General features: G+C 51.6%; 1 protein-coding gene across 2 annotated transcripts; it reads left to right on the plus strand.

Moving 5' to 3' along the window:
• The first annotated feature begins 37,332 nt into the window (after positions 1–37,332).
• On the plus strand, positions 37,333–59,051 carry LOC120933849 (asialoglycoprotein receptor 1-like). Of its 2 annotated transcripts, XM_040347261.1 has the most exons (9): positions 37,333–37,391; positions 42,868–42,961; positions 43,147–43,260; positions 43,739–43,834; positions 45,155–45,211; positions 47,926–48,000; positions 52,327–52,478; positions 56,768–56,874; positions 58,526–59,051. In XM_040347261.1, exons 2-9 carry the CDS (start codon positions 42,871–42,873, stop codon positions 58,671–58,673), a joined length of 840 nt encoding a protein of 279 aa, XP_040203195.1. In that variant the 5' UTR covers positions 37,333–37,391; positions 42,868–42,870; the 3' UTR covers positions 58,674–59,051. The 2 variants fall into 2 exon arrangements, with proteins under 2 accessions (XP_040203195.1, XP_040203197.1); XM_040347263.1 differs by lacking the exon at positions 45,155–45,211.
• Positions 59,052–71,028: the final 11,977 nt, after the last annotated feature.

The following is a 71,028-nucleotide window of genomic DNA, read 5'->3' on the forward strand; positions in this document are numbered from 1 at the left end:
ATGAGAAGATCCAGCGATGGGTGATCTCCGCTCCAGCAATGAGAAGATCCAGCGATGGGTGATCTCCGCTCCAGCGATGAGAAGATCCAGCGATGGGTGATCTCCGCTCCAGCGATGAGAAGATCCAGCGATGGGTGATCTCCGCTCCAGCGATGAGAAGATCCAGCGACGGGTGATCTCCGCTCCAGCGATGAGAAGATCCAGCGATGGGTGATCTCCGCTCCAGCGATGAGAAGATCCAGCGATGGGTGATCTCCGCTCCAGTGATGAGAAGATCCAGCGATGGGTGATCTCCACTCCAGCGATGAGAAGATCCAGCGATGGGTGATCTCCGCTCCAGCGATGAGAAGATCCAGCGATGGGTGATCTCCGCTCCAGCGATGAGAAGATCCAGCGATGGGTGATCTCCGCTCCAGTGATGAGAAGATCCAGCGATGGGTGATCTCCGCTCCAGCGATGAGAAGATCCAGCGATGGGTGATCTCCGCTCCAGCGATGAGAAGATCCAGCGATGGGTGATCTCCGCTCCAGCGATGAGAAGATCCAGCGATGGGTGATCTCCGCTCCAGCAATGAGAAGATCCACCGACGGGTGATCTCCGCTCCAGCAATGAGAAGATCCAGCGATGGGTGATCTCCGCTCCAGCGATGAGAAGATCCAGCGATGGGTGATCTCCGCTCCAGCGATGAGAAGATCCAGCGATGGGTGATCTCCGCTCCAGTGATGAGAAGATCCAGCGATGGGTGATCTCCGCTCCAGCGATGAGAAGATCCAGCGATGGGTGATCTCCGCTCCAGTGATGAGAAGATCCATCCGGAGAGCAGCATCGCCGACCTCCTCTCACCGCTGGACACAGCCCAGCGGAATGACGTGCTGGAGCTGTGACATTACTTATATAGGGGAGGCGGGGCCACCCGACACGTGACCCCGCCCCCTCTGACGCACCCTCTGCTACGTCACTGGGGAAGCCCAGAGTCTTCCCTCTTCCTGGGCTTCCCCACTAATGTAAAGATGAATGGTCACACTGAACTATCCCTAGATTCACACTACACTGATATTCTACACTGACAATAGAATCAGAATAGCGCACTAATGCTGCGTGCACACGATCGGGTTGTCTGATGAGAACGGTCTGATGGACCAAACCGATCGCGTGTGGGCCCCATGGGTTATTTATCCATCGGTTAAAAAAATTGGAACTTGTTTTAAAATGATCTGATGGATACCTAACCGATAGAAAAAAATGGTCGTCTGTAGGCACGTCCATCGGTTAAAAACCCGCGCATGCTCAGAATCAAGTCGACGCATGCTCGGAAGCACTGAACTTCATTTTTTTCAGCACGTCGTTGTGTTTTACGTCATCACGTTCTGACACGATAGTTTTTTTAACTGATGGTGTGTAGGCACGACTGCCCAATCCATCAGACCGTTCCCATCGGAATGACCGATCGTGTGTACGCGGCATTACTGTCTAGTAGCACTGAACAGAGCCCTGTTCTATCTCTCTCCACGTGGATATCACACTGAAAATGGCCGCTATATGGCACACTATATTTTTATAGTGTGGGGTGGGACTAAGAGCAATGAGCCATGATTGGATAGAGTCATAGGGCCATATTCTCAGTAGAGTTACGATGGAGTATCTCAGGAAACTCCGTCGTATCTCTGTTTTTGACCCGCGTATCTATGCAAGTGATTCTTAGAATCATTTTCGCATAGATACGCTGTAGATCCGACAGGTGTAAGTCACTTACACGGTCGGATCTTAAATGTAATTTGCCGCCGGCCGCTAGGTGGCGTTTACATTCAGGTCTCATTTGTTTATGCAAATGAGCCTGATACGCCGATTCCCGAATGAAATCGTGTCGCGTAACCGTCGCTTACGTCATTTGCGTAAGCGTAAGGTTACCCCTGCTATATGAGGGGTAACCTTATGCCAGTCCCACGTATGCCATGTTAAGTATGGCGTCGGGTCCGCGTCGTCTTTTCCCGTCGGGTACGTCGTTTTCCTAAGTCGTTCTTGAATACGACTTTACGTCAATGACGCACACGTTGGCGTCATTGACGTTTTCCGTCTAGAACTGGAGTATGCGCACTGGGCTATTTTTAGCCCGGCGCATTCGCAGTTCGATCGGCACGGGGGCGCGCTTAATTTAAATATAAGCCGCCCCCTTTGAATTACGCGGGGATACGCCGGGCCAAATACACTACGCCGCCCCAAACTACGGAGCAAGTGCTTGAGGAATATGGCACTTGCTCCTGTAAGTTGGGGCGGCGTAGTGTAAATAGCTTACGCAACGCCGCCACAGGATCTTTGAGAATCTGGCCCATCATTACTTTCTCCAATCATGGCTCTGACAGTGCACTGTGGTCGTTTGTCAGGCTGCAGATGGGCACAGTGAACCCCACTTAGATGGGCACAGTGAGGCTGCAGATGGGCACAGTGAAACCGCTTAGATGGGCACAGTGAGGCTGCTTAGATGTGCATAGTGAGGCTGCAAATGGGCACAGTGAGGCTGCTTAGATGGGCACAGTTAGGCCGCTTAGATGTGCATAGTGAGGCTGCAAATGGGCACAGTGAGGCTGCTTAGATGGGCACAGTTAGGCTGCTTAGATGTGAATAGTGAGGCTGCAGATGGCACAGTGAAACCGTTTAGATGGGCACAGTGAAACTGCTTAGATGGGCACAGTGAGGCGGCAAATGGGCACCATGAGGCTGCTTAGATGGGCATCATGAGGCTGCTTAGATGGGCACCGTGAGGCTGCGAATGGGCACAGTGAGGCTGATTAGATGGGCACAGTGATGCTGCTTAGATGGACACAGTGAGGATACACAGTGAGTATGCTTAGATGGGCACAGTGAGGCTGCTTAGATGGGCACAGTGATACTGCTTAGATGGACACCGTGAGGCTGCTTAGATGGGTACAGTGATGCTGCTTAGATGGGCACAGTGATGCTGCATTGCTGGGCACAGGCTGCAGATGGGCACAGTGAGGTTGCATTGATGGGCCCTGGTGAGGCTGCATGTATCTTTTAGGAGGACCTCATGCCTTTTTTGTGAGGTCCCCCTTAATCATCTATACTAGACCCTCACCCAGGAGAAGGGATTTCGTAATACATGAAGTTCTGTAGAAAAGCCGGGAACCACAAATCATGTCTGTGTTTGTCCGGCACTCATTCATGAAGGAGGTCTCCTGGACCCCAATGCCCATTTTTTTGGGGGGGTCCTACCCTGCAAAGCTAAGCGAGTGACTGGTCCAGGAACCAGCTTACAAACCCCGCCCCCCTCCGTGTTTCCATCCTACACTGTAGGGACACGGAGGACCACGGCTCCCCAACTAGGGGGCGCCACACGCTTTGTTCCAGGGAAAGTGTCAGAGGAAAATGTTGCCGGAATTCGACCTTTTATGGTCCCAACAAGGAGATGTTTTTATGTTGTGTGAGTGCTGAGCGCGCATTCCATACATCCCTCGTTATCTCTGCCGGGACATACATTAGAGATTTCCTCTCACCCCCCCCCCCCCCCCCCCCCAATCTCTGTCCGTCCTCTTTCTTTGGAAATGAAGGAAAAACAACAAGAAAATGTCAACATATGTAAAATAAAATAAAAACTGCTGATTCGGGAATATCTGTTTGTCTCTCGGAGGATCAGGAAGGAATCCCCCCCCCCCCCGCTGGGATCATACTTTGCTGGGTTTTGTGGGTATAGGATTGCGTATAGAGGATTGTATGATTTATTTTTTATATATATATATATTGGTTGAACTTGATGGACTTGGACTTTTTTTTCAACCAGACTAACTATGTAACTTTACGTAACCACTTCTGGGCCAAAAATACACCATATTGTCAAAAGTATTGGGACGCCTGCTTTTACATACACATGAACTTTAACCACTTAACGACCGCCGCATGTACATATACATCCACAGAATGGCAGTAGGATGGCTCTTGGGAGGAGTTATGCCAGTTAGAAGTGGGTGTTAGGGTGCATTTGCATGAAGACTGCCTTAGGTAATGGTCACCTGGGATGTTCCGACCGCCGGTACATGCGGCGGTCGGAAATCAGGGGCGGCTATTCGTTTCTAGCCACCACCACCCCCCCCCCTGCGCGATCGCTCCCCGGAGCTGAAGAACGGGGAGAGCCGTATGTAAACACGGCTTCCCCGTGCTTCACTGTGGCGGCGCATCGATCGAGTGATCCCTTTTATAGGGGAGACTCGATTGATGATGTCAGTCCTACAGCCACACCCCCCTACAGTTGTAAACACACACTAGGTGAACCCTAACTCCTACAGCGCCCCCTGTGGTTAACTCCCAAACTGCAACTGTCATTTTCACAATAAAGAATGCAATTTAAATGTGTTTTTTGCTGTGAAAATGACAATGGTCCCAAAAATGTGTCAAAATTGTCCGAAGTGTCCGCCATATTGTCGCAGTCACGAAAAAAAATCGCTGATCGCCGCCATTAGTAGTAAAAAAAATAAAAATAATAAAAATGCAATAAAACTATCCCCTCTTTTGTAAACGCTATAAATTTTGCGCAAACCAACCGATAAACGCTTATTGCAATTTTTTTTTACCAAAAATAGGTAGAAGAATACGTATCGGCCTAAACTGAGGGAAAAAAATGATATATGTTTTTGGGGGATATTTATTACAGCAAAAAGTAAAAAATATTGCATTTTTTTCAAAATTGTCGCTCTATTTTTGTTTATAGCGCAACAAATAAAAACCGCAGAGGTGATCAAATACCACCAAAAGAAATCTCTATTTGTGGGAAAAAAAGGACGCCAACTTTGTTTGGGAGCCAATTCACACGACCGCGCAATTGTCAGTTAAAAGGGACGCAGTGCCGAATCGCAAAAAGTGGCCGGGTCTTTTAGCTGCATTTTGGTCCGGGGGGCTTAAGTGGTTAATGACATCCCTGTCTTATTCTGTAAGATTCAATATTGAGTTGGCCCACCATTTGCAGCTATAACAGCTTCAACACTTCTGGGAGGGCTATCCACAAGGTTAGGGGTGTGTCTATGGGAAGGCTGTCCACAAGGTTTAGGGGTGTGTCTATGGGAAGGTCTGTCCACAAGGTTTAGGGGTGTGTCTATAGGAAGGTCTGTCCACAAGGTTTAGGGGTGTGTCTATGGGAAGGTCTGTCCACAAGGTTTAGGGGTGTGTCTGTGGGAAGGGCTATCCACAAGGTTAGGGGTGTGTCTATGGGAAGTCTGTCCACAATGTTTAGGGGTGTGTCTATGGAAAGGTCTGTCCACAATGTTTAGGGGTGTGTCTATGGGAAGGCTGTCCACAAGTTTTAGGGGTGTGTCTATGGGAAGGCTGTCCACAATGTTTAGGGGTGTGTCTATGGGAAGGCTGTCCACAAGGTTTAGGGCTGTGTCTATGGGAAGGCTGTCCACAAGGTTTAGGGGTGTGTCTATGGGAAGGCTGTGCACAAGGTTTAGGGGTGTGTCTATGGGAAGGCTGTCAATGTTTAGGAGTGTGTCTATGGGAAGACTGTCAATGTTTAGGAGGGTGTCTATGGGAAGGCTGTCCACAAATGTTAGGGGTGTGTCTATGGGAAGGCTGTCAATGTTAAGGAGTGTGTCTATGGGAAGGCTGTCAAGGTTTAGGAGTGTGTCTATGGGAAGACTGTCGATGTTTAGGAGTGTGTCTATGGGAAGGCTGTCCACAAGGTTTAGGGGTGTGTCTATGGGAAGTCTGTCCACAATGTTTAGGGGTGTGTCTATGGAAAGGTCTGTCCACAAGGTTTAGGGGTGTGTCTATGGGAAGGCTGTCAAGGTTTAGGAGTGTGTCTATGGGAAGGCTGTCCACAAGGTTTAGGGGTGTGTCTATGGGAAGGCTGTCCACAAGGTTTAGGAGTGTGTCTATGGGAAGGCTGTCCACAAGGTTTAGGAGTGTGTCTATGGGAAGGCTGTCCACAAGGTTTAGGAGTGTGTCATCAGTGACACAATCCCTGTTGTGTTCTTGCTGGAGCAGACTCTGAGTGGCATTATGGACAGGGCACTCGAGGGAGAGCAGTGAGAGGAAGAGGAGGACCTCCTATCCTCTAAAGGCCCACTTTATGGAGACACCATTCTTCCTGAGCCACAGAACACACATGAGGAGAGGGAGGCAGAGGAGGAGGATTCTGGCAGCGTTGGAGGCATTGAAGCAGAGCAAGACATACGCCAACCCTTAACAGATGGTTTTCCATCCCCAGAACCCTTGGGAGTAGCACATGGCTGGGAGGAGGCAGTTTCAGACCTCGAGGTGTCTGCTTCTCTTGCCTCCAGAAACTTGCTCATTCCCTCATTCTTCAAAGCCTGGGAAAGGACCCGAGAATACGTGGCATCGAGGAGAAAGGTCACTATTGGGTGGCAACCCTCCTTGACCACCGTCACAGGGGGAAATCCTCAGAACTCATCCCGTCCTCACAGAGGGAGCAGAAGGACACCTTAAAGAGGAATTCATGTAACACCTTTCCCGACTCTAGTAGGTTACAGTCTGGTGGAAAAGGTAATTTTGAGGCTTCTGTTGGTCAGGAGAGGAGTGGTGGAGAAGGGGGCTGTCTAAGTGATGCATTTCACAATGTTTTTATTCCTCGGCTCCCAGGGCTGTCAGCTTCCACATCCCATCAGCAGTGTCTTCATCATATGGTGGGAGATTATCTAGAGGCGAAGACAGATATGGAGAGCTTTCCAGTTGACGGTCCACAGGGGTTACTTGGTCATGCGACTAGAACATGGATAGAACATGTCCAGTGTGCAATTGAGCTGCTGGGCTGCCCTGCATCTAGTGTGCTTTCCGAACGGGCATTTAGTGCTCCCGGAGGTTTTGTGACAGATAAGAGACCGTGTCTGTCCACAGACTCCGTGGACCAGCTGACATTTATCAAAATGAATCAGTCCTGGATTAGCAGCAGCTATCAAGCCCCTGGTGCCGATGTTGCCGATTAAGTGCTTTCTGGATCTTGAATCTCTGAAGGACTGTCTAGGTTGCCCAGCTTTGTGGGTGTTGATTTCATCTGGAAGAAATATTTTTGGTGGAGGTTTCATGGGCACAAATAACACCCGAGGATCAATTTTCTGCAACTGTTTGACAGGCGCATATCTTTTCAATTTTGGGCAGCAAGGCCGATTCTTGCTTTTATCAAGAGTACCTCTATAGGGTTATGGTGTGAAGGCGCCAACGAGTAGACATGTGCAATTCGTTTAGTTTCTAATTCGTTTTTTAACGAAAATTCGGAAATTCGTTAATTTCAAATTTTCGTTTTAACAAATTTTTTATTTCCGAATTTTTCAATTTCCGAATTTTCGGACTTCCGAAATTTCGAGTTTCCGAATTTTTTAATTCCCGAATTTCCGAATTTTTAAATTTCCGAATTTTCGTATTTCCGAATTTCGAGTTTCCGAATTTTTTAATTCCCGAATTTCCGAATTTTCGTATTTCCGAATTTTCGTATTTCCGAATTTTTAAATTTCCGAATTTTCGTATTTCCGAATTTCGTTTTTTCTAATCTTAAAAATCCCGAATTTTTGAAATTTCAAATTTTTCATTTTTTATTTTCGATTTTCTCAATTTTAGAAATTTCTAATTTTTCATTTTTTTTTTATTTTCGAATTTTTAATTTTCGATTTCCAAAATTTCGAATTTTCGAATTTTTCATTTTCAAATTTCGAATTTTTCAATTTTCGAATTTTCCGATTTCAAATTTTTCGAATTTTCAAATTTTTCAATTTCGTATTTCCAAATTTTTACATTTCCGAATTTTCAATTTCGAATTTTCGTTATTTTTTAATTTTCGAAATTCCGAATTTTCGAAATTTCCAATTTTTCATGTTTTATTTTCGAATCTTTCAATTTTAGAAATTTTTCATTTTTTTTTAATTTTCGAATTTTTCATTTTCAAATTTCGAATTTTTAAATTTTCGAAATTTCGATTTTCGAAATTTTGAATTTTAGAATTTTAGAAATTTTAAATTTTAGAATTTCGAAATTTAAAATTTTAGAATTTCGAAATTTAAAATTTTAGAATTTCGAAATTTAAAATTTTAGAATTTCGAAATTTTAAATTTTAGAATTTCGAAATTTTAAATTTTAGAATTTCGAAATTTTAAATTTTAGAATTTCGAAATTTTAAATTTTAGAATTTCGAAATTTTAAATTTTAGAATTTCGAAATTCTAAATTTTAGAATTTCGAAATTTTAAATTTTAGAATTTCGAAATTTTTAATTTTAGAATTTCGAAATTTTTAATTTTAGAATTTTAGAATTTTTAATTTTTCGAATTTACGAATTTTTAATTTTCGAAATGTATAATTTTCGAAATTCCGAATTTTCTAATTTTGAAATTTAGAATTTTTCATTTTCGAATTTTCGAAATTTTTCATTTTCGAATTTTCGAAATTTTTCATTTTCGAATTTTCGAAATTTTTCATTTTCGAATTTTCGAAATTTTTCATTTTCGAAATTTCGATTTTTGGAATTTTTCATTTTCGAAATTTCGATTTTTAAAAAATTCGAAAGATAAAAAAAATTTAAATTCGAAAATTAAAAAAATTTAAAATTCGAAAATTAAAAAAATTTAAAATTCGAAAATTAAAAAAATCTGAATTTTCGAAATGTGGAGTTTCTGAAATTGTGGAATTTTCGTTTTTTTTATTTTCGAATTTTAGAAATTTCTAATTAAAAATTTTTCGTACTTCAGAATTTTTTCATTTCCGAAATTTTACGAATTTTTTGAATTTCCGAAAATTATTTTTTTGATTTTCGTTTCGTTCGTTTTTTTCGGAAATTTCGTTTTTTTGTTTTATTCGTTTTTTGCTTTTTCGAAAATCCGAAAATTCGGAATTGTGTAGCGCCTGTGTACTTTCTGTACAGGTGCTATCCTAAATTTTAAGGGGGATGGGAGTTAGTTGGCTCTCATCCATTTGATTTGGCTAAATTGGGCCACGGCTTTAGCTGGGCTGTACTGTGGGTCCATTCTGTTGTTTCCGGGGTGCTATACCACCCCAGAGCAACAGGTGGCGCTAGTGGAGTCCAGGCTAGGGTGCCTCTTGCCAGCAGCCAATGGGAAGGGAGTTTCCCTCGCGGGGCATACTGGGGGAGGGTACTTCTGGAGCAGACGCCATCGGGCGGGGTCTTGTTCCGGGTGTGGCGCCCACCTTCAGGGTGACCACACATCACGGCTCCCCGGCGAGATGGCCTACCAGGCCGGGGTGCGCGTGCCATGAGGTGTTTCTGGTTCCGGGACCATGTCGGCCCGGAACATCTGAAGCTGTGGCGGGGCAAGATAGCTGTTCGGTGGAGAGTCCATCTGAGGAGCGCCAATGAGAGGCTGGCGGTCCAACAGGGCCTAGACAATCCACCGGGGATCAAGGTGACCGGACACTGAGGGGGTGGATGTTGACCACCCATCAGTTGGTAACCTAATTGGAACTACCTGAGGAAGATCCAGGCAAGAAAAGTCTACTGAGGAGAGTAGTCTCCATAATCTAAGTTCTGAGGCAGAGACCTGTGTGACGGTATCGGTATGATATCCCCGTCAACGTTCCCTTCTTCCCATAACGAAAATCACCCCAATATTCCACGAGGAGGGATATCCCTGGAATCGCCCAGAAAGCCACACATGAGACAAGCTTACTGCTTGAACAACACAGACTTTAATGTTATAACACACACAGCTTATATGTCATTTCCAAAACTGTTACAATGACAAATCTCCGCCCCCCTCACACTGGGGCTTCCATACAGATGACTAGGTAGACACGACGGGGCCGATGCTGAAACACATTTTCTTTAGACAATGACATCAATGACGCTGAGCACTAGCTGTACTGAATACATCAACCAGACCGCTCGACCCCGCATATAGAGAGATAATTACCACAATGAAGCAATCAGAATAATTAACCCAAGCCACTTAAACCCAGCTCTCCTTCACACAACACAATAGATCAATTAACCTTTAGAAATAGTGAGGGGACATTAGCACATCAATAACCTGGCTAGCAGGGAGCAGTAAACTGAGACATATAGGCAAATGTATCACAATGGCCCCCCTTTTGCTCCCTGCTCCGGCAAACCCGGTTGGACCTTCCCTGGTCCAGTAGGGTTGACGGGTTCAGAGCTATTAGTCAGAGGTTAACTCCGTTTGGCATGACTGACCTCCCTTGGCAACTGCTTCAGACTCAGGTATGTCACCGGGTCGTCAGATCACACGCCGGTCAGTCCCCAAGTCTTTGTGCGATCTGCAAAGTCACCAGAAGTCAGTGTGAAGACAGCGAATGGGTCTGTGCGCCGCCGTCTAGGTGTCCCGCTATGGGAGGGGGCAGGTTATGGCTCTGAAGTGACAATCCCAGGAGATTCATAAAAAGAAAAAGTTATTTTTGTTGAAATGCTGTAGCACTGGTGCTCAGAGTCCGGGGGGGGGGGAATCAGAGCCCCATAAGGTCAGCCACCCCCTGCTCCCTCCGCAGCCGCCGGTTCTCCTCTTGGAGCTTCTCCTGCTCCATCTCCAGTTCATGCTGCTGTGACCTCAGGTGGTTGTTCTCCTCCTCCATGCTGCTTATGCACTCCTCCAGCTCTATGTACTCACGGATCAGCTCCTGCTTGCTCATGTCCTGCAGGCTCTCCACGTGGTCCTTCATCATCAGGAACTGGGTGGTGGTGTAAGGGGCCACCGGTGGGCCCTTGGCGAACATCTCGGCACGCATCTGGGACGCCCGCTGCGACTCCCTCTCCTCCAGTCGCTTCTTCTCCTCCCAGGTCAGCTTATTATACGGCTTCCAGGACCTCTTCTTCTTGAAGGGTGGCCGGCGGTGCCTCTTTCTGCCCAGCTCCCTCCAGGGCCCCTCCGGCTCAGGGCTGTCGCCCATGACCAGCTGACAATGGTGTTCCCTGTTGTCCGTAATAACAGATTGTACCATGAGGGCTTCGTAAGGGGTGCCCAATGGTTCTTCCTGACCCAGCTCCTTTGGATCCCAAGCCGAGTCTACACAATGGGCTGCTGCTGGTGGGCGGTACCCAGGTTGAGACCAATTTGACCTGGTGTTGTCATTCATAGGGCAATTCTGCTTGAAGTGACCCAGCTGTTTGCACCGGAAGCAGCGTTGTTCGTTGCCCTCCTGGCGATGATAGCGAGGGCTAGATGTCACCGGTCTGTTAGGAGGTTGGTATCTAGCGGTTGGTGGGTGTGAGGGCACCGTTTGTGGTGGAGGTTGTTCCTGTGGTGTGACCTGGTTCGTCTTGCGAGTATCTGCATATTCATCCGCCAACTTCGCGGCCTCTGGTAGAGTCATGGGCCTGCGATCTCTCACCCAATCCTTGACGTCCGTCTGGATGTGATTGTAAAATTGCTCCAGGAGCATTAGTTGCAAAATGTCCTCTGCGGTGGTGGCCTGGCTGCTGTTAGCCCAGTTAGAGGCCGACCGGGACAATTGGCATGCCCATTCCGCATAAGAGTCTTTCGTGGTTTTGCGTGAGTCCCTGAACTTCTGTCGGTGGGACTCTGGGGTTACTGCATAACGAGCCAGGAGCACTTCTTTAACCCGGGCGTAGCTATGAATATCCTGATCTGGCACGGTCCGGAAAGCATCAGAAGCTTTGCCTGACAGTTTGCCTGACAATATTGCAACCCAGTCTCCTCTAGCTATTCGGTGCAGGTTACATTGTCGCTCAAAATCCGCCAGGTAGTTATCAATTTCACAGTCCTTTTCATCAAAAGCTTTAAAAGCGCTAAACGGAATCTTCCTTGCGTCTGCTGTGCTGTACTCACTGTTTGGAGAATGTGCGGCTGCTTGTTGGACTGCTGCCAGTTTTAACTGTAGTTCTGCGTCCCTTGTTTGTTTATCCTTCTGTAGCTCTGCGTCCCTTATTTCTTTAGCCTTCTGTAGCTCTGCGTCCCTTATTTGTTTATCCTTCTGTAGTTCTGCGTCCCTTATTTCTTTAGCCTTCTGAAGTTCTGCGTCCCTTATTTCTTTAGCCTTCTGTAGCTCTGCGTCTCTTATTTGTTTAGCCTTCTGTAGCTCTGCGTCTCTTATTTGTTTATCCTCCTGTAGCTCTGCGTCTCTTATTTGTTTATCCTTCTGTAGCTCCGCGTCTCTTATTTCTTTAGCCTCCTTCGCTAACAGGTCCATCACTTTCAGTACCACATCTGGCGTTGGGTTCGGGCCGAACCACGCTAGCTTCTCTCCCATTAGCTTGTTGGCTGGCGATTCCTCCTCCTGAATCACTGGTGTCTCCATCTCTTGTACTGCTGGCGTTGCTGCAATCCCGTCCTCCTGGTCTAGCTCCATTGATTCTGCTATGATGACCCGATTGGTTTTGTTGCTAGCAATCCTTCCACGAACTTCCAGTAGTTCTTCCAGTGTCTGCTTGGAATCCGGGTGTGAAGGGGAATAGAAGGGAAAAATCCCACTGCTACCAACCAATTGTGACGGTATTGGTATGATATCCCCGTCAACGTTCCCTTCTTCCCATAACGAAAATCACCCCAATATTCCACGAGGAGGGATATCCCTGGAATCGCCCAGAAAGCCACACATGAGACAAGCTTACTGCTTGAACAACACAGACTTTAATGTTATAACACACACAGCTTATATGTCATTTCCAAAACTGTTACAATGACAAATCTCCGCCCCCCTCACACTGGGGCTTCCATACAGATGAGTAGGTAGACACGACGGGGCCGATGCTGAAACACATTTTCTTTAGACAATGACATCAATGACGCTGAGCACTAGCTGTACTGAATACATTAACTAGACAGCTCGACCCCGCATATAGAGAGATAATTACCACAATGAAGCAATCAGAATAATTAACACAAGCCACTTAAACCCAGCTCTCCTTCACACAACACAATAGATCAATTAACCTTTAGAAATAGTGAGGGGACATTAGCACATCAATAACCTGGCTAGCAGGGAGCAGTAAACTGAGACATATAGGCAAATGTATCACATACACTATACCCACTCCGGCTGGAGTAGCGACGAAAGCAAAGTGTTGTCGGAAACCGGATTGTTTCCGCAGCGTTACGCCTGGATCTGCTTTTCCTTATACTACTTCTTCACTCTCTACCTCAAGTTTTATTGTTTGCCGTGTTGGGCGAAATAAAAGCACAAGAAAATACACCTGCTGTCCGGACATTCCATTTACTGAGACTCTCATCATCTACCCCGAGACGCCCACAGAGGTAACACGCCATCCCAATCTATAACCAGCGGAACCTTCGGGGGGTGAGCGCTACATACAAGTACCAGACGGGCCGGTCTGAGCATTTCTGGGATTGTCACACACAACCATCTCTCGGGGTTTACAGAGAGAGGTGGGGAAAAGTGAAAACATCCAGTGAGCGGCAGTTGTGTGTGGGAAAATGCCTTGTTGATGTCAGAGGAGAATGGGTTCCAGATGAGAGAAAGGCAATAGTAACTCAAATAATTAGGGTTGTCCCGATACCACTTTTTTAGGACTGAGTACAAGTACCGATACTTTTTTTCAAGTACTCGCCGATACCGAATACCGATACTTTTTTAAAATGTGTCCCCAAATGCAGCCATGTCCCCCCATATCCAGCCTTGTCTCCCCCATATGCAGCCATGTCCCCCCACAAATGCAGCCATGTCTCCCCCATATCCAGCCATGTCCCCCCCATATGCAGCCATGTCTCCCCCATATCCAGCCATGTCTCCCCCCATATGCAGCCATGTCCCCCCATATCCAGCTATGTCCCCCCCATATGCAGCCATGTCCCCCCATATCCAGCCCTGTCTCTCCCATATCCAGCTATGTCCCCCCATATGCAGCCATGTCTCCCCCATATATCCAGCTATGTCCCCCCATATGCAGCCATGTCTCCCCCATATATCCAGCCATGTCCCCCCATATGCAGCCATGTCCCCCCCCATATCCAGCTATGTCTCCCCCCATATCCAGCCATGTCCCCCCATATGCAGCCATGTCTCCCCCCCATATCCAGCTATGTCTCCCCCCATATCCAGCCATGTCCCCCCATGCAGCCATGTCCCCCCATATGCAGCCATGTCCCCCCCATATCCAGCCATGTCTCCCCCCCATATCCAGCCATGTCTCCCCCCATATCCAGCCATGTCCCCCCCATGCAGCCATGTCCCCCCATATCCAGCTATGTCTCCCCCCATATCCAGCCATGTCCCCCCATATGCAGCCATGTCTCCCCCCATATGCAGCCATGTCTCCCCCCATATGCAGCCATGTCCCCCCATATCCAGCCATGTCCCCCATATCCAGCTATGTCCCCCCCATATGCAGCCATGTCTCCCCATATCCAGCTATGTCCCCCCATATCCAGCCCTGTCTCCCCCATATCCAGCTATGTCCCCCCATATGCAGCCATGTCTCCCCCATATATCCAGCCATGTCCCCCCATATGCAGCCATGTCCCCCCCCCATATCCAGCTATGTCTCCCCCCATATCCAGCCATGTCCCCCTGTAACAGCTACCCAAGTAGTGTGAGGGCCTCAGCCGTTGGAGACGTCCTTTTCCCTGGCAAGCTGCGATATGCAGGTACCGCCGGTATATCCCATCGAACGCCCTTCCAAGAAACGAGACGGACTACGTTTGAAGGGTCAAGCAGACTGACTTTTATTGCACATTTCACCTGCTTATATGTGGTTACAAAAACTTACAGGAACAATGACACTCTCCGCCCCCCCCCCCTCACACAGGGGGAGCTTCAATACACATGCTTTGAAATAATGACATCTCCTTGAATTACTCACTTAGTCAGGATCTAGCCACTCCGGCAACGAGATCCACTTAACATAATCTGATCAGACACCTTCCTTTCTCAATAGAATTCAATTAACCTTTAGAACAATAAACACTCACAGATCATCCCATCAGCATACACCTGACAGAAGACTGCTAACTTGAACAATGCACAAAAGAGTCAATTAGCTATGCAAAGGGACTATTAGCATTCAACAGTGAAGAGTCCCTTGCATGATTAACCCTTTGAGCTCAGAATACAATGTGGTAAATCCAATTGTAACAAGTCCTGCAGTTATTATCAATGTCCAGGCAGAATAGTCCATAATCCGTTACACTGCCCCCCTTTTGTGGAACACTCCGGCAGACCCGGATTGATCCTTTTCGGATCAACTTGGGGATGTCCGGTCTGCTGTTAGGGTAAAAGTTCCGTTTGCCTGGACAGTCCGTCGGCCTTCCCATTGGCTTACCAGGTCGGTAGCTGATGGTGACGGTGAAGAATAGAATTCAGTTCTGGAACAGTCACTTGCTTTGCTCTCTCAATGGCTCCCAAAACCTGTTGCTGATGCTCTTGGGACAGATACGGCACCACCTGGATGCAAATCCCATTTAATCTTTTGACAATTTCCGCCTGTTTGTGTATTTCAATGTTCAAGCCACGGGACATCTCATAATACATGACATAGTGTCGTTGCATCTCTGATTTCTCACTGGCCAACTTGTCACATTCCCATTTTAGACTGTGATATTGTGCCGGATCTACAGTACATGTCGGGGAAGGTAGTCTTACCCGGTTCTCAACAGCAAGCGGGTTGATTCCAGCAACGCGGGTGGTCACGGGACAAGCAGCAGCCGGTGTAGGTAAATAAGCCGAAGTCAGAGGGCCAATGTCGTTGCCCAGCACCACCTCGGCAGGTAGGTTGTCCATGATACCAACTGTGGTCTTTCCTGACCCGGCTCCCCAGTCTAAGTGCACCCGGGCGGTGGGTACGCGAAATACAGCACCCCCTGCGACCCGGACGGCAACTGTGCGAGTGGACACGTTCTCTGGCTTTACCAGATGTTTTTGAATCAGAGTGATAGTAGTCCCGGAATCTCTTAGGCCTTGTGCTACTTGTCCATTCACTCGTACCTCCTGACGGTGATGCTGACGGTTATCCGGAGAGGCCGCTTGTATTGGGTCTGCCTCATACCAAATTCCCAGACATTCCTCAGGGCCCCCCTCGGTCTCCACTCCAGGCAGTGGGCCGCAGAGGGACGTGATGGAGTGACCTCTGTGTTGGGTGTTGTGCGTCTCCAATTGTTATTTGTAGCTCTCAAAGGGCAATAACGAGCAATATGTCCCGTGTCGCTGCAGTGATGGCACGTCACCCTAGGCGAATCCCGGGGGTAGTTGCTAGGCCCCTGAGGACGTGGTGGGACTGGAGCCCGAAACTCTGGGCGTGGGGTGACGGTTGGAGTACGCGGTTCTACCTCATGAGCCAGCCGCATAGTACCCTGGCTTACTTTCCTTGTCTCCGCGTACTCATCTGCTAGCCGAGCCGCCTCGTTTAAGTTAGCGGGCCGGCGATCTCGTACCCAGTCTTGTATGTCTGCGGCCAGGTCTTGGAAGAAATGTTCCATTAGGAACAGCTGCAATACTTCCTCCCCGGTGTTGGCCTTGCACCCTTGGACCCAAAGGGATGCCACCCTTTGTAACTGGTTGGCCCATTCCATGTGGGAGTCCACAGCCATCTTCTTGGACTCCCGGAAGCGCCGGCGGTAGGCTTCTGGCGTTACGGCATATCGGGTTAGCAGCGCCTTTTTAACTTGCTGATATTGTAAAATATCCTCTGGAGCGAGAGCCCGAAAGGCTTCATTGGCTTTGCCCGACAATTTCCCCGACAAAATAGTGACCCATTGGTCTGGTGGTACCTGGTGTAGTGAGCACTGCCTCTCAAAGTCCGCCAAATATCCATCGATTTCCTCCTCACTTTCTACAAAAGCTTTAAATGCAGTGAACGGTATTTTCTTTCCTGTAGCAGCAGGTGGGGGGGTAGGAACTGCAGGTGTAATGGGCTGTCTCGCTCTTACCAGTTCCAGTTCTTGTCCCCTCTTCGTTTGTATTTCTTCCCTTGCTTCCCGGAACAGCTGGTTGATTAGTTCCACGGACGTTTCTGGATACAAGGATAATCTCCGCTGTACAATCCCAGTAATTACATCTTCTTTGCTGACCGGTGCAAGGAGCTCCGTTCCTTCCATGGATCCATCCATTTCGTCCAGCTCCAGCAGGTCAGCTATCAGCTCCCTCCGTGGTCTGTTGCTGGCGCTCCTACCACGACTCTCCAATAGATCTTTTAGTGTGGATCTTTTCAGCCTGGCGTACTGCGACTCCATTCAGCACTTGCTCTTTGGATAAAAGGACCATCCCACTGCTGCCAACCAATGTAACGGCTACCCACTGGTAGTGAGGGGTATCGGCCGTTGGCGACGTCCTTTTCCCTGGCAAGCTGCGAGATGCAGGTACCGCCGGTATATCCCATCGAACGCCCTTCCAAGAAACGAGACGTGCTACGTTTGAAGGGTCAAGCAGACTGACTTTTATTGCACATTTCACCTAGCTTATATGTGGTTACAAAAACTTACAGGAACAATGACACTCTCCGCCCCCCCCCCCTCACACAGGGGGAGCTTCAATACACATGCTTTGAAATAATGACATCTCCTTGAATTACTCACTTAGTCAGGATCTAGCCACTCCGGCAACGAGATCCACTTAACATAATCTGATCAGACACCTTCCTTTCTCAATAGAATTCAATTAACCTTTAGAACAATAAACACTCACAGATCATTCCATCAGCATACACCTGACAGAAGACTGCTAACTTGAACAATACACAAAAGAGTCAATTAGCTATGCAAAGGGACTATTAGCATTCAGCAGTGAAGAGTCCCTTGCATGATTAACCCTTTGAGCTCAGAATACAATGTGGTAAATCCAACTGTAACAAGTCCTGCAGTTATTATCAATGTCCAGGCAGAATAGTCCACATATGCAGCCATGTCTCCCCCCCATATCCAGATATGTCTCCCCCCATATGCAGCCATGTCCCCCCCCCCCCATATCCAGCCATGTCCCCCCATATCCAGCTATGTCTCCCCCCATATCCAGCCATGTCCCCCCCATGCAGCCATGTCCCCCCATATGCAGCCATGTCCCCCCCCCCCATATCCAGCCATATCCCCCCATATCCAGCTATGTCTCCCCCCATATCCAGCCATGTCCCCCCATATCCAGCTATGTCTCCCCCCATATCCAGCCATGTCCCCCCCATGCAGCCATGTCCCCCCATATACAGCCATGTCTCCCCCCCATATCCAGCCATGTCCCCCCATATCCAGCCATGCCCCCCATATGCAGCCATGTCCCCCCCATATCCAGCGATGTCTCCCGCCATATCCAGCCATGTCCCCCCATATGCAGCCATGTCTCCCCCCCATATCCAGCTATGTCTCCCCCCATATCCAGCCATGTCCCCCCCATGCAGCCATGTCCTCCCGTATACAGCCATGTCTCCCCCCCATATCCAGCCATGTCCCCCCATATCAAGCCATGTCTCCCCCCATATCCAGCCATGTCCCCCCATATCCAGCCATGTCCCCCATATCCAGCCATGTCCCCCCATATCCAGCCATGTCCCCCATATGCAGCCATGTCTCCCCCCATGCAGTCATGTCTCCCCCCCATATCCAGCCATGTCCCCCTTACCTGCATCCCGCCGCATCCCCGCTGCCGCCGACGCGCGGGGAACATTACAGCTTTCATTTGAATAGCTGTAATGATTCGCGCCGCGCTGCGTATAGACACTCCCCCTTGCTCGGGATTGGACAGTTCACCCAAACAAGGGGGAGTGTCTATACGTGGCGCGGCGCGAATCATTACAGCTATTCAAATGAAAGCTGTAATGTTCCCCGCCCGTATTACCCAGTCGGCGGTAGCGGGGATGCGGCGGGATGCGGCGTAGCGGCGGCGTGGGGCAAGTATTCTATTTCTGTTTCGGGGGTATTTGCGGGAGTACAAGTACTCCCGCAAATACTCGGAATCGGTCCCGATACTAGTATCGGTATCGGGACAACCCTAGAAATATCCACTCGTTACATCCAAGCAGGGGCAGCCTGTCCATTAAGGGCCCCCAGGCGCTGCCCCCTCTCTCCTCGCCACCCCCATATATAGTTATATTTATGAGGAATGTTTCCAACACCTTGTTGAATCTATGCCACAAATAGTGTCCGGTGAGTGTGTATACGTGATTCTGCGCAGGAGGGCCGCCCTGTATCAGTAAATCAGCTAGAGGGCGCTCACTAACTGGTTAATAATAAAGTCTAGAAAGTCGCAGAATTAGCGGTTGTTATTTTGGGTTCATCTATTTATAGAGATGTCGGCGTCCCTTCGGATATATTTTAGGATTTCTAATTCTGGAGAAGAGTTATTGTTGTGCAATGGTTCAAAAAGTAGGGAAGGGGAACAAAAAAAGCACTGACATTTGCCAACATCCGAAATATTGAACAGGGAAAAGGTTGCTGCTAAGGGCAGTGGCAAGGCGGACCTTCAAGGCAAGACAGGGACATAGGATTTAGAAAAATATAAACTTTTAATTACAAAAATACAGTAAGATACATAAAGAGAATACATAAAAACCATATAGGATATATGTTCAAATGCAAAAAATCCTTTTCGTCTACGTGTTTCGCCTTTTGGCCTTCCTCAGGACGAGGTTAGGAGAATTTGACAGTGGGATTATTAAATATTTCATTACTCTGAAAAGAAATATAATAAATTATAACATTTGACAGATCATAGTTTAACCACTTGAGACCCGCGCTATAGACAAAAGACGTCAACAGCGCGGTTCTCAGGTGCCAACTGGACGTCTTTGGACGTCATTTGAAGTGCATTACCCGCGCGCGCCACTGGGGGGCACGCGGCGGGTAACCACTGTGTCGCCGCATCGCTGGGGACCCGATGCGTGTACCTGGCGGCCGCGATGTCCGCCGGGGTACACGCGATCGTCGGGAACACAGCAGCACGTGGAGCTCTGTGTGTAATGATGGGGTGTAAACACAGAGCTCCACGTCCTGTCAGAGGAGAGGAGACCGATCTGTGTCCCTTGTACATAGGAACACAGCATCGGTCACCTCCCCCAGTCACCCCCCTCCCCCCACACAGTTAGAACACACCCAGGCTACACATTTAACCCCTTCCTCACCCCCTAGTGTTAACCCCTTCCCTGCCAGTCACATTTATACAGTAATTAGTGCATATTTATAGCGCTGATCGCTGTATAAATGTGAATGGTCCCAAATTTGTGTCAAAAGTGTCCGATACGTCCGCCCCGCAATATCGCAGTCCCAATAAAAATCGCAGATCGCCGCCATTACTAGTAAAAAAAAAATAATGCAAAAAAATCCTAATCATAAAAACCGTAGAGGTGATCAAATACCACTAAAAGAAAGCTCTATTTGTGGGGAAAAAAGGACGTCGATTTTGTTTGGGAGCCGCGTCGCACGACCGCGCAAATGTCAGTTAAAGCGACGCAGTGTCGGAATCTGAAATTTCGCCTGGGCACGAAGGGGGTTTATGTGCCCAGTAAGCAAGTGGTTAATGCACGAAAATCAGGGACAGTGAAATCCTTCCATATGGGGAGAGACACCCGGTGCAGAGTGGGGAGAGACACCCGGTGCAGAGTGGGGAGAGACACCCGGTGCAGAGTGGGGAGAGACACCCGGTGCAGAGTGGGGAGAGACACCCGGTGCAGAGTGGGGAGAGACGCCCGGTGCAGAGTGGGGAGAGACACCCGGTGCAGAGTGGGGAGAGACACCCGGTGCAGAGTGGGGAGAGACACCCGGTGCAGAGTGGGGAGAGACACGCGGTGCAGAGTGAGGAGAGGCACCCGGTGCAGAGTGGGGAGAGACACCCGGTGCAGAGTGGGGAGAGACACCCGGTGCAGAGTGGGGAGAGACACCCGGTGCAGAGTGGGGAGAGACACCCGGTGCAGAGTGAAGAGAGACTCCCGGTGCAGAGTGGGGAGAGACACCCGGTGCAGAGTGGGGAGAGACACCCGGTGCAGAGTGGGGAGAGACACCCGGTGCAGAGTGAGGAGTGACACCCGGTGCAGAGTGGGGAGAGACACCCGGTGCAGAGTGAAGAGAGACTCCCGGTGCAGAGTGGGGAGAGACACCCGGTGCAGAGTGGGGAGAGACACCCGGTGCAGAGTGAGGAGTGACACCCGGTGCAGAGTGGGGAGAGACACCCGGTGCAGAGTGAAGAGAGACTCCCGGTGCAGAGTGGGGAGAGACACCTGGTGCAGAGTGGGGAGAGACACGCGGTGCAGAGTGGGGAGAGACACCCGGTGCAGAGTGAAGAGAGACTCCCGGTGCAGAGTGGGGAGAGACACCCGGTGCAGAGTGGGGAGAGACACCCGGTGCAGAGTGGGGAGAGACACCCGGTGCAGAGTGAGGAGAGACACCCGGTGCAGAGTGGGGAGAGACACCCGGTGCAGAGTGGGGAGAGACACCCGGTGCAGAGTGGGGAGAGACACCCGGTGCAGAGTGGGGAGAGACACCCGGTGCAGAGTGGGGAGAGACGCCCGGTGCAGAGTGGGGAGAGACACCCGGTGCAGAGTAAGGAGAGACACCCGGTGCAGAGTGGGGAGAGACACCCGGTGCAGAGTGAGGAGAGACGCCCGGTGCAGAGTGGGGAGAGACGCCCGGTGCAGAGTGGGGAGAGACACCCGGTGCAGAGTGGGGAGAGACACCCGGTGCAGAGTGAGGAGAGACACCCGGTGCAGAGTGGGGAGAGACACCCGGTGCAGAGTGAGGAGAGACACCCGGTGCAGAGTGGGGAGAGACACCCGGTGCAAAGTGCAGAGTGGGGAGAGACACCCGGTGCAGAGTGGGGAGAGACACCCGGTGCAGAGTGAGGAGAGACACCCGGTGCAGAGTGGGGAGAGACACCCGGTGCAGAGTGGGGAGAGACACCCGGTGCAGAGTGGGGAGAGACGCCCGGTGCAGAGTGGGGAGAGACACCCGGTGCAGAGTGGGGAGAGACACCCGGTGCAGAGTGGGGAGAGACACCCGGTGCAGAGTGGGGAGAGACACGCGGTGCAGAGTGAGGAGAGGCACCCGGTGCAGAGTGGGGAGAGACACCCGGTGCAGAGTGGGGAGAGACACCCGGTGCAGAGTGGGGAGAGACACCCGGTGCAGAGTGGGGAGAGACACCCGGTGCAGAGTGAAGAGAGACTCCCGGTGCAGAGTGGGGAGAGACACCCGGTGCAGAGTGGGGAGAGACACCCGGTGCAGAGTGGGGAGAGACACCCGGTGCAGAGTGAGGAGTGACACCCGGTGCAGAGTGGGGAGAGACACCCGGTGCAGAGTGAAGAGAGACTCCCGGTGCAGAGTGGGGAGAGACACCCGGTGCAGAGTGGGGAGAGACACCCGGTGCAGAGTGAGGAGTGACACCCGGTGCAGAGTGGGGAGAGACACCCGGTGCAGAGTGAAGAGAGACTCCCGGTGCAGAGTGGGGAGAGACACCTGGTGCAGAGTGGGGAGAGACACGCGGTGCAGAGTGGGGAGAGACACCCGGTGCAGAGTGAAGAGAGACTCCCGGTGCAGAGTGGGGAGAGACACCCGGTGCAGAGTGGGGAGAGACACCCGGTGCAGAGTGGGGAGAGACACCCGGTGCAGAGTGAGGAGAGACACCCGGTGCAGAGTGGGGAGAGACACCCGGTGCAGAGTGGGGAGAGACACCCGGTGCAGAGTGGGGAGAGACACCCGGTGCAGAGTGGGGAGAGACACCCGGTGCAGAGTGGGGAGAGACGCCCGGTGCAGAGTGGGGAGAGACACCCGGTGCAGAGTAAGGAGAGACACCCGGTGCAGAGTGGGGAGAGACACCCGGTGCAGAGTGAGGAGAGACGCCCGGTGCAGAGTGGGGAGAGACGCCCGGTGCAGAGTGGGGAGAGACACCCGGTGCAGAGTGGGGAGAGACACCCGGTGCAGAGTGAGGAGAGACACCCGGTGCAGAGTGGGGAGAGACACCCGGTGCAGAGTGAGGAGAGACACCCGGTGCAGAGTGGGGAGAGACACCCGGTGCAAAGTGCAGAGTGGGGAGAGACACCCGGTGCAGAGTGGGGAGAGACACCCGGTGCAGAGTGAGGAGAGGCACCCGGTGCAGAGTGGGGAGAGGCACCCGGTGCAGAGTGGGGAGAGACACCCGGTGCAGAGTGGGGAGAGGCACCCGGTGCAGAGTGGGGAGAGACACCCGGTGCAGAGTGGGGAGAGACACCCGGTGCAGAGTGGGGAGAGACACCCGGTGCAGAGTGGGGAGAGACACCCGGTGCAGAGTGGGGAGAGACACCCGGTGCAGAGTGAGGAGAGACACCCGGTGCAGAGTGGGGAGAGACACCCGGTGCAGAGTGGGGAGAGACTCCCGGTGCAGAGTGAGGAGAGACGCCCGGTGCAGAGTGGGGAGAGACACCCGGTGCAGAGTGGGGAGAGACACCCGGTGCAGAGTGGGGAGAGACACCCGGTGCAGAGTGGGGAGAGACACCCGGTGCAGAGTGGGGAGAGACACCCGGTGCAGAGTGGGGAGAGACACCCGGTGCAGAGTGGGGAGAGACACCCGGTGCAGAGTGGGGAGAGACTCCCGGTGCAGAGTGGGGAGAGACTCCCGGTGCAGAGTGGGGAGAGACACCCGGTGCAGAGTGGGGAGAGACACCCGGTGCAGAGTGGGGAGAGACTCCCGGTGCAGAGTGGGGAGAGACTCCCGGTGCAGAGTGGGGAGAGACACCCGGTGCAGAGTGGGGAGAGACGCCTGGTGCAGAGTGGGGAGAGACTCCCGGTGCAGAGTGGGGAGAGACACCCGGTGCAGAGTGAGGAGAGACACCCGGTGCAGAGTGGGGAGAGACACCCGGTGCAGAGTGGGGAGAGACACCCGGTGCAGAGTGGGGAGAGACACCCGGTGCAGAGTGGGGAGAGACACCCGGTGCAGAGTGGGGAGAGACACCCGGTGCAGAGTGGGGAGAGAGACCACGGTGCAGAGTGGGGAGAGACACCCGGTGCAGAGTGAGGAGAGACACCCGGTGCAGAGTGGGGAGAGACGCCCGGTGCAGAGTGGGGAGAGACACCCGGTGCAGAGTGGGGAGAGACGCCCGGTGCAGAGTGGGGAGAGACGCCCGGTGCAGAGTGAGGAGTGACACCCGGTGCAGAGTGGGGAGAGACACCCGGTGCAGAGTGGGGAGAGACACCCGGTGCAGAGTGGGGAGAGACACCCGGTGCAGAGTGAGGAGAGACACCCGGTGCAGAGTGGGGAGAGACACCCGGTGCAGAGTGAGGAGAGACACCCGGTGCAGAGTGGGGAGAGACACCCGGTGCAGAGTGGGGAGAGACACCCGGTGCAGAGTGGGGAGAGACACCCGGTGCAGAGTGGGGAGAGACACCCGGTGCAGAGTGAGGAGAGACACCCGGTGCAGAGTGGGGAGATGCACCCGGTGCAGAGTGGGGAGAGACACCCGGTGCAGAGTGGGGAGAGACACCCGGTGCAGAGTGAGGAGAGACACCCGATGCAGAGTGAGGAGAGACACCCGGTGCAGAGTGGGGAGAGACACCCGGTGCAGAGTGGGGAGAGACACCCGGTGCAGAGTGGGGAGAGACGCCCGGTGCAGAGTGGGGAGAGACGCCCGGTGCAGAGTGAGGAGTGACACCCGGTGCAGAGTGGGGAGAGACACCCGGTGCAGAGTGCAGATTGGGGAGAGACACCCGGTGCAGAGTGGGGAGAGACACCCGGTGCAGAGTGGGGAGAGACGCCCGGTGCAGAGTGAGGAGAGACGCCCGGTGCAGAGTGGGGAGAGACACCCGGTGCAGAGTGGGGAGAGACACCCGGTGCAGAGTGGGGAGAGACGCCCGGTGCAGAGTGGGGAGTGACGCCCGGTGCAGAGTGGGGAGAGACACCCGGTGCAGAGTGGAGAGAGACACCCGGTGCAGAGTGGGGAGAGACACCCGGTGCAGAGTGAGGAGAGACACCCGGTGCAGAGTGGGGAGAGACACCCGGTGCAGAGTGGGGAGAGACACCCGGTGCAGAGTGGGGAGAGACACCCGGTGCAGAGTGAGGAGAGACACCCGGTGCAGAGTGGGGAGAGACACCCGGTGCAGAGTGAGGAGAGACACCCGGTGCAGAGTGAGGAGAGACACCCGGTGCAGAGTGAGGAGAGACACCCGGTGCAGAGTGGGGAGTGACACCCGGTGCAGAGTGGGGAGAGACACCCGGTGCAGAGTGAGGAGAGACACCCGGTGCAGAGTGAGGAGAGACACCCGGTGCAGAGTGGGGAGTGACACCCGGTGCAGAGTGGGGAGTGACACCCGGTGCAGAGTGGGGAGAGACACCCGGTGCAGAGTGGGGAGAGACACCCGGTGCAGAGTGGGGAGAAACACCCGGTGCAGAGTGGGGAGAGACACCCGGTGCAGAGTGGGGAGAAACACCCGGTGCAGAGTGGGGAGAGACACCCGGTGCAGAGTGGGGAGAGACGCCCGGTGCAGAGTGGGGAGAGACGCCCGGTGCAGAGTGGGGAGAGACGCCCGGTGCAGAGTGGGGAGAGACACCCGGTGCAGAGTGGGGAGAGACACCCGGTGCAGAGTGGGGATAGACACCGGTGCAGAGTGGGGAGAGACACCCGGTGCAGAGTGGGGAGAGACACCCGGTGCAGAGTGGGGAGAGACACCCGGTGCAGAGTGGGGAGAGACACCCGGTGCAGAGTGAGGAGAGACACCCGGCGCAGAGTGGGGAGAGACACCCGGTGCAGAGTGGAGAGAGACACCCGGTGCAGAGTGGGGAGAGACACCCGGTGCAGAGTGGGGAGAGACACCCGGTGCAGAGTGGGGAGAGACACCCGGTGCAGAGTGGGGAGAGACACCCGGTGCAGAGTGGGGGAGAGACACCCGGTGCAGAGTGGGGAGAGACACCCGGTGCAGAGTGGGGAGAGACACCCGGTGCAGAGTGGGGGAGAGACTCCCGGTGCAGAGTGGGGAGAGGCACCCGGTGCAGAGTGGGGAGAGACACCCGGTGCAGAGTGGGGATAGACACCGGTGCAGAGTGGGGAGAGACACCCGGTGCAGAGTGGGGAGAGACACCCGGTGCAGAGTGGGGAGAGACACCCGGTGCAGAGTGGGGAGAGACACCCGGTGCTGTGCAGAGTGGGGAGAGACACCCGGTGCAGAGTGGGGAGAGACACCCGGTGCAGAGTGGGGAGAGACACCCAGTGCAGAGTGGGGAGAGACACCCGGTGCAGAGTAGGGAGAGACGCCCGGTGCAGAGTGGGGAGAGACACCCGGTGCAGAGTGCAGATTGGGGAGAGACACCCGGTGCAGAGTGGGGAGAGGCACCCGGTGCAGAGTGGGGAGAGACACCCGGTGCAGAGTGGGGAGAGACGCCCGGTGCAGAGTGGGGAGAGACGCCCGGTGCAGAGTGGGGAGAGACACCCGGTGCAGAGTGGGGAGAGACACCCGGTGCAGAGTGGAGAGAGACACCCGGTGCAGAGTGGGGAGAGACACCCGGTGCAGAGTGGGGAGAGACACCAGGTGCAGAGTGGGGAGAGACACCCGGCGCAGAGTGGGGAGAGACACCCGGTGCAGAGTGGGGGAGAGACACCCGGTGCAGAGTGGGGAGAGACACCCGGTGCAGAGTGGGGAGAGACACCCGGTGCAGAGTGGGGTAGAGACTCCCGGTGCAGAGTGGGGAGAGGCACCCGGTTCAGAGTGGGGAGAGACACCCGGTGCAGAGTGGGGATAGACACCGGTGCAGAGTGGGGAGAGACACCCGGTGCAGAGTGGGGAGAGACACCCGGTGCAGAGTGGGGAGAGACACCCGGTGCAGAGTGGGGAGAGACACCCGGTGCAGTGCAGAGTGGGGAGAGACACCCGGTGCAGAGTGGGGAGAGACACCCGGTGCAGAGTGGGGAGAGACACCCGGTGCAGAGTGGGGAGAGACGCCCGGTGCAGAGTGGGGAGAGACGCCCGGTGCAGAGTGGGGGAGAGACACCCGGTGCAGAGTGGGGAGAGACACCCGGTGCAGAGTGGGGAGAGACACCCGGTGCAGAGTGGGGAGAGACGCCCGGTGCAGAGTGGGGAGAGACGCCCGGTGCAGAGTGGGGAGAGACACCCGGTGCAGTGCAGAGTGGGGAGAGACACCCGGTGCAGAGTGGGGAGAGACACCCGGTGCAGAGTGGGGAGAGACACCCGGTGCAGAGTGGGGAGAGACACCCGGTGCAGAGTGGGGAGAGACACCCGGTGCAGAGTGGGGAGAGACACCCGGTGCAGAGTGGGGAGAGACGCCCGGTGCAGAGTGGGGAGAGACGCCCGGTGCAGAGTGGGGAGAGACACCCGGTGCAAAGTGCAGAGTGGGGAGAGACACCCGGTGCAGAGTGGGGAGAGACACCCGGTGCAGAGTGGGGAGAGACACCCGGTGCAGAGTGGGGAGAGACGCCCGGTGCAGAGTGGGGAGAGACGCCCGGTGCAGAGTGGGGGAGAGACACCCGGTGCAGAGTGGGGAGAGACACCCGGTGCAGAGTGGGGAGAGACACCCGGTGCAGAGTGGGGAGAGACGCCCGGTGCAGAGTGGGGAGAGACACCCGGTGCAGAGTGCAGAGTGGGGAGAGACACCCGGTGCAGAGTGGGGAGAGGCACCCGGTGCAGAGTGAGGAGAGACACCCGGTGCAGAGTGGGGAGAGACACCCGGTGCAGAGCGGGGAGAGACACCCGGTGCAGAGTGGGGAGAGACACCCGGTGCAGAGTGGGGAGAGACACCAGGTGCAGAGTGGGGAGAGGCACCCGGTGCAGAGTGAGGAGAGACACCCGGTGCAGAGTGGGGAGAATCACAAATATGTTTTGTAAGTTTTTTTACTTTTTCATCACTTTTTTTTATTTTTATTTGTAGCTTGTCGCTTACTTTTTTTAATTTTTGTATCATTTTTCTTATTATTATTCTTTACTTTTTTATTTTATTAATTTAATTATTATTTCTTCTTCTTTCTTTTTTTTTTATCATTTTTTTTTCACTTAACTTTTTTGCTATCACACAGGAGAAAACTATTTCCTGTGTATTAGCAATTGGAGGTGACATGTTCTCTTTATTGACCCTGTCACCTCCAAAACAGGAGTCCTAGCACTGTGCTAGAACTCCTGTCACAGCTGAGATGGGAAGAGCATCGCCGCAATCACTTGTTAATGAGTGGATTCCCCCATAACTTACCGGCCTCAACTGTATGTTCCGGGCATCGGGGGACTCCATGCCACCGCTGCCCCTTGGAGCCCTGCCGCCCCAAGGCCTGGCCTCAGTGGCCTTGTGGGAAATCCGGGAATTTTTGCATTTGAACATATATCCTCTATGGTTTTTATGTATCTTATTGTATTTTTGTAATTACAAGTTTATATTTTTCTAAATCCTATGTCCCTGTCTTGCCTGAAAGGTCCGCCTTGTCACTGCCCTTAGCAGCAACCTTTTCCCCGTTGTGCAATGATGTTTTCACAATAAGAGAAAATGGGAACTTCACTTCTCTGAGGGAACTTCACTTTCTCCATCAATGTGAACTCTGTGTGATCCTGCTAGCCTTAGTAAATAGATAGGAAGGGGCAGGTTCCCCTCCATCGGGGGAGGGGGGGGGCGTATTTTCCAGACCTCTGACTTTATAGGCCTCTGAACAAACTCCTGAAGATCGCCCCCTTGCGGAAGCCATGGACCGCGGCGAAGAGCACCGCTCTACTAGAACCAGGGCCGGGACAAGGGGTGGGCGTGAAGGGCGGCTGCCCACGGTGGTATTATGTGAGGTGGAAGGAGATTGGAGGGAGGAGATTGGAGGGAGGAGATTGGAGGGAGGAGATCTGTGTTGGAAAGGATAATGCCGGGGTCAGCAGGGGGTAAAAATTGTTCTAGGAGGGAAAATCAGTGTTGGGATGGGGGGGGGTGGAGAAAGAGGATTTGTGCTAGAAGGGGGGGGAGTTTGTGCTAGAACAGGTGATATGGTAAAGGGGGAGAAAGGGAAATTGTGCTAGGAGGGGAAATTTGGGGGGCTAGGAGTGGTAATTTAGGGGGATCAGTGCTAGGGTGGGGGATGGCGAAAGAGGATTTGTGCTAGGAGGGGAAATTTGGGGGGCTAGGGGGGGTAAATTAGGGGTATCAGTGTTGGGAGGACAAAGAGGATTTGTGCTAGGAGGGGGGTGGGGGGGTTGTGCTAGAACAGGTGATATAGTAAAGGGGGAGGAAGGGAAATTGTGCTAGGAGGGGAAATTTGGGGGGGCTAGGGGGGGTAATTTAGGGGGATCAGTGTCGGGAGGAGAAAGAGGATTTGTGCTAGAAGGGGAGATTTAGGGGGTTGTTCTAGAACAGGTGGTATGGTAAAGGGGGAGGAAGGGAAATTGTGCTAGGAGGGGCAATTTGGGGGGCTGAGGGGGGTAAATTAGGGGTATCAGTGTTGGGAGGGGGGGTTGGGGGAGTTTGTGCTAGAACAGGTGGTATGGTAAAGGGGGAGAAAGGGAAATTGTGCTAGGAGGGGAAATTTGGGGGGCTAGCAGTGGTAAATTAGGGGGATCTGTGTTGGGAGGGGGATGGGGAAAGAGGATTTGTGCTAGGAGGGGGGATTTGGGGGGGTTGTGCTAGAATAGGTGATATAGTAAATGGGGAGGAAGGGAATTTGTGCTAGGAGGGGGATTTGGGGGGGGGATTGTGCTAGTAGGGATGATTGAGGGGTAATAGGAATGGAAATTTGGGAGGGGAAGGATATGTGCTATAAGGGGGGAATTGGGTTATTTTATGCTAGAAGAGTTGATATGGGGAGGGGGATCTGTGCTAGTACGGATGATTGGGGGGTATTTGTGCTAGAAAGTGATATTTGGAAAGGGGGGTGATTTGTGCTAAGAGGGGGGATTGGGGGGAGCTTGTGCTAGAACAGGTGATAAGGTAAACGGGGAGGAAGGGAAATTGTGCTAGGAGGGGAAATTTGGGGGGCTAGGGGGGGGGGGGGGATTAGGGGTATCAGTGTTGGGAGGGGGGGTTGGGGGAGTTTGTGCTAGAACAGGTGATATGGTAAAGGAAGAGGAAGGGAAATTGTGCTAGGAGGGGGATTTTTTTTTTGGGGGGGGGGGGGATTTGTGCTAGGAATGGAAATTTGGGAGGGGAAGGATATGTGCTATAAGGGGGGGAATTGGGTTATTGTATGCTAGAAGAGGTGATATGGGGAGGGGGATCTGTGCTAGTAGGGATGATTGGGGGATAGAAGGGGATATTTGGAAAGGGGAGGGGGTGGGGGGGGGGGTTGTGCTAGAACAGGTGATATGGGAAAGGCAGGCAGAAACAATAGAACAATGGGATACAGCCACACCCCACACAATCTAGTACAACAGTCTATGGCCTGGATTCAAGAAGCAATTGCGCCTGTGTAACCATAGTTACGCAGCGCAATTGCTTACTTGCACCGGCATAACGAGTGCTCCTGATTCAGGAACCTCGTTACGCCGACTACAGACTAAGATATGCGCGGGATAAGGCTCTTATGCCCGCATATCTTAGGCTGCATTCTTGCGATGGCCGCTAGGTGGCGTTCCCATTGTGCTCAGCGTATAGTATGCAAATTGCATACTAACGCCGATTCACAACGTTACGCGAGCCCTGCGTACGCAGTTTACGTCGTTTCCGTACGGCAGTTTTTGCGTAAGGCTGCCCCTGCTATTAGCAGGGGCAGCCAATGTTACGTATACCCGTCGTTCCCGCGTCGCGAAATTTCAAATTGCCGTAGTTTGCGTAAGTGATTCGTGAATGGCGCTGGACGCCATTCACGTTCACTTTGAAGCAAATGACGTCCTTGCGACGTCATTTGCCGCAATGCACGTCAGGAAAGTTTCCCGACGTAGCATGCGCTCTACGATCGGCGCGGGAACGCGCCTAATTTAAATTATTCCCGCCCCCTACGGGATCATTTAAATTACGCGCGTTCCCACGCCGAACGTAGTGCGCATGCTCCGTCGGAAAACTTTCCTGACGTGCATTGCGGCAAATGACGTCGCAAGGACGTCATTTGCTTCAACGTGAACGTAAATGGCGTCCAGCGCCATTCACGATTCACTTACGCAAACGACGTAATTTTCAAACATCGCAACGCGGGAACGACGGGTATACTTAGCATTGGCTGCCCCTGCTGATAGCAGGAGCAGCCTTACGCGGAACCCGACGAACGTAAACGACGTAAACTGCGTACGTAGGGCGCGCGTACGGTTGTGAATCGGCGTTAGTATGCAATTTGCATACTCTACGCTGACCACAACGGGAACGCCACCTAGCGGCCTGCATAAGAATGCAGCCTAAGATACGACGGCATAAGAGCCTTATGCTAGTCATATCTTAGGCTGCAGTCGGAGTAACGAGCTCTCTGAATCAGGAGCAGTCGAGACGCCGGCGCAAGTAAGCAATTGCGCTGCGTAACTATGGTTACACAGGCGCAATTGCTTTCTGAATCTACCCCACTGTTTTTTTATTTTGGGTTACGATTTATGGGCAAGTACTTTAAAAAAAAGGGGGGAGGGGGTCATTGTCACAACAGTTTAGAGGGTCAGGGGGGTCTTTGGGGGGGTGTCAGTCTGTAGATTGTTACACAATTGAGGGCCCATCTAGGGTATGGTGCTCCCACCTGGTTGGTTATTGGTGGTTATCCCATGAGCGAGGTCCCCTGGGGAAAAATGGAAGAAGGTGTGAGGTCGTAACGTCTTCGAGTCGGTTGAGGACAACCAAAGACCCCTTCTTGGTTACATTGTTGATTGTTGAATCGTTTTAAGTGATGATATTTATTCATTTGCCAGGGGAGTGTTTGGGGACCCGGGTCCTGTCCCAGGGGAGTGTTTGGGGACCGGGTCCTGCCCCAGGGGAGCGTTTGGGGACCCGGGTCCTGCCCCAGGGGAGTGTTTGGGGACCCGGGTCCTGCCCCAGGGGAGTGTATGGGGACCCGGGTCCTGTCCCAGGGGAGTGTTTGGGGACCCGGGTCCTGCCCCAGGGGAGTGTTTGAGGACCCAGGTCCTGCCCCAGGGGAGTGTTTGGGGATCTGGGTCCTGCCCCAGGGGGAGTGTTTGGGGACCCAGGTCCTGCCCCAGGGGAGTGTTTGGGGGGACCCGGATCCTTCCCCAGGGGAGTGTTTGGGGACCCGGGTCCTGCCCTAGGGGAGTGTTTGGGGACCCGGGTCCTGCCCCAGGGGGAGTGTTTGGGGATCCGGGTCCTGCCCCAGGGGGAGTGTTTGGGGATCCGGGTCATGCCCCAGGGGGAGTGTTTGGGGACCCGGGTCCTGCCCCAGGGGAGTGTTTGGGGACCCGGGTCATGCCCTAGGGGAGTGTTTGGGGACCCAGGTCCTGCCCCAGGGGAGTGTTTGGGGACCCGGGTCCTGCCCCAGGGGAGTGTTTGGGGACCCGGGTCATGCCCCAGGGGAGTGTTTGGGGACCCAGGTCCTGCCCCAGGGGAGTGATTGGGGACCCAGGTCCTGCCCCAGGGGGATGTTTGGGGAAAAAGTATTAAAAACTGAAGTTTTTTGGGGAGCAGTGATTTTAATAATGCTTAAAGTGAAACAATAAAAGTGAAATATTCCTTTAAATTTCGTACCTAGGGGGGGGGTGTCTATAGTATGCCTGTGAAGTAGCGCTTGTTTCCCGTGCTTAGAACTGTCCCTGCACAAAGTGTAATTTCTATAGGAAAAAAAGTCATTGAAAATCACTCGCGGCTATTCATGAATTGTCGGGTCCAAGCAATACAGAGAAAAGTCATTGAAAAAAATGGCAGGGGTTCCCCCCCCAGTCCATTTCCAGGCCCTTTGGGTCTGGTATGAATATTAAGGGGAGCCCCCGAACCAAAATTGAAAAACAAAATGCATGGGGGGGTCCCCCAAATTCCATATCAGGCCCTTCAGGTCTGGTGTGGATATTAAGGGCAACCCTGCGCCAATTTTTTTTTTAAATGGCATGGGGGTTCCCCCAAAAATCCATATCAGACCCTTATTCGAGCACGCAACCTGGCAGGCCGCAGGAAAATAGGGGGGGGACGAGAGAGCACCCCCCTCCTGAACCGTACCAGGCCACATGCCCTCAACATGGGGAGGATGTCCCCATGTTGATGGGGACAAGGTCCTCATCCCCACAACCCTTGCCTGGTGGTTGTGGGGGTCTGCAGGCGGGGGGCTTATCGTAATCTGGAAGCCCCCATTATCAAGGGGAACCCCCAGATCCCGGCCCCCCCCCTATGTGAATTGGTAACTGGTGACCCCGCCCCAATCTGATGCCACAGGAAAGCTGTCTTTTGTGTTTTTTTTTATTTTGGTTAAAGGGGGCTTCCAGATTCCGATAAGCCCCCCACTCGCAGACCCCCACAACCACCAGGCAAGGGTTGTGAGGATGAGGCCCTTGTCTGCGGCTCAGCTCAGGTGCCCCCATAGCAAGCTGCTGTCAGAAACCATGAATCAGAACGAGACAGAAGTACAGATAAATCACACTTGTTTAATAATAATAAAAAGATAAACAGAGTGGCCTAGATTCACGTACGGCCATTCTACGTTGTGCGGGCGTAGCGTAGCGTATTTATGCTACGCTGCCGCAACTTAGAGAGGCAAGTGCTGTATTCACAAAGCACTTAGTTAAGTTACGTAACCTAAGTTACCTAAGTTACGGCGGCGTAGCGTAAATGGGCCGGCGGAAGCGCGCGTAATTCAAAGTAGGCTGGTAGGGGGCGTGTTGTATTTAAATGAGGCTTGACCCCATGTAGATGCATGGCCGAACGAACGGCGCATGCGCGCGCATGCTCAGTATCACGTCATATTTACGCCCAAAGATCAATGCCTGTGACGTGAACGTAACTTACGCATAGCCCTATTCGCGTACGACTTATGCAAACAACGTAAAAAGAATAGGCTTGTTCCGACGTCCATACTTTGCATGGGCTGCGCCACCTAGAGAGCAGCTTTATCTTTACGCCGGCGTATGTCTTACGTAACCGGCGTAACTAATTGCGACGGGCGTACGTACGTTCGTGAATCGGCGTATCTTGCTCATTTACATATTCAACGCGGAAATCAAGGAAGCGCCACCTATGCGCCCAGCGTAATTATTGCACCCCAAGATACGACAGCGTAGGAGACTTACGCCGCTTGTATCTTGGCCAAATCTATGCGTAACTGATTCTATGAATCAGGCGCATAGATACGACGGCGGCCATTCGGACTTACGAAGGCGTATCTGGAGATACGCCGTCGTAAGTCTTTGTGAACCTGGGCCATCAAGCGCACTCAAAACATAGCCAGAGTTCAGGAACCGGATCGGATAGTCGGCCAAGCCAAATGTCAGAGAGACAGAGATAAACATAGTACAACAGAAAGCAGGATCTGGAGCCAGAAGGGAAGTCAGCCAAGCAAGTCTTCAACAGGAAAGCAGGAGAAAGTCTCTGTGATGCTGACCAAGGAGAAGGCCGAGAGCAACTGAGCTGGATGGCTTCAGTAGGCAGGACTGACGAGGAGGATCAGCAACAGGTGAGTCACTGTGGAGAGAAAGGAGCTGCCAATTAGCTGAATGGCCAGCTCAGAGGAGGAAGGGCTGAGCCCAACCCTGACAGTGGCTTACTATGGGGGCACTCAACCGGAGAGGAGGCAGGAGCACTGAAGAGCGTCCCTGAGAGAAGGAGGACCGTGACTGCTCTGTGCAGATAGCACCAGCATCATGGTATCATGTGATCATGGAATCAGGTAATCCTTCCATGGTCCTAGAATATTAGACATCCTTCTCACCTTCCATGGTCCTAGAATATTAGACATCCTTCTCACCTTGCATGGTCCTAGAATATTAGACATCCTTCTCACCTTCCATGGTCCTAGAATATAAGACATCCTTCTCACCTTCCATGGTCCTAGAATATTAGACATCCTTCTCACCTTCCATGGTCCTAGAATAATAGACATCCTTCTCACCTTCCATGGTCCTAGAATATTAGACATCCTTCTCACCTTCCATGGTCCTAGAATATTAGACATCCTTCTCACCTTCCATGGTCCTAGAATATTAGACATCCCTCTCCTTCCATGGTCCTAGAATATTAGACATCCTTCTCACCTTCCATGGTCCTAAAATATTAGACATCCTTCTCACTTCCATGGTCCTAGAATATTAGACATCCTTCTCACCTTCCATGGTCCTAGAATTATAGACATCCTTCTCACCTTCCATGGTCCTAGAATATTAGACATCCCTCTCCTTCCATGGTCCTAGAATATTAGACATCCTTCTCTCCTTCCATGGTCCTAGAATATTAGACATCCCTCTCCTTCCATGGTCCTAGAATATTAGACATCCCTATCACCTTCCATGGTCCTAAAATATTAGACATCCTTCTCACCTTACATGGTCCTAGAATATTAGACATCCTTCTCACTTCCATGGTCCTAGAATATTAGACATCCTTCTCACCTTCCATGGTCCTGGAATATTAGACATCCTTCTCCTTCCATGGTCCTAGAATATTAGACATCCCTCTCCTTCCATGGTCCTAGAATATTAGACATCCTTCTCTCCTTCCATGGTCCTAGAATATTAGACATCCCTCTCCTTCCATGGTCCTAGAATATTAGACATCCTTCTCACCTTCCATGGTCCTAGAAAATTAGATATCCTTCTCACCTTCCATGGTCCTAGAATATTAGACATCCTTCTCACCTTCCATGGTTCCTAGAATATTAGACAACCTTCTCACCTTCCATGGTCCTAGAATATTAGACATCCTTCTCACCTTCCATGGTCCTAAAATATTAGACATCCTTCTCACTTCCATGGTCCTAGAATATTAGACATCCTTCTCACCTTCCATGATCCTAGAATATTAGACATCCCTCTCCTTCCATGGTCCTAGAATATTAGACAACCTTCTCACCTTCCATGGTCCTAGAATAATAGACATCCTTCTCCTTCCATGGTCCTAGAATAATAGACATCCTTCTCACTTCCATGATCCTAGAATAATAGACATCCTTCTCACCTTCCATGGTCCTTGAATATTAGACATCCTTCTCTCCTTCCATGGTCCTTGAATATTAGACATCCTTCTCACCTTCCATGGTCCTAGAATATTAGACATCCTTCTCACCTTCCATGGTCCTAGAATATTAGACATCCTTCTCACCTTCCATGGTCCTTGAATATTAGACATCCTTCTTACCTTCCATGGTCCTAGAATATTAGACATCTTTCTCACCTTCCATGGTCCTAGAATATTAGACATCTTTCTCACCTTCCATGGTCCTAGAATATTAGACATCCCTCTCCTTCCATGGTCCTAGAATATTAGACATCCCTCTCCTTCCATGGTCCTAGAATATTAGACATTCTTCTCACCTTTCATGGTCCTAGAATATTAGACATCCCTCTCCTTCCATGGTCCTTGAATATTAGACATCCTTCTCACCTTCCATGATCCTAGAATAATAGACATCCTTCTCACTTCCATGATCCTAGAATAATAGACATCCTTCTCACCTTCCATGGTCCTTGAATATTAGACATCCTTCTCACCTTCCATGGTCCTGGAATATTAGACATCCTTCTCACCTTCCATGGTCCTAGAATATTAGACATCCTTCTCATCTTCCATGGTCCTGGAATATTAGACATCCCTCTCCTTCCATGGTCCTAGAATATTAGACATCATTCTCACCTTCCATGGTCCTAGAATATTAGACATCCCTCTCCTTCCATGGTCCTAGAATATTAGACATCCTTCTCACCTTCCATGGTCCTAGAATATTAGACATCCCTCACCTTCCATGGTCCTAGAATAATAGACATCTTTCTCACCTTCCATGGTCCTAGAATATTAGACATCCCTCTCCTTCCATGGTCCTAGAATATTAGACATCCCTCTCCTTCCATGGTCCTAGAATATTAGACATCCCTCTCCTTTCATGGTCCTAGAATATTAGACATCCTTCTCACTTCCATGGTCCTAGAATATTAGACATCCTTCTCACCTTCCATGGTCCTAGAATATTAGACATCCCTCTCCTTTCATGGTCCTAGAATATTAGACATCCCTCTCCTTCCATGGTCCTTGAATATTAGACATCCTGGATGAGTACGAAGTGGCGCCTCACCTGAAGCCCCCCAGATCTACAATCACGTGGAGACGGCATCTGCTGTCAGGTGGGGACCCCCATCGGGTGGTGTGTGAATTGGTGGGTCCCTCCTGCAGAATGTTGTGAGATGGGATCAGCCGGCCAAACAAGGACATCTTCCTAATTTGAGGAATTTGGACAAGAAGGGAAAATATGAAAAGAGCAACCTGAGAATTTCAAAGGGAAAGTATTTTTATTGATTTATATAAAATCTAAGAAAGGAAAACGTGATTGTGGGGTTTTCTCTTATAGTTGCTATTTTTATGATGAGTCAGGTTCTGCAGAATTTTCCTCTTTTCTCTGAAGTGAGGAAGCAATGGGGTCACGGGGGGGGGGGGGTGGGATCAGTAGGGAGAGTATTATATATAAAAGAAGGACGTTTTATATCCAGAGCCACAAACCACAGAGTGACACCGAGAGGACAACATCCAGACTACTAGGTGAGACCGAGGGGGGCAGGAGAGGGACGGAAAGAGAGAGATGGAGAGGGGGGATGGGAGAGAGAGAGCAGGAGGGAGGAGAGATAGAGATGGGGAGAGGGCAGGAGGGAGGAGAGATAGAGAGGGGGAGATGGGGAGAGAACAGGAGGGAGGAGAGATAGAGATGGGGGAGCAGGAGGGAAGAGAGATAGAGATGGGGGAGCAGGAGGGAAGAGAGATAGAGATGGGGGAGCAGGAGGGAGGAGAGATAGAGAGGTGGACATGGGGAAAGGGCAGGAGGGAGAAGAGATAGAGAGGGGGAGATGGGGGAGCAGGAGGGAGGATAGATAGAGAGGGGGAGATGGGGGAACAGGAGGGAGGGGAGATAGAGAGGGGGAGATGGGGGAGCAGGAGGGAGGAGAGATAGAGAGGGGGAGATGGGGAAAGGGCAGGAGGGAGGAGAGATAGAGAGGGGAGATGGGGAAAGGGCAGGAGGGAGGAGAGATAGAGAGGGGGGATGGGAGAGAGAACAGGAGGGAGGAGAGATAGAGAGGGGGAGATGGGGAGAGAGCAGAAGGGAGGAGAGATAGAGCGGGGGGATGGGGGAGAGAACAGGAGGGAGGAGAGATAGAGCGGGGGAGGGAGGTAAGATAGAGAGGAGGATATGGGAGAGAGAGCAGGAGGGAGGAGAGATAGGGAGGAGGAGATGGGGAGAGAGCAGGAGGGAGGATAGATAGAGAGAAGGAGATGGGGAGAGAGAGGGAGGGGAGATGGAGGAGAGAACAGGAGGGAGGAGAGATAGAGAGGGGGAGGGAGGTAAGATAGAGAGGGGGAGATGGGGGAGAGAGCAGGAGGGAGGAGAGATAGAGAGGGGGAGATGGGAGAGAGAAGGATGGAGGAGAGATAGGGAGGAGGAGATGGGGAGAGAGAGGGAGGGGAGATGGAGGAGAAAACAGGAGGGAGGAGAGATAGAGAGGGGGAGGGAGGTAAGATAGAGAGGGGGAGATGGGGGAGAGAGCAGGAGGGAGGAGAGATAGAGAGGGGGAGATGGGAGAGAGAAGGATGGAGGAGAGATAGGGAGGAGGAGATGGGGAGAGAGAGGGAGGGGAGATGGAGGAGAAAACAGGAGGGAGGAGAGATAGAGAGGGGGAGGGAGGTAAGATAGAGAGGAGGAGATGGGAGAGAGAGCAGGAGGGAGGAGAGATAGGGAGGAGGAGATGGAGAGAGAGCAGGAGGGAGGAGAGATAGAGAGGGGGAGATGGGGGAAGATTGGAAGAGAAGAGGTGGAGGAAGGATGAGACAGACAGAAGGATGGAGACAAAGGGTGGAGGAGGGGAAGAAAAGCAGGGAGAGGAGGATGAGAAGAGAGAAGGGGTCATAGAGGGGGAGGGGAAGAAAGATGTGGTGTGAAAAGAGACAGGGAAGGTGAGGGGGTGATAAAGTAAAATGATTAGGGGCCAGATCCACAAAAGAGATATGATGGGGTATCTCCAGATACGCCGTCGTATCTCTGAGTCCGGCCGGTCGTATCTATGCGCCTGGTTCTTAGAATCAGTTACGCATAGATATCCATTAGATCCGACAGGCGTAAGTCTCTTACGCCGTCGGATCTTAACTGCATATTTACGCTGGCGGCTAGAGGCGTGTACGCTGATTTACGCGTCGAATATGTATATCAGCTAGATACGCGAATTCACGAACGTACGCCCGGCCGACGCAGTACATTTACGCCGTTTACGTTAGGCTTTTCCCGGCGTAAAGTTACCCCTGCTATATGAGGCGTATATGCGGCGCACCAATGTTAAGTATGGCCGTCGTTCCCGCGACGAAATTTGAAAATTTTACGGTGTTTGAGCAAGTCGTTTGCGAATAGGGCTGGACGTAATTTACGTTCACGTCAAAACCAATGACGTCCTTGCGGCGTACTTTGGAGCAATGCACACTGGGAAATTTCACGGACGGCGCATGAGCAATTCGGGAAAAACGTCAATCACGTCGGGTCAAGCCTGATTTCCATAACACACGCCCACCTCTTCACACCGCTTACACCGGCCTATTTACGCTACGCCGCCGAAACTTTTTTTTTGAGAATACGGCACTTGCCTGTAAAAGTTGCAGAGGCGTAACGTAAAGAGGATACGTTACGCCCGCACAAAGTTGCGCCATTCTACGTGGATCTACCCCTATATGTGTTACCAATGGTTAAGTGGCACTATTGCCTAGTAATTAGTGCTTATATGCTAATGTTGGGTTCTTTGTATAATTCCGGGTTCACATAATAGTATGACTTTGGAGAAAAAGGTTAATCTCTGAATCTTTGAAATGTCCTGCTGTGTAGGGATGAGCTTTATGTTCGACTCGAACATTGGCTGTTTGCCCATTTGCCAAACAGTGAACAATTTGGGGTGTTCGCGGCAAATTCGAAAGCCACGGGACACCCTTTAAAAGTCTATGGAAGAAATCAAAATTGCTCATTTTAAAGGTTAATATGCAAGTTATTGTCATAAAAATTGTTTGGGGACCCGGGTCCTGCCCCAGGGGGAGTGTTAGGAGATCTGGGTCCTGCCCCAGGGGAGTGTTTGGGGACCCGGGTCCTGCCCCAGGGGGAGTGTTAGGAGATCTGGGTCCTGCCCCAGGGGAGTGTTTGGGGACCCGGGTCCTGCCCCAGGGGAGTGTTTGGGGACCCGGGTCCTGCCCCAGGGGAGTGTTTGGGGACCCGGCTCCTGCCCCAGGGGAGTGTTTGGGGACCCGGGTCCTGCCCCAGGGGAGTGTTTGGGGACCCGGCTCTTGCCCCAGGGGAGTGTTTGGGGACCCGGGTCCTGCCCCAGGGGAGTGTTTGGGGACCCGGCTCCTGCCCCAGGGGAGTGTTTGGGGACCCGGGTCCTGCCCCAGGGGAGTGTTTGGGGACCCGGGTCCTGCCCCAGGGGAGTGTATGGGGACCCAGGTCCTGCCCCAGGGGAGTGTTTGGGGACCCGGGTCCTGCCCCAGAGGAGTGTTTGGGGACCCGGTTCCTGCCCCAGGGGAGTGTTTGGGCACCCGGGTCCTGCCCCAGGGGAGTGTTTGGGGACCCGGCTCCTGCCCCAGGGGAGTGTTTGGGGACCCGGCTCCTGCCCCAGGGGAGTGTTTGGGGACCCGGCTCCTGCCCCAGGGGAGTGTTTGGGGACCCGGATCCTGCCCCAGGGGAGGGACCCGGCTTCTGCCCCAGGGGAGTGTTTGGGGACCCGGCTCCTGCCCCAGGGGACATGTATCAATGCAAAAAAATTAAAAAAATGGCTGTTTTTTCGGGAGCAGTGATTTTAATAATGCTTAAAGTGAAACAATAAAAGTGAAATATTCCTTTAAATTTCGTACCTGGGGGGTGTCTATAGTATGCCTGTAATATAGTGAATGTTTCCCGTGTTTAGAACTGTCCCTGCACAAAATGACATTTCTGAAGGAAAAAAGTAATTTAAAACTACTCGCGGCTATAATGAATTGTCGGGTCCCGGCAATACAGATAAAAGTCATTAAAAAAAACGGCATGGGTACCCTCCAGTCCATTACCAGGCCCTTCAGGTCTGGTATGGATGTTAAGGGGAACCCTGTGCCAATTTAAAAAAAAAATACGTAGGGGGTCCCCCTCAAAATCCATACCAGACCCTTATTCGAGCACGCAACCTGGCAGGCCGCAGGAAAAGAGGGGGGGACGAGAGAGCGCCCCCCCCCCTCCTGAACCGTACCAGGCCACATGCCCTCAACATGGGGAGGATGTTCTCATGTTGATGGGGACAAGGGCCTCATCCCCACAACCCTTGCCTGGTGGTTGAGAGGGTCTGTGGGCGGGGGGCTTATCGGAATCCGGAAGCTCCCTTTAACAAACGGGACCCCCCAGATCCCACCCCCCCATGTGAATTGGTACCCCTACCATTTCACAAAAAAGTGTCAAAATGACAGTCCTTTATTAAAAAGAAAAAAAAAGATTCCAGCAATGTAATCCATTCTCGATCTCCAGCAAGGATACAACGCACGCGATCCTGCCTCCACGGGAGGCACCCGACGAATGATGTGCTCCAGCCTTACAGCTCTTATATAGCTTATAAGGGCGGGGCCACTCAGCATGTGACCCCACCCCCTTCGACACAAGGGGAAACGCCAGGGGTTACCCAGTGACGTGTAGGGGTGACCCGGCCGCCTCTGATGGTTGACTCACCCGCAGACCTATGTTGAGGGCATGTGGCTTGGGAAGGTTCAGGAGGGGGGGCTCTCTCATGCCCCCTCTTTTCCTGCAGCCTACCAGGTTGCGTGCTCAGATAAGGGTCTGGTGTGGATTTTTGGGTGGAAGCCCACGCCATTTTTTTTTATTATGGCACAGGGTTCCCCTTAAAATCCATACCAGACCGGAAGGGCCTGATATGGAATCGGGGGGGACCCCCACACGTTTTTTTTTTTTTTAATTTTGATTTGGGGTTCCCCTTAATATTCATACCAGGCCCAAGGTCCTGGTAATGGACAGGGGGGAACGCATGCTGTTTTTTTCCATGCCTTTTCTCTGTATTGCCGGGACTCGACAATTCATGAATAGCCGCAAGTGATTTTAAATGACTATTTTTCTTTAGAAATTACATTTTGTGCAGGGACAGTTCTAAACACTGGAAACAAGCGCCACTTCACAGGCATATTATAGACACCCCACAGGTAAGAAATTTTAAGGAATATTTCACTTTTATTGTTTCACTTTAAGCATTATTAAAATCACTGCTCCCGAAAAAAAAACAGTTTTTAAAACTTTTTTGCATTGATACATGTTCCCTGGGGCAGGACCCGGATCCCCAAACACTCCCCCTGGGGCAGGACCCGGGTCCCCAAACACTCCCCTGGGGCAGGACACGGGTCCCCAAACACTCCCCCTGGGGCAGGACCCGGGTCTCCAAACACTCCCCTGGGGCAGGACCCGGGTCCCCAAACACTCCCCTGGGGCAGGACCCGGGTCCCCAAACACTCCCCTGGGGCAGGACCCGGGTCTCCAAACACTCCCCTGGGGCAGGACCCGGGTCCCCAAACACTCCCCTGGGGCATGACCCGGGTCTCCAAACACTCCCCTGGGGTAGGACTTGGGTCTCCAAACACTCCCCTGGGGCAGGACCTGGGTCCCCAAACACTCCCCTGGGGCAGGACCTGGGTCCCCAAACACTTTTTATCACGATAACTTGCATATTAACCTTTACGATTAGCACTTGATTTTTCGTGTCAAATAGACTTTAACGATGTTCGCGTGTTCAAAAAAGGTTTTTGGCTATTCTGCTGCAAACCTGACCGGGGGGTGATCGGCTCATCCCTACTGCTGTGTAACATGGAGACATTTCATCTCCTTGTTCTATAGCGAGGAGGGAGTCTGGAGGTCGGTCAAGTTAAAAAGAGGTTCCGAGAGAACAAGAATTAATGTCTCTTGTGATTATTGATGGGGGTTGTGGGGATGAAGAGAGAGGAGGATATCTGTCTATAATGGAGTCTTCTACAGGACATGCCAGTGCGCTACAAGGACGTAGAGCTTCTTCCAGAAGAAGACCCAACACCCAACAAGAGTCCCACTGGAAACCATTCAACTTCCCGAGGTACAAATCACCGTACATAGCACCACAGATACCGAGAATTACAGCCGGAATATCGGACGAGAGAAGTGGTACTGTGCAGAGTCCTTACATACAGAATAAGAACAGATACAGAGAATTACACCCGACATCGATTAATGTCATCCTATTCTTCCCAGAATGGAATCCAATGCAATTCTCTCTTTCAGGACTCACCATGAACAGGTGGATCCCCCAACCCTCCTCCGGCCTGATCTGCTCTCTGTCGGCACTTTGCACCGGTCTCCTCTTCATCATCATCATCCTCATCGTCACCATCACACGTGAGTTCATTCCCACTGTCCTTCCAACCACCTCACATTCCATCCACAGGTAACCCCCATCTCCAATCACCACTTACCCCCCTCCCCCCCCACTGTCCACACTACATTCTCTGGAAGATCTCCCCCCACTGTCCACACAGTAGGTCAGTGAGTGTAGGTCAGGCAGGTCAGTGTAATGGTGTCAGACAGGTGAGTTAGTGGTCAGCATTGATGGGCAATGGTAAGCCACACAACCCCACCCCCCCAGCCCACATACACCACACCCCTGTCCCAACGCCCAGCCCCCCTGCCTTGGACTTTGGGCTGAAGCCCCTGGTCTATTTGCTACCTAGCAACGCCCCTGCTGATGTGATATATACATTGGATGAAATCTGCCATCAGGGTAGTTGAATGATAATTGGGGAACCCAGGGTGGTTTCAGGGTCCACTTCAGTATCCTTCATCTGTTGAAAAAATTCTGGTTCTTTCTCTCCGGCAGGTCAGGGGGTGGATCAGACAGAGAAGAACATGGAGGTGAAGCTGAGGAATCTGAGTCTAGGAGTGGATTCCAAAGTGGAGAAACTGTCCCAGAATGGTAAGATGGCCCTATGAGGGGTGACACTATGTGACGGGGGTCTGGTCTAGGATGGTAAGATGGACCTCTGAGGGGTGACACTGTGTGACGGGGGTCTGGTCTAGGATGGTAAGATGGACCTCTGAGGGGAGACACTATGTGATGGGGGTCTGGTCTAGGATGGTAATATGGACCTCTGAGGGGTGACACTATGTGATGGGGGTCTGGTCTAGGATGGTAAGATGGACCTCTGAGGGTAGACACTATGTGATGGGGGTCTGGTCTAGGATGGTAAGATGGACCTCTGAGGGGTGACACTATGTGATGGGGGTCTGGTCTAGGATGGTAAGATGGACCTCTGAGGGGAGACACTATGTGACGGGGGTCTGGTCTAGGATGGTAAGATGGACTTCTGAGGGTAGACACTATGTGACAGGGGTCTGGTCTAGGATGGTAAGATGCCCCTCTGAGGGGAGACACTATGTGACGGGGGTCTGGTCTAGGATGGTAAGATGGACCTCTGAGGGTAGACACTATGTGATGGGGGTCTGGTCTAGGATGGTAAGAGGGACCTCTGAGGGGAGACACTATGTGATGGGGTCTGGTCTAGGATGGTAAGATGGACCTCTGAGGGTAGACACTATGTGACGGGGGTCTGGTCTAGGATGGTAAGATGGACCTCTGAGGGGGGACACTATGTGACGGGGGTCTGGTCTAGGATAGTAAGATGGACCTCTGAAGGGTGACACTATGTGACGGGGGTCTGGTCTAGGATGGTAAGATGGACCTCTGAGGGGTGACACTATGTGACGGGGGTCTGGTCTAGGATGGTAAGATGGACCTCTGAGCGGTGACACTATGTGACCGGGGTCTAGTCCAGGATGGTAAGATGCCCCTATGAGGGGAGACACTATGTCATGGGTGCTCAACCTGTGGCTCTCCAGCTGTTGCAGAACTTCAAGTCCCATCATGCCTCTGCCTTTGGGAGTCATGCTTGTAACAGTCAGTAGCTTGCAATGCCTCATGGGAATTGTAGTTCTGAAACAGCTGGAGAGCCACAGGTTGAGCACCCATGCACTATGTGATGGGGTCTGGTCTAGGATGGTAAGATGGACCTCTGAGGGAGACACTATGTGATGGGGTCTGGTCTAGGATGGTAAGATGGACCTCTGAGGGTAGACACTATGTGATGGGGTCTGGTCTAGGATGGTAAGATGGACCTCTGAGGGTAGACACTATGTAATGGGGGTCTGGTCTAGGATGGTAAGATGCCCCTCTGAGGAGTGACACTATGTGACGGGGGTCTTGTCTCCTCCTCTTATGGATGTTCTTCTCCTCTAGATTCCAGGATGATGGAGAAACTGACCAACATCGAAACCTTTGTAAAGGGCATGAGAGGTGAGCTGGGGCAGCATTGAAGAGTGGAGGGTAGAAATTGCCCTGAGAAACCATAGAATGTCTCTTCGGGTGATCTGGACATACAGACACGTGTATGACACAGAGGTCTATATAGTCATGTAGGTGAATGAATATACGGAAGACCTTTCTAATGGTTTTGCTCCTCGAAGCTGTCGGAGTAAATACTGAAAATAAATAGGATGGAGGCATCTGTGAACCAAATTTGATCTGATGATGTAACAGGTAATGAGACATGAAAAATGTATTTTGGGGGCAGGAGATCATTGTTATGATGATCTCCAAACCATTGACCCCACCTTGGACCCTAAAAGGGGTGGGGATTACATGGAAATGGGAGTGGTTTCTGGGATATGGGTGTTTGGACACTTTTTGGGCTGTGCTTAGATTCCTCAGTACAGAGGGTTAAACTTTTCTTATTGGATATGCAGAATGTAGGAGAATCAGGCATGTACTGGCCATCAGGACTACCGGGAGTTTCCCGATGGGCCGATGGCTCAGTGGGCCATCGGCGGGAGCGTGGCAGCAAACAGAGGCGAGGATTTGGGGAAGGTGGCCAGCGAGGAGTGGAGTTGGATGTAAAAGCCGAGGAGGGAGAAGAGCTCCACCCCCTCCCTGACCACTGAAGAGATAAACAGGAGCGAGGGCGGCCTCCCCCGCGCTCCCAGAACCTCGATTCGTCCACCTCCTCTCTGCTCCAGGATTGACAATATACTTAGAGGATCCAGAAGTTTCATTTATTTTAGTAAGGAAAGACTGCAGCTTTCTAGGGTGTTCATTGGCCACGTTTTTGGTTTATTCACACCACGTAAAACCAGAAAGTGGACTTTCCCTTAGCTTCTAAACGGTGCTTCCTACCAGGACCAAACTGGATTTAGTTTTGTTTTTTGGTTCAGGCTCCATTTTCTGCACCAAACCCATACACAATGTTGATGAACTAGAGTTGTGCTGGAAAACCCTATATTGAGATTCGGCAAAATCCAAGTTCTTCATGAGGCCTCGTACACATGACCGGGGAACTCGGCGGGCGAAACACATCGTTTTCCTCGTCGAGTTCTTGTTAGGCTGTCGAGGAACTTGTCAAACCAATTTTCTCCATTCCCGTCAAGGAAAAAGAGAACATGCTCTCTTTTTGGCTCTTCGAGTTCCTCGACAGTTTCCTCACTGAAAAACGTACACACGACCGGTTTCCTCTGCAAAAAAAATCTCCCACCAAGTTTCTTGATGGATTCTGCCGAGAAAACCGGTCGTGTGTACGAGGCCTGAGTCATGATTTCAGTGGGGGGTTGGGTGTGGTATTTGAAGTTTGGGGAGCAGATTGGCTCCTCCCAACACCAGACTAGAGGGGCCCAATAGTGTTTAACATTGTCTTAGATGTTCTGTATTAGCTGCTCTGACAATTATTTTTGGTGGAAATGTTTTATTTATTGTTTCATATTTTTGATATGATAGTTTGACTGATAATAAACATGGTTGCTGTGACGAGCCCTTGTCCTCAAAAGAACTTTGTACGCCGTCAATGCTTCCTGTGTCCAGAACCAGCGCTATCCAAGACTCCTTAACCCACCCAGTCACCTGACCACACTAGTCTTGGAGTACATCAGGAAGAGCCTCTTTATTTAAGATCCCACACAAATATATACACAAGGATGACAATACAAACTAACCAGAAACCTGTGCTATGATTAAGCACTGGGCTACAGTGTGAAACGCGTCAACTTCTGTTCTATTTTTTGCTGTGGCATGCTAATTATCTAATCCTTTAGACAGCCTAGGTGACTCAGAGACATGACCTTTAGGACAGACTTGCCGTCTTTTAGCTCAGAAGACATAATCAACATTATCATAAATAGAAACACAGAACTCCTTCTCACACTAGCAGAGTTAATTGACACAAACAACAACGGGTCAAAGACTCTCAGAGCCCACACTAGACTTATTTACAATAAACACATTATAGCTGACAACAGACGGACTAGGTGACTCGGAGGCATGACCTTTCAGTTCCTAGCCTTGCTGTCTCCTAGCTCCCTAACTACAATATACATGATCATAAATCAACACAGAACTCCTTCACACAATAGCAGAGTTCATTAACACAAACAACAACGGGTGAAAGACTCTCAGAGCTCACACTAGACTTATTTACAATAAACACATTATAGCCGACAACAGACAGACAGGTGGGTGGAGTTGATGGCATCGGAAATCTTCTATGAGCCCCGACATTATGAAGCCATCACTATATGACCTATACAGGGTTCCCAGAGTCTGTGTGTTTTGGGGGGCACATGGACCGGAATCCAAAGTAACGTTACTTTAAGGTCCCCAGGCATACACCTCACAAAGAGTATTGTTCCCTTAAAATCCAGGGCAAGAGGCGGGCATTCAGTCCTCTCCATAAGCCTCTGTCCCGGCTAGGTCTGCCACAGCTGCAATAAGACAAATGAGCGCATTTACAAGACATTTAGAGTTGGGGAAGGTTAACATTTAAGTCCAGGCTTTAGAGAAGATTAGGACTTTTTTTAGGAATGACAAATTCAGTTTTTTTAATATAAAAATGTTGTGGCGGCGGAATTGGCGCATCCAAAACTACCAGGGAAATTTCAGTTTTGCAGAAATGGAATGTCTCTTCTATAAAATAGAGAGGCCTGGAGGACATGTACACAGCAGACTGAGATGACTTTCTATTACAGGTTCTTATGCCAATGACATCCAGAGGGTTCTGGGAGCCGTGGCAAGACTGACGGAGGAGATCCGGAAAGGGAACAGTAAGTTTAATTTCGGAAATTAGAACATTTACTCACCTAATGCCTCGTACACACGACAGTTTTTCTCGGCAACAAAAAAATGTTTTTCCCCGACGGGATTCCTCTCAAGCCCGCCCGCCCAAAGCGCGGTGACGTACAACACGTACGACGGCACTCTAAAGGGGAAGTTCCATTCAAACGGCGCCACCCTTTGGGCTGCTTTTGCTGATCCTTGTGTTAGTAAAAGTTTGGTGAGAGAAGATTTGCGCTTTTCAGTCTTTGTGCTTTTTCAGTCCGTTACAGCGTGACGAATGTGCTATCTTCATTCCGAACGCTAGTTTTACCAGAACGAGCGATCCCGTCTTATACTTGATTCTGCGCATGCGCGTTTTCTCACATTGGGATAGCATACACATGACTGGTTTTCCAGACGGAAAAAAGACCACCGGGAAGTTCTCTTTTTTTCCCACAGTTTGCTCATCGGGAAAACTGCGATGGAGCATACACACGGCCAAAAGCTGTCATGGCAGTTTTCCCGTTGGGAAAAAACGGTCGTGTGTACGAGGCAAAACAGTTTTTTCTCAGAACATCCGGTGCTCAGATTGGCAGTTTTTAAAATTAAGGGTTTCATCTTCCGGGGGCCCCTGGTGGCCATTTTGATCCAATCTGCACTTCCTGGGTTCGTAAGTCTGTCTCTGCCACCCTAATTGAACTCTTAGGCCCCGTACACACGGTCGGTTTGGTCCGATGAGAATGAATCGAAGTTCAGTTTCATCAGACCAAACCGACCGTGTGTATAGGCTATCGGTCTGGTTTCCTTCGGTCCAAAATTTCTAAACATGCTTCAAAACCGAACCGATGGACCGCTGCCCCATCGGACCAAACCGATGGTTAGTACAGAAAAGCATTGGTTCAAAACCCGCGCATGCTCAGAATCAAGTCGACGCATGCTTGGAAGCATTGAACTTCGTTTTATTCAGCATGTCGTGTGTTGGACTTCACCGCGTTCTGACCGATCGGATTTTGGACTGATGGTGTGTACACATATCAGGCCGTACGGCCACTTCAGAGGTGAACCGATGAAAACGATCCGACGGGCAAATCTCATCGGTTTGGTCCGACCGTGTGTACGGGGCCTTAGGCTGTGGGTGTTGAGTCTGTACGGACTTAGGATGAGTCCTTAAGGTTTGGTAATATTTCCAGGAACAAGGCCAGTCTGTATTCTCGCTATGGAGGGTAATTGGTTGCTCTCTTGGAGTTTATTTCACTGATATATTTCTCTTTGGATTGGTTTATTACTCCCTTTCTGTTAGAATTTGTCAGGATGGTTGCTTGGAGTGTTGGCTGGAGAGAATCCTGATGGGAGTGTTGGGTGGGACAGGGAAATTATGGGTTGTTATTATTAGTGTTGGGTGGATGGGGTGCTGATGGGTAGTTGTTGGTAGTGTTGAGCAGATGGTTTGCTGGGAATGTGGAGTGAGTGGAGAGTGAATGGGTTATGGGCAATGTTAAGAGGATGGAATGTTGATGGGTTATTGGTATTGTTGGGTGGATGGGTTACTAATGGGATGTTAGTAGTGTGGGATGAATGGGTTATTGGTATTGTTGGGTGGATGGGTTACTAATGGGATGTTAGTAGTGTGGGATGAATGGGTTATTGGTATTGTTGGGTGGATGGGTTACTAATGGGATGTTAGTAGTGTGGGATGAATGGGTTATTGGGAGTAGTAAGTGAGTGAGGAGTGGGGGGGTTGTAGGCATTGTTGAGTGGATGGAATGTTGATGGGTTTAATGGTAGTGTTGGGTGGTAGGATGCAAATAGGTTTTTGTTAGAGTTGGGTGGATGAGCGCTGATGGGTTGTTGTTGTTGTTGTTAGTGTTGAGTGGATGGGTTACTGGTGGGTTATTGGCAGTGTTGAGTCAGTGGGGAGTAGATGGGTTGTGGGTAGTGTTGTGTGGATGGAATGTTGATGGGTTGTTGGTAGTGTTGGGTGGATGGGTGCTGATGGGTTGTTAGTAGTGTTGAGATGCTGATGGGTTGTTGAGATGTTGCATGGACAGAGTGATGGTGAGTTGTTGGGAGTGTTGGGTGGATGGGGTGCTGATGGGTAGTTGTTGGTTATGTTGGGCAGATGGGTTGCTGGGACTGTGGAGTGAGTTGAGAGTGGATGGGTTATGGGCAGTATTAAGCGGATGGAATGTTGATGGGTTATTGGTAGTGTTGGATGTGTGCTGATGGGTTTTTGGTATTGTTGGGTGGGTGGGTTATTAATGGGTTGTTAGTAGTGTTGGAGGGATGGGTTATTGGGAGTATTAAGTGAGTTAGAAGTGTATGGGTTGTGGGTAGTGTTATGTGGATGGAATGTTGATGGGTTGTTGGTAGTGTTGGGTGGATAGAATGTTGATGGGTTGTTGGTAGGGCTAGGTAGATGGGTTAATAATGATTTGTAGGGGGTGCTGGGTGTGCAAGATTCTGATGGCTTGTTGAGATGTTGCATGGACAGAGTGAAGGTGGGTTGTTAGGAGTGTTGAATGGATAGGGAGCTGATGGGTTGTTGGAAGTGTTGGGTGGAATGGGATGCTGATCGATTGCTTGTAGTGTTGGATAGATATGGTGTTGATGGGTTGTTGGGAGTGTTGAATGGATAGGGTGCTGATGAGTTGCAGGGAGGTTTGGGTGGACAGAGAGCGATGATGCATTTTAAAGTGTTAGGTGGACAGGGTGCCGAATGTGTTGTTTGGATTGTCAGATAAATGGGATGCTAGTGGATTACTGAGATTGTTGGGTGGATGTGGAGTTTATAATGAAGTGCTAATAAGTTTTTGGGATTCTAAAGGAATGTTGGTATTTTTTGGTAGACAGGGGAGTTATGGGTTGTCAATGTTTGAAGGACAGGGTGCTGATGAGTTGTGGGGAGTGTTGAATGAATGGGGTGTTGATGGGTTGTTGGGAGTGTTGGGTGTATGGATAATTAATGGGTTGCTAGTAGTGTTGAGTGAACTGTGTGTTGATGGGTTTTTGGGAGTGTGGGGTGGAGGGATGTCCTATGGGTCATTGGGGAGATTTGGGTGGATGGAGTGTTGATGAGATGTTGGGTGTGTCAGGTGGGCAGGGTGTTGGGAGTGTGGGGTGGGGAGACGTCTGATGGGTTATTGGGGGATTTGGGTGGATGGAGTGTTGATGAGATGTTGGGTGTGTCAGGTGTAGGGAGTGTGGGGTGGAGAGATGTGTAATGGGTTATTGGGGAGATTTGGGCGGGTGGAGTTTTGATGAGATGTTGGGTGGGCAGGGTGTTGGGAGTGTTGGGTGGGCAGGGTGTTGGGCGGAGAGATGTCTTATGGGTTATTGGGGATATTTGGGTGGATGGGGTGTTGATGAGATGTTGGGTGTGTCAGGTGGGCAGGGTGTTGGGTGTGTTGAGTGGGCAGGGTGTTGGGAGTGTTGGGTGGGCAGGGTGTTGGGAGTGTTGGGTGGACATGGTGTTGGGTGTGTCAGGTGGGCAGGGTGTTGGGTGTGTCAGGTGGGCAGGGTGTTGGGTGTGTTGGGTGGGCAGGGTGTTGGGTGTGTTGGGTGGGCAGGGTGTTGGGAGTGTTGGGTGGGCAGGGTGTTGGGAGTGTTGGGTGGGCATGGTGTTGGGTGTGTCAGGTGGGCAGGGTGTTGGGTGTGTCAGGTGGGCAGGGTGTTGGGTGGGCAGGGTGTTGGGAGTGTTGGGTGGGCAGGGTGTTGGGAGTGTTGGGTGGGCAGGGTGTTGTGTGTGTCGGGTGGGCAGGGTGTTGGGTGTGTCAGGTGGGCAGGGTGTTGGGTGGGCAGGGTGTTGGGTGGGCAGGGTGTTGGGAGTGTTGGGTGGGCAGGGTGTTGGGTGTGTCAGGTGGGCAGGGTGTTGGGTGTGTCAGGTGGGCAGGGTGTTGGGTGTGTTGGGTGGGCAGGGTGTTGGGTGGGCAGGGTGTTGGGAGTGTTGGGTGGGCAGGGTGTTGGGAGTGTTGGGTGGGCAGGGTGTTGGGAGTGTTTGGTAGATGGGGTGCTGACAGGATGCTGAGAGTTTTGAGTGAACAGGCTGCTGGTGTGTTGATGGAAGCTGTTTGTGAATAAGGTGGATTGGTTGTTGGTATTGTTTGGCAGATTGGGTGTTGATGGTTTTTGTATGGGGTGTACTGGGCCTTGATGATCAGTAAAGTCTTATTATGGGCGCTGTCATAAGAGTTCCCTGTGAGACAGACGCAGCGCCCTCTTCTTCAAGGCATGTAGTAGAGGGAATGTTTAAGTCTCTGCCCATCACAACTTGTGGAGGTAATTTTCATTAGCGAATAACTACAACATTTGTCTCTCTCTCTCTCTACCTCCCTCAGACTCTACGGATCTATTGTGTGATGTGGGCTGGAGGCAGTATGCCTTCAGCTGTTACTATTTATCCCAGTATAGGCGGACATGGGAGAGCGCGAAGAAAGACTGCGAGACAAGGGGTGCTCATTTGGTGGTCATTAATGGCGAGGACGAAAATGTAAGAATTCCGGGAGCCCCACAGCCCTTGGGTGTGCCATGGTGGGAGGGCTTCCTGCCAATCTAGGCAAAGGGGTGGGGCCATATTTTTCATTGTCGGGTCTATAAAGATATGTACTATAGTCAGCAATGGCCTGTACCATATATCCAATGAAGATTTAGATCTCTCTGTATGTGTGTGCCTATAGAATATTGTACCTGGGTATATGGAAATTCAGCTGTAACCATATCTCCTGTGCTAATAAGTAAACATTCCGTCTAATGTTAATGCATCTTACCTACCACTCTATTTCCCGTATATCCCCATGTAAACAGACATCCCCACAGCTCACGTTCTCAGCATCCTCCTCTTCTGGGCCTCTCCCCAGCACTGCACTTGGTTTTTATTCAAAACACAACAAAAACAATGACAAACAGGAAGTGATGGCTCCAACAGCCAATCGCTTCCTCCATGGGAAATGACATCACAGGAAATGACCTCCACACAGGAAATGACCTCCACACAGGAAATTACCTCACAGGATGAGGTTATACAAACAACCAAGGAAAAATGGCTAGGGAAGTCTTATGGGCGTGTCTGGGCAGGGACCGCGTTTTTCCTGTCCCCTGTACCTGGAAGCTAAACAAAGGAAGCCGCATGTCTTTCAAACATGGACGCTCTCCCTGACCATGACAATTCAAAAGCTCCCGTATTACTGCTGGGATGAATCCTTATTCTGCGTTGTTCAGAGAACAACACATACTCAGATTATACTACCGTTCCTGTGGATGGGAAATTATCTGCAGGTGTACGCTACGTGTCCCGCCATGTGCGGATCAGACACACAGAAAGACGAGCGCTTATTCCCCCCATAACCGATAATGTCCTTGCAGAGTGAACACATCCCCTCCAGACGATCGTTGTCTGCATCGCACAGGGGCCCTTCGCTGGCAGACATATCCCCACTTTTTTAACTACCAGACGGGACTCAACCAGCGTCAGTCTGCCCCGGTCAGCTCTTTAGAGCGGGAGTACTAACACTGGGAGACACTATGACAAAACATATTTGTAGCACTACCCCCGAAGGAGCTGCTGGTTTAGTTTGGGTGGCACGTTACCTCTGTTTCTCTGCCGTCTAGGGTACTGGATAAGAGCTGAAACTATGTCAATGTCCACACGTTGCGTTCCCTTTTCTCTGCTTTATTTACCAAACGTGGTAAAAGAACAAACAATAGGTTGAAGAGGTGAGGTAGGGTATGGGTAGTAGGTTCAGGTGAAGAACTTGATCGGAAGCACTCCTGCTCCCAATCATAAACTCCCGTCGCCACTCTGGCCAGAGTGGGTGTTGTGCCCCTGGATAGGCCTCTCTCACTAGTCCTAGCAGCCAGGGCATCACACGGAACCTTGGTACAGTTTCTGCCACTGACCTTCCCAAAGGTGGAGATACGATCGGTCCAGAATCCTCTCGGTTTATGATTAAGCTCCCGGATCTCTTCTCAAAGTAATAACTTACAGGGCTTTTTTTCAGGGGGAACTTGGGGGAACTCAGTTCCACCACCTCTGACTCAGACCCTTTGGTGCCTGCTCACCACAATCACTTGTAAACACAGAAGTCTGGTTTCTGTGTTTACAAGTGACAGCTTTGTAACCCCCTGAACTCTGCACTCTGTATGTAATGCAATTCTGGTATTTAATGCCTCTTTAAGACCTTTCTACTGTTTGTGAAATCTGAATGGGTCGTGGTTGAGTTCCTGCACCTATTTTCTGAGAAAAAAAGCTCTGATAACTTATATGATCAGGTAACTGACAGGCGGTCACCGCTCAGCCTTCCAGTAGTGATCGGTCCTTCAATGATGTTCAGGCCTCCCCTGAGTGTACCAGCCTTGTGCTCGGTGCTCTCCAGACAGGTACTTCATTCGATGACTTCCTCCCTCTAGGATGGATAGCGTAGGACCTCTTTAGCAATGCAGACCCAGACTGACTATTGGGCCTGCTCAGCAGGGTACAACTCCAGACCAACTTGGTCCCGGAGCCAGGAAACTCAGTACACGCACCCCTGGCCAGGAGGGCCACACACAGGGGTGGTGGGACAACTGCCCAGGGTGGACAACGATGACCCAGAACCTGTGACGTCTCCCCAGCATGCACAGCGAGGTGATCAACCCCCACTGATTGGCCACTGAGAAAGAATACCCAACACACCTGGACCTGACCGCTGCCACCCTTGGCCTGGGGTGGAACTGACATCCCAGACAACAATAGATGTCACCTACAGTACAGCCACCACTGGAACATAGGTCTCAATTTGAAAACAAAAATAGGTCCGAGGTTACTAATCCTCTGACTACCCTAAATTTAAAGCAGGGCCAGCAAAGAAAACACTACATATTAAATACATCTTCATAACATTTTCACAACACTGGTTTAGTGTTTGTAACGGAAAGTCCCACACTCCGCTTGAGTGCTTTCGTCATATACCGCTTCCTATCAGTCTGGATATAGATATCAGATATTCCAGCTGCCCTCACAAGCACACAACGAGACGAGACTTGTATGTCTGCTGAACATGGAGTGTTTATTAGAACCAAGAATACAACCTTATATACAGTTAAAGAGGAGGTAACCAGACATAAATTAACATGAGCTAATTAACTAATCATTTACCCAGACTAGGCGACTCAAAGATATGTGTCATGGATATGCAGTAATGTCTGGCAGCTTACCTTCCTCTCCATGTGTTCACCTGAAGCCCCATACACACTATCAGATTTCCTGCAGGTTTTCTCTTCAGGTTTACCAAAACCATCTAATATGAGGTCAAACCTCAGGAGTTTCAGTTTGTATGCAATCAGGCAGGCCCCTGAACTACATGGTTTTGGTAAACCTGAAGAGAAAACCTGCAGGAAAACTGATAGTGTGTATGGGGCTTTAGAGGCCAGACTGTCTCACATGGCTGCTTTTATCATCTCTCCTCCCTGTATGGCTCCACCCGAGGTCATATCCGGAACTCTATATTAACCAGTGCACTGCAGGTCTGCCTTGCTGATCAACCTTGTTTGTTAAGCATTGTGTGTTTGGGTTCCTGCTTGCCGTGTGCTACGTTTATCTCTGTGTGCCGATCTTGGCTTGTCCCCGACTATTCCTGTTTGCTTGTGACCCTGACCTTTGTCCTGTCCTTTGTTTATCCTGTCTGCTTGTCAACCTGACCTTGGCTTACCCCTCAATATCTCTTGTATCCTGAGTGGCTGCTTCCCCTCTCTGCTCTCTACCGTATGGAGTGTGAACTGAGGGACTCTGGGGGCTGCGACCTGGATACAGTTGCAGCTAAGGCCATCCTCACCACTAGAGGCTCTGGTGAAAACCTGCTGGATCTTAGACTCCGTGCCCCCGGGGGAATCTTGGGCTCAAGCTTCCTGTGGGATCCCTGTTTGTGCTCCAGTGGACCTGTTTCCCATATCCACTCTGTGTCCAATCTGCAGCAGTCTGCCATAGGGTTCACTACCTTGTGGTGCACTCCTGACTCCAAGGGGGTGCATCAGTCATCTGGCCACAGGTAACCTGACAATATGACCTTTTAGAGTAGACTCTACGTCTCCTCGCTCACCGGCTATACAATACACATTATCATAATTGTAAACACAGGACACCTTCTCACAATAGCAGGAGCTCCAGCAGGAGTCGGCCCGTCTCCTACATTGTACAGAGGCCAATGTGATCGGCTCTCTCAACTAACACGTTGAGTTCAGAATCAAACAAACCAAGAATAGTCTTTACATATCCTGGGGGATATTGTGGATAAATATTACTATCCCATTTTAAGTAGCCCAAGATATATTTTCTCAGTCACCCTATATTATCTATTTTCTCAGTCACCCTGGACACAGGGTGATTTAGACATAAGAGGTGCCGGGGGAGCTGGAACAAGGGTATCCCATATTTTGCAAGGGATTCTGGGTTCCACGGACCCTCCCGTCACAGTGTTCTCTGTACAGCACCGCGTATTATTTTAGAGCTGTATAAATGTATATTAATAATAGCGTGTGACTGTGGGGGGAGGGGACATTAGAGTGTGAGCTCCTCTGTACAGAGACTGATGTGATGTGGGGGGAGGGGACATTAGAGTGTGAGCTCCTCTGTACAGAGACTGATGTGATGTGGGGGGAGGGGACATTAGAGTGTAAGCTCCTCTGGTACAGAGACTGATGTGATTGGCTCAGTGGTCTCTGTGCATTATTCCAGAACCTTTTAGAGCTGTACTATAGAAGTAGACATTATCACTGTATCATTATCTGTTTTTTGTCTTTCTGAAGAGATTTGTAGGTTCACTTTCTAATTGGCAGACCTCGTGGATCGGTCTCACAGACGTGGACGGATCCTGGAAATGGGTGGACGGGACTTCTTACGATGATACTCCAAAGTAAGACGCCGACCCCCCCCCCCCCCCCCCCCCCCAGTTATGAAATTCCCTCTGACTTTGCTTTATAAACCGAATGCTCTCGTTGTTTGTCTGCTGTGTCTCGTCCACCTTTTTTGGGATTATTCTTGGTGGTTCTCCTTAGGTTAACATGTTCTTTAAGGCCTCATACACACGATAGGTTAACCAGAGGACAACGGTCTGATGGACCGGTTTCATCGGTCAAAACCGATCGTGTGTGGTCCCCATAGGTTATTTAACCATCGGTTAAAAAAAAGCCAACTTGCTTTAAATTTTAACCGATGGATTCCTAACCACTTAAGCCCCGGACCATATTGCTGCCTAAAGACCCAAGGGGTTTTTACAGTTCGGGACTGCGTCGCTTTAACAGACAATTGCGCGGTCGTGCGACGTGGCTCCCAAACAAAATTGGCGTCCTTTTTTCCCCCACAAATAGAGCTTTCTTTTGGTGGTATTTGATCACCTCTGCGGTTTTTATTTTTTGCGCTATAAACAAAAATAGAGCGACAATTTTGAAAAAAATTCAATATTTTTTACTTTTCTATAATAAATATCCCCCAAAAACATATATAAAAAAAAATTTCCCTCAGTTTAGGCCGATACGTACTCTTCTACCTATTTTTGGTAAAAAAAATCGCAATAATCGTTTATCGGTTGGTTTGCGCAAAATTTATAGCGTTTACAGAATAGGGGATAGTTTTTTTGCATTTTTATTTTTTTTATTTTTTTTACTACTAATGGCGGCGATCAGCGATTTTTTTCGTGACTGCGACATTATGGCGGACACTTCGGACAATTTTGACACATTTTTGGGACCGTTGTCATTTTCACAGCAAAAAATGCATTTAAATTGCATTGTTTATTGTGAAAATGACAATTGCAGTTTGGGAGTTAACCACAGGGGGCGCTGTAGGAGTTAGGGTGCACCTAGTGTGTGTTTACTACTGTAGGGGGGTGTGGCTGTAGGAATGACGTCATCGATCGTGTCTTCCCTATAAAGGGAATGACGCGATCGATGCGCCGACACAGTGAAGCACGCGGAAGCCGCGTGTACACGCGGCTCTCCCCGTTCTTCAGCTCCGGGGAGCGATCGCGGCGGAGCGGCTATAAACAAATAGCCGCGCCGTCGTCCCGTATCGCTCCCCGAGCGGACCCGACCTCCGCATGTACCGGGGGGTCCCGATCGGACCCCCCACCCACGTCTAGCAGAGGACGTACAGGTACGTGATTGTGCCTGTCCGTGCCATTCTGCTGACATATATGTACATGAGGAGGTCGGGAAGTGGTTAACCGATAGGTCAAAACCGATCGTTAGTAGGCACAACCATCGGTTAAAAATCCAGGCATGCTCAGAATCAAGTCGACGCATGCTTGGAAGCATTGAACTTTATTTTTTTCAGCACGTCCTTGTGTTTTACGTCACCGCGTTCTGACACGATCGGTTGGTGTGTGGGCGCGACGGACCATCAGTCAGCTTCATCGGTTAACCTAGGACATCTGTCCTTCAGACCGTTCTCATCGGTTGGACTGATGGTGTGTACGAGGCTTAAGACTCCTTCTCTACGTTGGTCCTACCATTGGTTCTGTCAGCCAACCTGCTTGGTCTATTCACTATTTCTCTTGGTTCCTGTAGATTCTGGATGCCCGGTCAGCCTGATGAATGGATCAATCCCATCCATTCACAAGGGGAAGATTGTGCTGAGCTGCACAGCTCCGGAGGCTGGAATGACGGACATTGTTCTCTGGAGCTTGTATATATCTGTGAGAAGGAATTGCATTGACCTGATGAACAGGAGGACAACCTGATATCTTCACCCCCTAATCATTCCTGATCCTCGGCTACGCTATATTGATGTAGAATCTTGAATGATCCTGAGGGGCATGCTGGGATTTATAGTTGTTGATAGGAACAGCGTTTTGGATTCTACAACCACAATAGAGCAATGAGGAGATGGGTTCTTGCCGTTGTTTGATGTTCAGCGACAGTTAGATTTCACTTTCTAGACTTCAGAGAACATACAGAATGAAGATGAACTCCTCGGGGGCGGGCACTTCCCTTAGTTTTCCTTTTGTTCTGTGTGGATGATCAGTATTAATAAATCCCTGCAGATAATGACTCCTTGTGTACATAAAGTTAATAAAGTGTTAATCTCTGTGAAGCAATGCACGTCCTATATGTACATCTCCACCTGTCACAGTATTCACCAGAAGATGGGGGAGGGGAGAAGAGAAACACAAGAGAAGGGGGAAAGAGAGCAGAGAAGAACCTGGCAGAATGTGAAGGAGAGAAATAGAATGAAAGGTGACAGAAGAGGAGGAGGGAAGAAAGATGGGAAAAAATTGAGAACTGTGGGGGTGAGGGGCTGGGAGGAGAAGGGATAGATAGCTGAGAGGAAGTAAGGTGAGTAAGAGGGGAAGAGTGAGCTGGGAGGAGGGGAGAAGAGTGCTGGGAGAAGAGGGGAAGAGAGGAGAGAAGAACCTGGCAGAATGTGAAGGAGAGAAATAGAATGAACGGTGACAGAGGAGGAGGGAAGAAAGATGGGAAAAATTCGAGAACTGCGGGTGGGGGGGCTGGGAGGAGAAGGGATAGATAGCTGAGAGGAAGGAAGGTGAGTGCTGGGAGAAGAAGGGAAGAGTGAGCTGGGAGGAGGGGAGGAGAGGGCTGGGAGAAGAGGGAGATGAAAAGAGGGGAGCGGAGAGTGTTGGGAGAAGAGGGGAAAAGGGAGCGGAGTGTGTTGGGAGAAGAGGGGAAGAGGGAGCAGAGAGTGTTGAGAGAACAGGGGAAAGGGGAGCGGAGTGTGTTGGGAGAAGAGGGAGCGGAGAGTGTTGGGAGAAGAGGGGAAGAGGGAGCGGAGAGTGTTGGGAGAAGAGGGGAAAAGTGAGCGGAGTGTGTTGGGAGAAGAGGGGAAGAGGGAGCGGAGAGTGTTGGGAGAAGAGGGGAAGAGGGAGCGGAGAGTGTTGGGAGAAGAGGGGAAAAGGGAGCGGAGAGTGTTGGGAGAAGAGGGGAAGAGGGAGCGGAGAGTGTTGGGAGAAGAGGGGAAGAGGGAGCGGAGAGTGTTGGGAGAAGAGGGGAAGAGGGAGCGGAGAGTGTTGGGAGAAGAGGGGAAGAGGGAGCGGAGAGTGTTGGGAGAAGAGGGGAAAAGGGAGCGGAGAGTGTTGGGAGAAGAGGGGAAGAGGGAGCGGAGAGTGTTGGGAGAAGAGGGGAAGAGGGAGCGGAGAGTGTTGGGAGAAGAGGGGAAGAGGGAGCGGAGAGTGTTGGGAGAAGAGGGGAAGAGGGAGCGGAGAGTGTTGGGAGAAGAGGGGAAGAGGGAGCGGAGAGTGTTGGGAGAAGAGGGGAAAAGGGAGCGGAGAGTGTTGGGAGAAGAGGGGAAGAGGGAGCGGAGAGTGTTGGGAGAAGAGGGGAAGAGGGAGCGGAGAGTGTTGGGAGAAGAGGGGAAGAGGGAGCGGAGAGTGTTGGGAGAAGAGGGGAAGAGGGAGCGGAGAGTGTTGGGAGAAGAGGGGAAAAGGGAGCGGAGTGTGTTGGGAGAAGAGGGGAAAAGGGAGCGGAGTGTGTTGGGAGAAGAGGGGAAGAGGGAGCGGAGAGTGTTGGGAGAAGAGGGGAAGAGGGAGCGGAGAGTGTTGGGAGAAGAGGGAGCGGAGAGTGTTGAGAGAAGAGGGGAAGAGGGAGCGGAGAGTGTTGGGAGAAGAGGGGAAGAGGGAGCGGAGAGTGTTGGGAGAAGAGGGGAAAAGGGAGCGGAGTGTGTTGGGAGAAGAGGGGAAAAGGGAGCGGAGTGTGTTGGGAGAAGAGGGGAAGAGGGAGCGGAGAGTGTTGGGAGAAGAGGGAGCGGAGAGTGTTGAGAGAAGAGGGGAAGAGGGAGCGGAGAGTGTTGGGAGAAGAGGGGAAGAGGGAGCGGAGAGTGTTGGGAGAAGAGGGGAAGAGGGAGCGGAGAGTGTTGGGAGAAGAGGGGAAGAGGGAGCGGAGAGTGTTGGGAGAAGAGGGGAAAAGGGAGCGGAGTGTGTTGGGAGAAGAGGGGAAAAGGGAGCGGAGTGTGTTGGGAGAAGAGGGAAAGAGGGAGCGGAGAGTGTTGGGAGAAGAGGGGAAGAGGGAGCGGAGAGTGATGGTAGAAGAGGGGAAAAGGGAGCGGAGTGTGTTGGGAGAAGAGGGGAAGAGGGGACTGGAAAGAGGGGAGAAGAGTGTTGGGAGAAGAGGGGAGGAGGGAGCCGAGAGTGTTGGGAGAAGAGGGGAAGAGGGAGTGGGAAAGAGGGAAGAAGAGTGCTGGGAGAAGAAGGGAAGAGTGAGCTGAGAGGAGGGGAGGAGAGGATTGGGAGAAGAGGAGAAGAGGGAGCAGAGAGTGTTGGGAGAAGAGGGAGCGGAGAGTGTTGGGAGAAGAGGGAACTGGAAAGAGGGGAGAAGAGTGCTGGGAGGAGGGGAAGAGAGAGCTGGGAGGAGGGGGAGGGGAGCTGGGAGGAGGGGAAGATTGGCATAATAGGGGGGAAAGGGAGTTGGGAGGAGAGGGTTGGGAGAAAAGGGGAGGAGGGAGCTGGAAGGAGGGTATTGGGACAAGAGGGAAAGAGGAAACTAAAAGCAGTTGGAAGAGAATACTGGGAGAAGAGAAAAGAGCAGTGGGAGGAGACTGTTGGGTGGAGTGGGAGGATAATGTTGGGTGGAGCGGTAGGAAAATGCTGGGTGGAATGGGAAGAGAATGTTGGGTGAAGCATTAAGAGAATGTTGGGTGGAGCTTGAGGAGAATGCTGGGTGGAGTTGGAGGAGAATGTTGAGTGGAGTGGGAGGAGAATGTTGGGTGGAGCATTAGAGGAATGTTGGGTGGGGTATTAGATGATTTGCTAGGTGGAGTGGGAGGTGAATGTTGGGTAGAGTGGGAGGAGAATGTTGGGTGGAGTGGGAGGAGTATGCTGGGTGGAGAGGGAGGAGAATGTTGGGTGGAGCATTAGGAGAATGCTGGATGGAGTGGGAGGAGAATGTAGGGTGGAGTGGGAGGAGAATCCGGGATGAAGTGGGAGGAGAATGCTGGGTGGAGTGGGAGGAGAATGCTGGATGGAGTGGGAGGAGAATGTTGGGTGGAGTGGGAGGAGAATGCTGGGTAGAGTGGGAGGAAAATTCTGGGTGGAGTGGTAGGAGAATGTTGGGTGGAGCATTATGAGAATGCTGGTTGGAGCGTTAGGAGAGTGTTGGGTGGAGTAGGAGGACAATATTGGGAGGAGTGGGAGGAGAATGCTGGGTGGAGCATTAGAGGAATGTTGGGTGGGGTATTAGGAGAATGCTGGGTGTAGTGGGAGGAGAATGCTGGGTGGAGTGGGAGGTGAATGTTGGGTAGAGTGGGAGGAGAGTGTTGGGTGGAGTGGGAGGAGAATGTTGGGTAGAGTGGGAGGAGAGTGTTGGGTGGAGCATTAGGAGAATGCTGGGTGGAGAGGGAGGATCATTTTGGGTGGAGCATTAGGAGAATGCTGGATGGAGTGGGAGGAGAATCCTGGGTGGAGTGGGAGGAGAATCCTGGATGGAGTGGGAGGAGAATCCTGGATGGAGTGGGAGGAGAATGCTGGATGGAGTGGGAGGAGAATGCTGGGAGGAGAATGATCGGAGGAGTGGGAGAAGAATGCTGGTTGGAGTGGGAAGAATATTCTGGATGGAGTGGAAGGAGAATGTTGGGTGGAGTCACAGGAGAATGTTGGGTGGAGAGGGAGGAGAATGCTGGGTGGAGTGAGAGGATAATGCTGGGTGGAGCTTAAGGAGAATGCTGGATGGAGTGGGAGGAGAATATTGGGTGGAGTGGGAGGAGAATGTTGAGTGGAGCATTAGAGGAATGTTGGGTGGGGTATTAGAAGAATGCTGGGTGGAGTGGGAGGTAAATGTTGGGTAGAGTGGGAGAAGAATGTTGGGTGGAGTCACAGGAGAATGTTGGGTGGATTGGGAGGAGAATGTTGGATGGAGAGGGAGGAGAATTTTGGGTTGAGCATTAGGAGAATGCTGGATGGAGTGGGAAGATGAACGTAGGGTGAAGTGGGACGAGAATCCTGGATGGGGTAGGAGGAGAATGCTGGGTGGAGTGGGAGGAGAATGCTGGATGGAGTCGCAGGAGAATGCTGGATGGAGTGGGAGGAGAATGCTGGGTGGAGTAGGAGGAAAGTCCTGGGTGGAGTGGGAGGAGAATGTTGGGAGGAGTGGGAGGAGAATGCTGGGTGGAGTGGGAGGAGAATGCTGGGTAGAGTGGGAGGAGAATGCTGGGTGGAGTGGAAGGAGAATGCTGGATGGAGTTGGAGGAGAATGACAGGTGGAGTGGGAGGAGAATACTGGGAGGAGTGGGAGGAAAGTGCCGGGTTGGAGTGGGAGGAGAATGCTGGGTGGAGTGGGAGGAAAGTGCTGGGTGGAGTGGGAGGAGAATGCTGGATGGAGTGGGAGGAGAATGATGGGAGGAGTGGGAGGAGAATGCTGGGTGAGGTGGGAGGAAAGTGCTGGGTGGACTGGGAGGAGAATGCTGGATGGAGTGGGAGGAGAATGCTGAGTGGAGTGGGAGGAGAATGCTGAGTGGAGTGGGAGGAGAATGCTGGGTGGAGTGGGAGGAGAATTCTGGTTGGAGTGGGAGGATAATGTAGGGTGAAGTGGGAGGAGAATGTAGCATGTAGTGGGAGGAAAATGCTGGATGGAGTGGGAGGAGAATGCTGGGTGGAGTGGGAGGAGATTGCTGGATGGAGCGGGAGGAGAATGCTGAATGGAGTGGGAGGAGAATGTAGGGTGTAGTGAGAGGAGAATGTTGGGTGGAGTGGGAGGAGAATGCTGGATGGAGTGGGAGGAGAATGCTGGATGGAGTGGGAGGAGAATGCTGGATGGAGTTGGAGGAGAACACTGGATGGAGTAGGAGGAGAATGCTGCATGGAGTGGGAGGAGAATGCTGGGTGGAGTGGGAGGAGAATGCTGGATGGAGTGGGAGGAGAGTGATGGGAGGATGGATGGAGAGAGGTTGGAAAAGGGAAGGAGAGCCCTGGGAGAAGGGTGATGTGTTTTCAATGTTGTCTATTTAAGCCAAATGAAAAAAAACAGCATGGTCCCCCCCCCCCCAGTCGGTCACCATGCCCTTTGGGTCTGGTATGAATATTAAGGGGAACCCCGAACCAAAATTTAAAAATAATTGTGTGGGGTCCCCCAAATTCCATATCAGGGACTTCAGGTCTGGTATGGATATTAAGGGAAACCCTGTGCCAAATTGAAAAAAATGGCATAGGGTTCCCCTCAAAAAACTGAAAAAAATATGTACTCAGTTACCAATTCACATAGGGGGGCGGGATCTGGTGTTCCCCTTGTTAAAGGGGGCTTCCAGATTCCGCTAAGCCCCCCGCCCGCAGACCCTCACAACCACTGGGCAAGGGTTGTGGGGATGAGGCCCTTGTCCCCATCAACATGGGGACATGGTGCTTTGGGGGTGACTCTGAAGCATCCCCACATGTTGAGGGCATATGGCCTGGTATGGTTCAGAAGGGGGGTGTTCTCTTGTCCTCCCTCTTTTCCTGAGGCCTGTCTGGTTGCGTGCTCGGATAAGGGACTGGTATGGATTTTTGGGGGGAACCCCACAACATTTTTTTTATTTTGGCGCAGGGTTCCCCTTTAAAATCCATACCAGACCTGGTCTGGTATGGATTTTGAGGGGACCCCTACACCATTTTTTTTAATTGGCGCAGGGTTCCCCTTAACATTCATACCAGACCCAAGGGGCCTGGTAATGGACTGGGGGGAGGAACCCCTGCCCCAGGGGAATGTTTGGTGGACCCGGGTCCCCTAACACTTATTAGGACAATAACTTTTACCTGATCTTCTCTTCATTCCTGTTATTAAGCAGCCCCTCCCCCCCACCCCGAAGATCTAGAATGAACTCCAGAGTCTGATTGGACGATGAGTTATCCTTTGGCTCTCCTGGATGGTTGTCTTATTTTGTATCACGTCTTCACTCCCTTCTTAAACTCTTCGCCGTGCTTGGCGCCGTGCTTGGCGTTTCCACAACAACAGTTTTCATTGTCATCAATCTGCAACACTCAACCAAGCTTCCTGTTTTCCATCAAGATTCACCTCACGGTGCAAATTTCTCCCACATGTACCTTTATCTGCTTCCATTTCCCAGAATACAAGGAGAGGCGAGGGGCCCCAGAAGTGGATGTTATTCATCATCTACGTGAACCAGGGTGACCCCCTGCTCATCCAATCAACCCCATGACTACTGATAACCGAGAACTTCCTACCGTGAGGACTCCGAGGTGGCGGCCATGATAGTTCATCTACATTGCATGATCAGCAACGAGCACCCCAAGGAAATTCTATCCAGAACACGTAATTTAGAGGACATCCAATCGTGTGACGGCGCAGTGGGCGCCAAATTCGAGAAACGATGGAGCACCTCGGTACCAAGCCCAACAAGTCCTTCATGGTGTGTGTCTACAGATCCTTGTTTGTTAGCCTTGTGCTCCCTATGTTCAATCACTGAACATTAAACCAGTCACATCAGTCTCTGTACCACAGAAGCTTACACTCTAATGTCTCCTCCCCCCACAGTCGCACACCATTATTATTATTATACATTTATACGGGGCTTTTTTTCAGCAGGAACGCGGGGGAACGCAGTTTCTGCACCTCCAGCTCTGAATGTATGTAATGGCAATGGTTGCTGGGTTGTACTGGAGGGTCTATTGTTGCTGGGGAGGTCAGTTGTCGCTGGTAGGGGATCTTATGTTGCTGGGGGGGCTCTTATGCTACTGGGAGACAATCGTTACTGGGAGACATCAACTGTTGAGGGAGGGGTCTATTGTTGCTGGGGAAGCTCCATTGTTGCTGGCTACAGGGGGTCTATTATACTTCCTATTATATACAAATTATTTAGCACCACAAATTGATACTTGGTTCTGTATCCATTACTGAGAGGTTGGTAGGGGGTGGAACCAAGGAATGGTGCTCGGAGGTTGGTAGGGGGTGGAACCAAGGAATGGTGCTCGGAGGTGGGTAGGGGGTGGAACCAAGGAATGGTGCTCAGAGGTGGGTAGGGGGTGGAACCAAGGAATGGTGCTTGGAGGTGGGTAGGGGGTGGAACCAAGGAATGGTGCTCAGAGGGGGGTAGGGGGTGGAACCAAGGAATGGTGCTTGGAGGTGGGTAGGGGGTGGAACCAAGGAATGGTGCTTGGAGGCGGGTAGGGGTGGAACCAAGGAATGGTGCTCGGAGGTGGGTAGGGGGTGGAACCAAGGAATGGTGCTCAGAGGTGGGTAGGGGGTGGAACCAAGGAATGGTGCTCAGAGGTGGGTAGGGAGTGGAACCAAGGAATGGTGCTCAGAGGTGGGTAGGGAGTGGAACCAAGGAATGGTGCTCAGAGGTGAGTAGGGGGTGGAACCAAGGAATGGTGCTCAGAGGTGGGTAGGGGGTGGAACCAAAGAATGGTGCTCGGAGGTTAGTAGGGGGTGGAACCAAGGAATGGTGCTCGGAGGTTAGTAGGGGGTGGAACCAAGGAATGGTGCTCGGAGGTGGGTAGGGGGTGGAACCAAGGAATGGTGCTCAGAGGTGGGTAGGGGGTGGAACCAAGGAATGGTGCTCGGAGGTGGGTAGGGGGTGGAACCAAGGAATGGTGCTCGGAGGTGGGTAGGGGGTGGAACCAAGGAATGGTACTTGGAGGTGGGTAGGGGTGGAACCAAGGAATGGTACTTGGAGGTGGGTAGGGGGTAGAACCAAGGAATGGTACTTGGAGGTGGGTAGGGGGTGGAACCAAGGAATGGTGCTCGGAGGTTGGTAGGGGGTGGAACCAAGGAATGGTGCTTGGAGGTGGGTAGGGGGTGGAACCAAGGAATGGTGCTTGGAGGTGGGTAGGGGGTGGAACCAAGGAATGGTGCTCGGAGGTGGGTAGAGGGTGGAACCAAGGAATGGTGCTCGGAGGTTGGTAGGGGTGGAACCAAGGAATGGTGCTCAGAGGTGGGTAGGGGGTGGAACCAAGGAATGGTGCTTGGAGGTGGGTAGGGGGTGGAACCAAGGAATGGTGCTCGGAGGTGGGTAGGGGTGGAACCAAGGAATGGTGCTCGGAGGTGGGTAGGGAGTGGAACCAAGGAACGTTGCTTATAGGTGGGTAGGGGGTGGAACCAAGGAACGGTGCTCAGAGGTGGGTAGGGGGTGGAACTAAGGAATGGTGCTCGGAGGTGGGTAGGGGGTGGAACCAAGGAATGGTGCTCGGAGGTGGGTAGGGGGTGGAACCAAGGAATGGTGCTCTGAGGTGGGTAGGGGGTGGAACCAAGGAATGGTGCTCGGAGGTGGGTAGGGGGTGGAACCAAGGAATGATGCCCGGAGGTGGGTAGGGGGTGGAACCAAGGAAAGGTGCTCGGAGGTGAGTAGGGGGTGGAACAAAGGAATGGTACTTGGAGGTGGGTAGGGGTGGAACCAAGGAATGGTGTTCGGAGGTGAGTAGGGGGTGGAACCAAGGAATGGTGCTCGGAGGTGGGTAGGGGGTGGAACCAAGGAATGGTGCTCAGAGGTGGGTAGGGGGTGGAACCAAGGAATGGTGCTTAGAGGTGGGTAGTGGGTAGAACCAAGGATTGGTGCTCGGAGGTGGGTAGGGGGTGGAACTAAGGAATGGTGCTCGGAGGTGGGTAGGGGGTGGAACCAAGGAGTGGTGCTGGGAGGTATGTAGGGGGTGGAACCAAGGAATGGTGCTCGGAGGTTAGTAGGGGGTGGAACCAAGGAATGGTGCTCGGAGGTGAGTAGGGGTTGGAACAAAGGAATGGTGCTCAGAGGTGGGTAGGGGTGGAACCAAGGAATGGTGCTCAGAGGTGGGTAGGGTGTGGAACCAAGGAATGGTGCTCAGAGGTGGGTAGGGGATGGAAACAAGGAATGGTGCTCGGAGGTTAGTAGGGGGTGGAACCAAGGAATGGTGCTCAGAGGTGGGTAGGGGGTGGAACAAAGGAATGGTACTTGGAGGTGGGTAGGGGGTGGAACCAAGGAATGGTGCTCGGAGGTGGGTAGGGGGTGGAACCAAGGAATGGTGCTCAGAGGTGGGTAGGGGGTGGAACAAAGGAATGGTACTTGGAGGTGGGTAGGGGGTGGAACCAAGGAATGGTGCTCAGGGGTGGGTAGGGGGTGGAACCAAGGAATGGTGCTCGGGGGTGGGTAGGGGGTGGAACCAATGAATGGTACTTGGAGGTGGGTAGGGGGTGGAACCAAGGAATGGTGCTCAGAGGTGGGTAGGGGGTGGAACCAAGGAATGGTGCTCAGAGGTGGGTAGGGGGTGGAACCAAGGAATGGTGCTGGGAGGTAGGTAGGGGGTGGAACCAAGGAATGGTGCTCGGAGGTGGGTAGGGGGTGGAACCAAGGAATGGTGCTTGGAGGTGGGTAGGGGGTGGAACCAAGGAATGGTGTTCGGAGGTGGGTAGGGGGTGGAACCAAGGAATGGTGCTCGGAGGTGGGTAGGGGGTGGAACCAAGGAATGGTGTTCGGAGGTGGGTAGGGGGTGGAACCAAGGAATGGTGCTCAGAGGTGGGTAGGGGGTGGAACCAAGGAATGGTGTTCGGAGGTGGGTAGGGGGTGGAACAAAGGAATGGTACTTGGAGGTGGGTAGGGGGTGGAACCAAGGAATGGTGCTCGGAGGTGGGTAGGGGGTGGAACCAAGGAATGGTGCTCAGAGGTGGGTAGGGGGTGGAACAAAGGAATGGTACTTGGAGGTGGGTAGGGGGTGGAACCAAGGAATGGTGCTCAGGGGTGGGTAGGGGGTGGAACCAAGGAATGGTGCTCGGGGGTGGGTAGGGGGTGGAACCAATGAATGGTACTTGGAGGTGGGTAGGGGGTGGAACCAAGGAATGGTGCTCAGAGGTGGGTAGGGGGTGGAACCAAGGAATGGTGCTCAGAGGTGGGTAGGGGGTGGAACCAAGGAATGGTGCTGGGAGGTAGGTAGGGGGTGGAACCAAGGAATGGTGTTCGGAGGTGGGTAGGGGGTGGAACCAAGGAATGGTGCTCAGAGGTGTGTAGGTGGTGGAACCAAGGAATGGTGTTCGGAGGTGGGTAGGGGGTGGAACCAAGGAATGGTGCTCGGAGGTGGGTAGGGGGTGGAACCAAGGAATGGTGTTCGGAGGTGGGTAGGGGGTGGAACCAAGGAATGGTGCTCAGAGGTGGGTAGGGGGTGGAACCAAGGAATGGTGCTCAGAGGTGGGTAGGGGGTGGAACCAAGGAATGGTGCTGGGAGGTAGGTAGGGGGTGGAACCAAGGAATGGTGCTCGGAGGTGGGTAGGGGGTGGAACCAAGGAATGGTGCTTGGAGGTGGGTAGGGGGTGGAACCAAGGAATGGTGTTCGGAGGTGGGTAGGGGGTGGAACCAAGGAATGGTGCTCGGAGGTGGGTAGGGGGTGGAACCAAGGAATGGTGTTCGGAGGTGGGTAGGGGGTGGAACCAAGGAATGGTGCTCAGAGGTGGGTAGGGGGTGGAACCAAGGAATGGTGTTCGGAGGTGGGTAGGGGGTGGAACAAAGGAATGGTACTTGGAGGTGGGTAGGGGGTGGAACCAAGGAATGGTGCTCGGAGGTGGGTAGGGGGTGGAACCAAGGAATGGTGCTCAGAGGTGGGTAGGGGGTGGAACAAAGGAATGGTACTTGGAGGTGGGTAGGGGGTGGAACCAAGGAATGGTGCTCAGGGGTGGGTAGGGGGTGGAACCAAGGAATGGTGCTCGGGGGTGGGTAGGGGGTGGAACCAATGAATGGTACTTGGAGGTGGGTAGGGGGTGGAACCAAGGAATGGTGCTCAGAGGTGGGTAGGGGGTGGAACCAAGGAATGGTGCTCAGAGGTGGGTAGGGGGTGGAACCAAGGAATGGTGCTGGGAGGTAGGTAGGGGGTGGAACCAAGGAATGGTGTTCAGAGGTGGGTAGGGGGTGGAACCAAGGAATGGTGCTCAGAGGTGTGTAGGTGGTGGAACCAAGGAATGGTGCTCGGAGGTGGGTAGGGGGTGGAACCAAGGAATGGTGTTCGGAGGTGGGTAGGGGGTGGAACCAAGGAATGGTGCTCAGAGGTGTGTAGGTGGTGGAACCAAGGAATGGTGTTCGGAGGTGGGTAGGGGGTGTAACCAAGGAATGGTGCTCGGAGGTCGGTAGGGGGTGGAACCAAGGAATGGTGCTCAGAGGTGGGTAGGGGGTGGAACCAAGGAATGGTGCTCAGAGGTGGGTAGGGGGTGGAACCAAGGAATGGTGCTCAGAGGTGGGTAGGGGGTGGAACCAAGGAATGGTGCTGGGAGGTAGGTAGGGGGTGGAACCAAGGAATGGTGCTCGGAGGTGGGTAGGGGGTGGAACCAAGGAATGGTGCTTGGAGGTGGGTAGGGGGTGGAACCAAGGAATGGTGTTCGGAGGTGGGTAGGGGGTGGAACCAAGGAATGGTGCTCGGAGGTGGGTAGGGGGTGGAACCAAGGAATGGTGCTCGGAGGTGGGTAGGGGGTGGAACCAAGGAATGGTGCTCGGAGGTGGGTAGGGGGTGGAACCAAGGAATGGTGCTCAGAGGTGTGTAGGTGGTGGAACCAAGGAATGGTGTTCGGAGGTGGGTAGGGGGTGGAACCAAGGAATGGTGCTCGGGGGTGGGTAGGGGGTGCTGTACAGAGAATATTACATTGGTCACGTCCTTGTATTTGTCAATAATAATGAAGTCCCGATATTTGGGGGGGCCCCTCGGTAGAGACACGAGAAGTTTGGACTAAAAAGGGACACCGGGTGATTTTCTTTCTTTCTTTTTTTTATTTATACATTTCTTACCAAGACATCAAAAAAATAGATTTTCAAAAAGTATTACAAATATAAAATATAATATTTTCTGTGTGAAATATAAGAATCTGTATTATCGATCGATCGATCAGTTTTCTTCTGATATTCTTCATCTTTTGCTACAACATTTTTTGGGGAGAATAAAATGGCGATCCTTGAAAATTTGTATTTATTTTATTTTTTTATGTCGCAGCAGCTTCTCTGGAAAAATTACACTTTGATGAATTTTTTAATATATGGAACGCGATATATATGTATACACCATGTTTTTGGTAAATTATGAAAGATGACGTCACGCCGAGTAAATAGACACCCAACATGTCACTCTTTAAAAATTGCGCCCGCTTGTGGAATGGCTACAAACGAAAAAATCTCCATGGGTGACGCTTTAAAA

This window comes from Rana temporaria, chromosome 3, assembly GCF_905171775.1.
Source record: "Rana temporaria chromosome 3, aRanTem1.1, whole genome shotgun sequence".
Taxonomy (NCBI): Eukaryota; Metazoa; Chordata; class Amphibia; order Anura; family Ranidae; genus Rana; species Rana temporaria.

Bases quoted from the DNA above. Each gene is read 5' to 3' on its own strand.
- LOC120933849 (XM_040347261.1), top strand. From the start codon at position 42,871: ATGCCAGTGCGCTACAAGGACGTAGAGCTTCTTCCAGAAGAAGACCCA. The intron at 43,261-43,738 runs GTGAGTTCATTC...TCTCTCCGGCAG, and splicing joins CCTCATCGTCACCATCACAC to GTCAGGGGGTGGATCAGACA. The intron at 52,479-56,767 runs GTAAGAATTCCG...GTCTTTCTGAAG, and splicing joins TTAATGGCGAGGACGAAAAT to AGATTTGTAGGTTCACTTTC.